At 36.9% G+C, this 72,089-nt stretch overlaps 1 protein-coding gene across 3 annotated transcripts; it reads right to left on the reverse strand.

The window, feature by feature from the left end:
- Positions 1-29,567: 29,567 nt before the first annotated feature.
- LOC145167657 (dammarenediol II synthase-like) lies at positions 29,568-46,363 on the reverse strand. 3 transcript variants are annotated; one of them, XM_079086890.1, is made up of 17 exons: positions 46,087-46,363; positions 45,416-45,974; positions 43,195-43,383; positions 42,787-42,876; positions 36,357-36,551; positions 35,949-36,033; positions 35,252-35,418; positions 34,857-35,045; positions 34,524-34,757; positions 34,323-34,445; positions 34,142-34,240; positions 33,865-33,971; positions 33,537-33,680; positions 30,781-30,958; positions 30,552-30,632; positions 30,119-30,202; positions 29,568-29,966 (listed from the first exon to the last, which is right to left on the reverse strand). In XM_079086890.1, the coding sequence occupies exons 2-17, from the start codon at positions 45,617-45,619 to the stop codon at positions 29,862-29,864; spliced, it is 2,274 nt and encodes a 757-aa protein (XP_078943016.1). In that variant the 5' UTR covers positions 45,620-45,974; positions 46,087-46,363; the 3' UTR covers positions 29,568-29,861. The 3 variants fall into 3 exon arrangements, with proteins under 3 accessions (XP_078943016.1, XP_078943024.1, XP_078943029.1); XM_079086898.1 differs by lacking the exon at positions 30,552-30,632; XM_079086903.1 differs by lacking the exons at positions 43,195-43,383; positions 45,416-45,974; positions 46,087-46,363 and having other exon boundaries at positions 36,357-36,565; positions 42,787-42,857.
- Positions 46,364-72,089: the final 25,726 nt, after the last annotated feature.

Here is a 72,089-nt window from a genome sequence, read left to right on the forward strand (position 1 = left end):
AAATATGATGGGCTCCCATCATAATTTCGTTCACCCCTTTAATCCATTAGGTTTCCCAGCCCAAAATACAACTATCACACATTTGACAGTTTAAGTCCCCTTTATTCAATTAATCTCTTTTAGTCACCAAATTAATTCCTAATTAATCTATGACTAATATTAATCAAATAATATGATTTCTCCTTTAATATATTATTCTTATAATATATTAATAAACCATAATATAGTTTCTCTCTCCATAAATTACCCTGTCAAGTTGCTATGGTGAAGGCAACCCAAAAGGACCATGCACAACCGGGTCAAGTACTAACCAAATATAGTTACGGGCTTAGACACTAATCCAACAGTCTCCCACTTGGATAAGTCTAGTAACTACAAATTCAAGCGCCATCCGATTAGCAATTGTAGCTCTCAAAGACGCTATCGAACTTTGATATTATCAGTAACCTGTCCTTTAGATAAGGGATCGTATAATCCTCTGTTCTAGATATCGTGCGGACAATTACATGGAACATAGTCATACTTATTGTCCAGCAGTTAGTTTCTCGATCTTTGATTCATTTGACATAGAACTTAATTGAACACATCAATTCAGTCCTTACCGGGCCCGACACATAAGTCAAATCAAATCATCGATGGGCCCTGATATCGCTTTTACCCTCTTAGGATAAAAGGAACATATAAGCTTCGACTTATATGCATTTACTATCCACTAATCAAATCATACATAACAATGTGTTTTATAACATCAAGTTGCTGATGCGTTTACGCATTATCAATGCACAACCAATTAGCAAACAATAAACCATATATCTAGGTTTTATGACCATATGATATTATCGTCTTGCGATCACTCGTGATAAATTCCATGAAGTGATTTCAGCAAGCGTGGGCTTATTCCAATGCTCAGATCAAGTTCATAAGCACTCATGCACGTTGTAGCAAACTTTTGCTATGTCTAATACACTTTAGACAATCTACACACCAATTCATGACAGTCTTCATTCATACCTACTCCCAACATATGAACGACTGTGGACGGTTCGAATAATCTTGTTATTCAGGAAGTCAAAACATGCAAAATGAAACAATAGGTAAATGATTAACATAAGATAGTAACATTACTAATAAATAATACTCTTTTATTTAATCATCGAATGTTAATTACAATTTATCTAGTACACGTTTCTATCGTATCTATTCTAAACTAATATCGTCCTTCAGCCCGATGCTCCTAACGTGCTGCAAGTGCTTAACCCTGTTTAGTCCCTTCTAAGCGGATATGTTGGGTTATCCTCTGATGATACCCTCTTCACTACGAGGAGTCCTTCTTCCACCCGATGTCGAATAAAGTGATATTTTCTGTCGATATGTTGAGATCTGCCATGATCCCTGGGTTCCTTGGTCAAGGAAACCGCTCCTTCATTATCACAGAAAATTTCCATGGGCTCCTTTATTGCTGGCACAACTCCAAGGTCTCCAATGAAGTTCTTCAACCATATTGCCTCCTTTGACGCTTCGCTCGCTGCAATATACTCTGATTCGCACGTTGAATAAGCTATAGTCTCTTGCTTGGAACTTTTCCAAGTCACTGCTCCTCCATTTAGGGTAAAGACCCAGCCCGACTGCGAACAGTAGTTGTCTCTGTCGGTCTGAAAACTGGCGTCACTGTACCCTTGCACTCTTAAGTCATCACTCCCACCGAGGACCAGAAACCATTCCTTGGTTCTTCGAAGGTACTTAAGAATGTTCTTGACTGCGGTCCAATGTGCTTTGCCAGGGTTCCCTTGATACCTGCTGACCATGCTCAAAGCGAAGGCTATATCAGGGCGAGTACAAGTCATAACATACATAATCGAGCCAACTACGGAAGCGTATGGTACTCGACTCATTTCTGCTATCTCGACTTCGGTACTCGGACTTTGAGTCTTACTCAACTTGGCATTACTTTGGATCGGTAACTCCCCCTTCTTTTAATTCTCCATACTAAAACATTTTAGTACCTTATCCAAGCAACTATTCTGACTAAGTCCTATTAGTATCTTACTTCTATCTCTCACTATCCTTATTCCTAAAATTTAAGCAGCCTCTCCGAGGTCCTTCATAGCGAAGCACTTCCCGAGCCAGGACTTAAACTCCTGCAGTGTCGGGATGTCGTTTCCTATGAGTAGTATGTCGTCGACATACAATACGAGGAAGCTTACTATACTCCCACTGGCTTTGACATATACACATGATTCATCCTCGCTTTGCAGAAAACCAAACTCTTTTACCTTCTCATCAAAACAAAGATTCCATCTGCGAGATGCTTGCTCAAGTCCATAAATGGACTTCTCAAGCTTACACACTCTATTGGGATGCTTCGCATTGACAAAAACCTCTGGCTGAGCCATGTAAACATCCTCATCCAACTTCCCATTAAGGAAAGCGGTTTTGATATCAATTTGCATTATTTCATAGTCATGAAATACAGTAATGGCCAGCATCACCCTGATAGACTTAATCTTCGCAACTGGTGAGAAGGTTTCATCATAGTCAACTCCAGGAGTTTGAGTGAAACCCTTCGCAACTAATCGCGCCTTATAAGTGTGCACGTTTCCATCCATGTCGGTCTTCTTCTTGAAGATCCATTTGCACCCGACCGTCTTACGACGTGGTACAATGTCAACCAAGTTCCAGACTTGGTTGTCATACATGGACTGAATCTCGCTGTCCATAGCCTCTTTCCATTTCGCAGACTCCGGGCCTACCATTGCTTCCTTATAGCTATTAGGTTCGTCCAGATTCACTAGTGTACTATCACTAATGAATGTATCCCCTTCTGTAGTAATATGAAAACCATAAAAATGGGGTGGAACACTAACCCTTTCAGAACGTCTAAGAGGTAATGACTCGTCAATCGGTTCAACCAGAGTTTCCTCCTCTGGTTGAGCGCCAGTGTTAGAGGTTCCTTCATCGCTCGACTCTTGAAGCTATTCAAGATCGATTTGCCTCCCACTATCTCATTGGCTTATGATTTCTCGCTCTAGGAAAACCCCTATCCTCGTAACGAAGACAACATTGTCACTCGGTCTGTAGAAGAGATATCCAAAGGATTTCTGCGGGGTAACCGATGAAAATACATCGCTCACTACGAGTTTCGAGCTTGTCGTGTGTCTCTCGTCTTATGAAAGCCTCGCAACCCCAAACCTTGACATGTGCCAACGAGGGAGCCTTCCCTGTCCACATTTCGTGAGGTGTTTTGGCAACCTTCTTCGTAGGGACTAAGTTAAGGATATGGGCGGCAGTCTCTAAGGCATACCCCCAGAATGAGATAGGTAGTGAAGCACGACTCATCATGGAACGAACCATGTCTAGCAAGGTTCGATTGCGCCTCTCAGCTACACCATTCAACTGCGGTGTCCTAGGTGGCGTCAATTGCGAAACTATTATGCATTCCTTGAGGTAGTCGTGGAATTCAAGACTTAGGTACTCTCCACCTCGATCAGATCGAAGCATCTTGATTTTCCTGCCCAACTGATTCTCCACTTCTTGTTTAAACTCTTTGAAATTTTCAAAGGTTTCTGACTTGTGCTTGATTAAGTAGATATACCCATATATGCTATAATCGTTTGTGAAAGTCACATAGAAGCGGTTCGCATCCATTGTGGTAGATCTAAAGGGTCCACATACATCTGTATGTATGAGATCCAATAAACCCTCACCCCTTGCACAAGTGCCAGTGAAGGGTGACTTGTGTTGGATTAATGTCTAAGTCCATAACTATATTTGGTATGTACTTGACCCGACCCGGCATGGTCCATTTGGGTTGCACTTCACCGACACAATTTATATGGATAGTCTTTTGAGAATAGTATATTTATGATTTATATTAATATATTATAAGTTCTAATATATTAATATATAATCATATTATTTAATTAGTATTATTTAATTAGTATTGATCAAGAATTAATTTATAATTAATTAAGTGATCAAAAGGAACTAATTAAATATGGACTCTTAGATATATATATATATGTGTATTGGGCCAAGTTCATTTAGGTTGGGCTAAGTCTTCATGGATAGTCCATGGAGCTTTAACCCATGGATCCTAGGAAATGAAAGGTCATGGGTATTAGGGTTTAACCCTAATCCTCCACACTATATAAAGGGTCTTATGGTTCATGAAATTATGCTAGTGGCTAGTGTGGATACACTAAAGAGGGCAATAACCGATTTCATAGTGTGAGCCAAGTATCCATATTCTCTAAAGGTTTTCCAAGGTGTTTTGGTGATTTGTGATTCCACTTGAGGCTTCCACACTATTGGGGCTAAGCTCTTAAAGCTTGAAGACATCAAGCTACATCAAAAGGTATGTCATCTAACTAGAACTTTGTAATATAGGTGCTTCATAATATGCTAGTTAGGATGAAACCTTGGAATATTTAATATTTACATGTATAATAGAGAAAACATAGATCCAAGGTTTATAGGGTTGCATGTACACCATAGGAGTGTTAGAATGCTCAAAAACCAACAGTGGTATCAGAGCCATGGGTTGTTTTCTGTTATATTGATGCAAATGTTTTATTTTCAAGTTGGAAAAAAAAAACATGACGGTTGTCAAATTTTAAGATAATTACTTGTTTTGTGAAAAACGAATTATTTGTAAAATTTGAATCATTTGTTATATGAGTTGGATTAGGTCAAATTTAGTAAAAGATAAAATGATATGATTATTTTATTAGTTTTAAAAGTTTAATCTAAATGTTTTAAGGAGTTACATATTTTATCATAAAATTTTGGAGCTCAAAAGTTTTTTTTAAAGTTGTGATCTTAAGGGTTTTTGAAACTTCCATAAGTTATGGATATGAAAGTTTTTTAAAAAAAAAAATTTGATTCAAAGTTTTTATGGAGTTACAAAATTTGGTGTTAAAGTTTTAAAGAATTCCATAACTTGTTCTTAAGTTATGGAACATGGAAAGTTTCATCATAAAACACCATTAATTCCATAAGTTATGGAATCCAAAGGTTTTCAAGAATTACAAAACTTGCCCTCAAGTTTTAGAATTTGAGAAAAGTTTTTTATGAAAAAAAGAATTGAATTCTAAAACTCTTGGGTTCATAACTTAAACAATTAATTAAATGGTTTTAATTTTGAGTTTAATAATTGGAATTATGATGTTTTGTTGAATAGTTCAAATTAACTCTTATGGACTTTATTAATAGTTAATTAAAGCGTTTAATTAAAAGAGTATTATTAATCCATAAATATATGGTTTGAGTTTAATTAAATTAAAAGTCTAGTTTAATTAATAGATTAAACCACCAAGTATTTTAAATGTCTAAAATACACCCTTATACTATTATAATATTAAAAGTTTAATATATTATATGTATAAGACAAAGTCGTCTTACCATTAGTAGACCTCATTCACGAAGCCGGTCTATAAGGGGGGTATAAGGTTACTGCCTATAAAATGGCAGTTTAATGGGTGTCCACTCTCACTCACCGCTTCCTTGACCGGTGGAGGGTCGTTAGCCGAACAGGTAGGACAAGGACTATAATTCTCCCTTCATTATAAGTATAATGATAAATACTAAGTAACTAAACACTTATAAATTCCCAATCTTAGTTACTTAGGAAAATGTGAATAAGGTGCTAATCCATGAAATTACACTTTGCACTTTGTTTAAGCTGTTAGTGGAGCGTGTGTGGTTAACCGACACACTAACCTGGACTTAACAAGGTAGGCAAAGGGTAACTTAATGTTTATCATAGTATTGTTAGAGCGTGTGTGGTTAACCGTCACATCGATTGAGGGGTAAATATTAAGGGTACCAAGTATATTTACATGGTTACTTCACACCTTGTTTTGTGATCCTCGGCATCCCAGTCACAAAACCTGAAGGGGACAGTCGAGATTGAAACATGCCATTGAAAAGTTCAATGAATCTCAAAAGAATATAGGAGTTTCAAAACCAATTAAAACCTAATAATACATTTTGTTTATCTTGGTGGAAATTGGTGAATCGTCATTCACCTACCTTCAAATATTTTATAGCTTGGATTACGGCATCCCTCTTCCAAGTTAAAAAATAGTTTGTTGGGTCCTAGCCTTAATATATCATATTGGGTGTTATATTAAGGACTTAAATCAACTTTACGTGAATTTCTCCCATTGTTGATGTCTGGTTTAGACAACAATGATCTTCCCAAACCAAGCTTTCCTAATGAATATGACTTCCCGAGTTTGGCTCATGGAAGTCATACTTCTCTTCCTCCACCTCCTCCAATTATTCTCCCTAACCTACAAGTTCAAGGTCACTCAAGCCCTATGGCAAGCAAGGTCTATGTGTGATCACATCTTAGAGATGAAGTCACATATTGACAAGCCGGGAGAGTTGGGTGTCAAAGTCTTGAGAAAGTTGGATGTTCAATCACTTTCTAAGTCACATAGTGAGTTCCTTTGGGACTACTATGAAACAGACTATGACATGAACCTTAATGATCATATCTATTTGCTTGGTGCTGCTAAATCAGCAATGATTTGGAACGATAGTAAAGCAAATTTGATTAGAAGATCAACTTCCCAAAAACTTTATGGACAGTGACAATGGTGACACTGGAAATCCAGAAAAAGCATTCTCTTCCCAATGGAAAGGGATTGGCCATAGTCAACCCGGTTGACCAAATGGTAAAGAGAAAGGCTAAGTCTGAGATAGTACCATTACCAAAGGGTCCATTTGTTAAAATTGCCAAAGGAAGGGGCACTGTTTGCGAAGCTGCCAAATTTACCTAAGGATGTTAAAGTCAATAAGTTTGACTCTACTTCAGGTAAAGTCCATTGTCTAACTCTGTTAAGCTCCTATTTGGAGATTCTTATTACATAATGTGACTGAGTCACATGGTGATGTTATAAGAATCAAAGAAAAGAGAGAAAGCTTAAAGGAAGTATATGATGCTTCTGATCGCGAAGATGGACTTCGATCGCATCAGAATTTTGAAGCTGTTACTTAGGAGTTATGACACATTGCTTAGGAATATATAACAACAAGGTTTTCATATGGATTGTAAGGATAAGTTTTTCCGTAAAGTTTTTAAAATAAAAGGAAATTTTTGATTTTATTTATTTGAAGTATCCTTACAATGGCATTTGTGGAAAATTGTTGCTTATATGATTCCACTGACAGCAATATTGGAAAATGGATTTGATTCTTTCATTTGTGGTAGTGTCTAAATTTACCAAATCAGGAAAGTTCCTCATCGCCCAAGTTTCAATTGGACCGAAACTTGGAATCATGCAAGTTGAATAGTATGATGAATGAGAACTTTCAAGCATTGGAAAATCAAGACTAATTACTTGTTCACATGGATGTGTGAGTCAAGTGAAGGACTAAAGGGATCGAGTACACATTCTTGTGCACTGGTCATGTCCACCACAAAGCTCGTTAAGACTATTTGATTTACTAAAGTTTAGTAAATATGGTTATACTTACAAGTTTAAGTATAATTCTGAAACATTGGAAAAGTCTCAATGTATGGCAGAACGAATGGGAAGAATCAAATTAGGCAGAAAGATAAAAGTTTCTCAAATCTGAAAAGATGGGAGAGTACTTTAGTATCATGTTTGTGATCATCTTAATGATTTAGAAATCATATCACAATTAGTCCTCTAAAAGTTATCTTAGTGCATTCTTATGACTAAGAAGAGGAGTCATGAATTGTTGAAATGGTTAGATCAGGAAGATGAGTCATACTTCGTTCCAAAACAATTCTTAGAGTCATACTCCAAGATTGTAACTTGAGTGACATATCTTAAATAAAGGTTTAAAACACTTGTCAAATGTAAGAGTAAAAGTGTCCTACTCTTGTACATTTGAAATTGGTAAGTTGTGATGTTTTGGATAAAACAAAGACCAACTAAGGCCAATTGTGTGAAGTGTTTGTCTTGATAAAGAATCCGCACTATCTCTTGAATATTTGGCAAGATAGTCTTATATGTCAAGAGGATAGTGGGAGTCTTAAAGATCCTAAAAAGAATTTCAAGAACTAATCAAGCATAAAACCTGAGGTTCTTCACTAGCACACGACTTGAGGTTTATAACCTATCGTGTTGACATATTCTGTGCCCATTCCAGTTAAAGTTGGCTTTGCATAGGAGTTCTGAAAGTTCTCAATTGGTTGCATAACAACTTGGAAGCAATGGCAGGCCCTGTACTGCCAGGTGGCAAGAAGTTAAGATTGCATAAGTTCAGTCCATATGAGTTTGGATTTGTCATTATCCTTGTCTTGTGACTATGGTTTTGACGATTCACATGGATAAGAACACATACACCATAAAATCTAAGGGTCATAAGGTTTCTCTCCGATTCATGAAAATGATGGTGAGGAAACACTTCGACCAAGTAGATTTGAAGCAGATGGCAAAAGGTCTAAACAATTGAGACTATGATTACGGCATCCCTTTTCATAGTTCTGAAATTGTTTAGACACACATGCATGCTATCTAAGGAAAGGTGTATGATTTTGATAAAGTTTTATCAAAGCATCTCGTATCATAAATCTGAACTTTGGTAAGAAAGTCAATAAAGTATTAATTTCTAGAAGTCCAGCTGATTTCTGAGTACATGTCAAAGCTAGTGGGAGCATAAGTGTTATGCTAATAATCATCATGTTAGTGGGAGCATGATAATTATTGTTAGTGTTGCAAGTTAGCAATGTTAATTATAGAAAACAAAAGTTTCAATTCGTGAGGCTGCAGGGATTGAAAAAGTTGTTTTGCTATAATTAAGGGAGAAGATATACTTCATTTCAGTTCTAAAGGCTTAGATTGAGACCTTAATCATCTTTAGTCAAGAATATATATATATATATATATATATATATATATATATATATATATATATATGAATTTCATGTTGGATTGGTTCAACTTAAGGAAATTCTATATATTGCGTTCTCAAAATTCGATTATGATTACGGCATCCCTCTTCATAGTCAAATTTTGAAAACATGGCAAATAAAAATATTATAGCAAAAGACTGGTCTAGAATCATGTCTTTATGTGAGACATCATGAATCGTGTACCATTTGCTTTGGGTACAGGATCGATTGCATGTGCTATAATATTTTTCATTTCTAAATTTTTCCAAATGCCCAGAGGCATTAAGAAGGGAAAAGGTCTAGAATTGGATATGACTAAAATGATTAAGCAATTGTCGAGGACAATCTGAGGTTTACCAAAGATTTGTTGCTCAAGGACAGTTGGAAGTATAGTGCTAATTTTGGAAGGACCATATTGACATATTCTGAAAAGAGGCATCTCTTATTCAGAAGTGATAGTCAAAATGAGAATATGGAGTTGTCTCCATAGGTGTAAGTTATCTGTGTAAGATTATAAAACTTAATGCAAGAAGCATGTCCAAAGCAATGTACTTTGAATATGAGACTTAGTTTCCATGGAGTTGATCTCCATTGGAATACCTTATAATGACTGTTGACAAGTCTTTGTGACTTTGTACATATTCATTACAGGAGGGTCAGTGCATATAAGTTTAAAATCTAAACAGATTTCGATAAATGATAGGAATTTGAAATTCTCACATTTTTCGATAAGTATTTGGGAGTGTGAAATTAGAATCATTGAAATTATGTTCAATTGGTTTATTTCACAAAGTAAGGATCATAGACAAACATAGAGTGCATACTTGGTGTATGGCAAAGCTATTGTTTAAGAAAAACATAGTGTACATGCTTGGAGCATGGGACAACTAGTGTTTTTAATTCAAGTATAAAGTTGATAAAGCCGAAACAATGAATAATGAGTAATCAGTATGGTGATAAATAAAAGTGTTTATTTATATTCATAGGGTTTGATACCATATTTGATTCATTTATTCTTGTGTTTCACTTTGCATGTTTTGACTTCCAGAACAACTAAGTCGCTCTTCCTGAATGATTAAGTTATTCAAACCATCCACAGTCGGTCATATGTTGGAAGTAGATATGAATCAAGACTGTCATGGGTTGGTTTGTAGAGGTCCAAGTTGGTGGACAAAGTGGTGCTACAACACTCATGAGTGCTCATAAGTTCTGAGTATTGGATTCGACCCGCGCTCATTTGAATCACTTCATGGATTTTATCACGAGTAATCATGAGACGATAATATCTTATATTCTTCAAACCTAGAGATATGAGTTGTTACTATAAGTTAGTGATACATTGATTGCACGAAAACGCATTTGGTAACTCGATGTTATAAAACGTGCCTTTGTGTATGATTCAACAAGTAGTAGAACAAGCCATATGAGTCGAAGTTTATCCATTCTTTTTACCTTCGGGATAAAAGCGATATCTGTGGGCCCCTCGATGATTTAGTGATGACACATGTGAGTGCTTGGCCAAGCCAGGACTGATTTGATTTGTTCAATCAGTCAGTCATCATAAATCGGAAATCGGGAAACAACAAATAGACAGAGAGAATGATTGATAATCCATGTCTCAGTCCATATGATATCTAGAATGGAGGAATATATGATCCCTTATCTAATGGACAAGTCATTGACAAAGGTCAGAGTTCATTGACAAGATCAGAGTTCGACAACGGCTTTAAGAGCTACGATTGCCAGTTGGTTTTTGAAGTCATACTCAATAATAGTTTTAGACTTATCCAAGTGGGAGACTGTTGGATTAATGTCTAAGTCCATAACTATATTTGGTATGTACTTGACCCGACCCGGCATGGTCCATTTGGGTTGCACTTCACCGACACAATTTATATGGATAGTCTTTTGAGAATAGTATATTTATGATTTATATTAATATATTATAAGTTCTAATATATTAATATATAATCATATTATTTAATTAGTATTGATCAAGAATTAATTTATAATTAATTAAGTGATCAAAAGGAACTAATTAAATATGGACTCTTAGATATATATATGTGTATTGGGCCAAGTTCATTTAGGTTGGGCTAAGTCTTCATGGATAGTCCATGGAGCTTTAACCCATGGATCCTAGGAAATGAAAGGTCATGGGTATTAGGGTTTAACCCTAATCCTCCACACTATATAAAGGGTCTTATGGTTCATGAAATTATGCTAGTGGCTAGTGTGGATACACTAAAGAGGGAAATAACCGATTTCATAGTGTGAGCCAAGTATCCATATTCTCTAAAGGTTTTCCAAGGTGTTTTGGTGATTTGTGATTCCACTTGAGGCTTCCATACTATTGGGGCTAAGCTTTTAAAGCTTGAAGACATCAAGCTACATCAAAAGGTATGTCATCTAACTAGAACTTTGTAATATAGGTGCTTCATAATATGCTAGTTAGGATGAAACCTTGGAATATTTAATATTTGCATGTATAATAGAGAAAACATAGATCCAAGGTTTATAGGGTTGCATGTACACCATAGGAGTGTTAGAATGCTCAAAAACCAAAAACTTGGTCATCTTTCCAAGTAAACAAGACTCGCACACGTCATCGTCCCTAAGGTCGAATGACTCCAACACTCCATCCGTTTGGAGTTGGGCTATGTGTTTCGTGTTGACATGTCCAAGACGACAATGCCACAAGCATGTTTTATCCATACTATTAGAAGAATCCACACACAACACATCATTTCCTAAGTTATCTACAACCATCACAGTCTCATATATTCCATTACAAGGCAATGCTTGAAAATATAAAACATTATTCGGATAAGCATAAATAGAACCCTTTTCATTATCAAATGAATATCTAAAACCTTGTCTATATAAACCATGAAATGAAATGATGTTTCTTGCCATATCTGGCGAATAGCAACAATTGTTTAAATCTAAATCTAATCCATTACTAAGCACTAAGGAATAAACTCCAATCTTGGTGACAGGCAATGATCTTCTGTTCCCATGATCAGATTCATCCTCCCATGCTCCACATCCCTATTTCTTCTTAGTCCCTGCAAATCAGAACATATGTGAAAACCACATCCTGTATCAAGAACCCAAGAAGTAGCATGTGATAAACCACTAGATTTAATTGTGTAAATACCTGCGAAAGATGGCTTGATCTTCCCATCCTTGATGGCTTGCAGATATTCTGGGCAGCTTCTCTTCCAATGTCCTATCTTGTGGCAGTGGTGGCACTCTTTCTCCTTAGGGTTAGAGTTGGGTTTAGCAGAACCAACTTTGGTTCCACTAGAATAGGTACATCTTGGGCCTTTCCCTTGTGGTGGCTTCTTGAAGGAGCCTTCCTCTTTTTACCCTTCCCTTGTCCTATTGCCAAGACAGGAGCAGCAGCGGGAGTTGGAGTTGATGCAACAGATTTATCCTTGAGGTTGCTCTCAGCAGTTCTCAACAAGCCCTAAAGCTTGCTCAAAGAGACCTCCTCCTTGCTCATGTGGTAGGTCATGTGGAACTGGCTATAGCAGGGAGGCAAGGAGTGAAGGATGATATCAATTTCCAGTTCTTCATCAAAGTTCACATTCAACTTTAGCAGGCTATTGACATATCTCTGCATCTTTTGCAGATGAGCAGTAAGGGACTCTCCATTACCCATTTCGATAGTGATCATCGAAGTGGTGATCTCATACCTTTCTTGGCTAAGGCTCTGGTGGTATCGGTCCAGCAGATCCTGGTGCATCTCGTAGGCGTACATGTCCTCATAGGACTTCTGGAGTTCTGAAGTCATAGTCGCTAACATGATGCAATGGACTTTCGTGGCATCACGCTCGTGGGCCTCAAAGGCCGCGATCTCTTCAGCAGAGGCAGTGTTGATGTCAATCTCCTTCAGCTTCTCATCGAGAACATACTCTTTGTCCTCGTAGCGAGTGACCATGCGAATGTTGTGGATCCAATCATTGAAATTGGACCCATCAAAGATCACTCTCCCACATAAGTTCATGAGTGAGAACAAGCCAGAGGAGTTTGAGCCAGAAGGGTTGTTGTTGACGTTCGACATCTGAAAAGGAAAAAGAACAAAGTTTGATTAGAAAGAATTCCCCAATTAAACACCCAAATGAGAAATTAGGGCTAAGAATCAACAACATTATTCACAAATTAGAAAAGGGATGTCGTAATCTAACAAGCAAATAATTTGAAGGTAAGTGAATGTCGATTCACTAATTCTCCACCATGAAAAACGAAAAGAGATTAAGTTTTAAATGTATTTGAAAACTCCATGATCCTTTGAGATTCATTGAACCTTTCAATGGCATGTTTAATTCTCGATACGCCCCCTTTAGTTTGTGACTGGGATGCCGAGGATCACAAAGCGGGTGTGAATAACCATGCAAATATACATTGTTACAGTCACCTATTTGATGTGCCGGTTAACCACACACGCTCCATCGAACTATGACAAACAAGAAGTCACCCTTTGCCACCTTTGCTTAGAACCCAATTAATGTGCCAGTTAACCACACACGCTCCATTAACGTCTTAGCAAAGGTATAAAGTGTAATTTCATGGAATTGCATCAAATTCACGTTTTCCTAAAGTAACTAAGATTGGGAATTTTGTAAAAAAACATTTAGTTACTTTTATAATTCATTATACTTATTAATGAGAAGGTGGTTTCCCTATCCTACCCGTTCGGCTAACGACCCCCCACAAATCAAGGAAGCGGTGGGTGAGAGTGGATACCCATTAAACATCCATTTTATAGGCCATAACCTTATAACCCCCTTATAGATCGGCTTCGTGAATGAGGCCTACTAACTGTAAGACTCTTATTTTAAGTTATATATATATATATATATATATATATATATATATATATATATATATTAATCTTATAATATTATAAAGTATAAGGTTGAATTTTAAACTTGTAAAATTCTAGGGTTTGAAATTTAAAATAGTTTAAATTAAACATTTTAATCACAAATTTAAATTTCAAAACTTGAGGACAAGTTTTTGAACTTTTCAAAACACAAAGGATCAAATAGCAAATAATTTTAAATTAAACAATTAATTTAATGATTATCTAAATTTGACCTAATTAATATTATTTACAAGATCATTCACCAAATCAATTTAAATAATCAAATATTATCAAATAGGAAATTTACTATTCAAATGGATTGTAATTATCTCTTGTTTTGTTAAGGATATTGTCAAAAAGGTAATAAAATTCGGATTTTATTTGTTTAAAACGATTTAGGTAACAATCCTTAAGCCAAACAACAAATAATCCTGAAATATTCTCTGCCTGACTCTCCGACTCGCCAAGTCCCTTTATTGACTCGTCGAGTTCATCCTACTCGTCGAGTCCACAATGGGACTCGCCGAGTCAGACAACCAGATTGCACAAAAACGAATTTTTCAAGCAATAACATATCATATAGCATCAAATACAATTGAAACGAAACTAAGCTCTGATACCACTGATGGGTTTGAGCCAATAAAACATCCTATGCGCTCATGCAAACCCTAATGCTTGGATCTAGGTTTCACTAATTGTACATGCAATCATCCAAAAGTTATAAACTCTAGATCTAATGGTAATAATTCGAAATTATAAGAAACAAATCAGATCTAGAATATTACCTCTTGTTTGCTTGCTTGAATCTTCTTGTCTTTGATGCTTAGAGTCACAAGTGTCACTCCTCTAATGGCTTAGAAACACCAACTAGCAAGAGGGTAGTATATGAGAGGGGAAGGAGGCACACAAAGTCGGCTCTAGGGTTCTTGGAACCAAGTGGCCGAAAATTGCATGCATATGGTTCTATTTATACTGTGGGCAGCTAGGGTTTCAGTCACAACCCTAATGGACAGCTTAAACCCTAAGCAGCCCATGGAACCTTCTGGAATCCAGGCCATGGACGAAAATATGATGGGCTCCCATCATAATTTCGTTCAACCCTTTAATCCATTAGGTTTCCCAGCCCAAAATACAACTATCACACATTTGACAGTTTAAGTCCCCTTTATTCAATTAATCTCTTTTAGTCACCAAATTAATTCCTAATTAATCTATGACTAATATTAATCAAATAATATGATTTCTCCTTTAATATATTATTCTTATAATATATTAATAACCCATAATATCTTTTCTCTCTCCATAAATTACCCTGTCAAGTTGCTATGGTGAAGGCAACCCAAAAGGACCATGCACAACCGGGTCAAGTACTTACCAAATATAGTTACGGGCTTAGACACTAATCCAACATTACCTACTTTTTAGTTATTTGTATTCGACTTTTGAACAATTGTGTTTGTAAACAATGTAATACCTGAAATCTAAATGTATGAATGTTGGTGTTGCTATGATTCATTACTATTCAATTGTTATGATATTGTACATGAAGTCACTCAATCCGCCCGAGACGTTTCCGCTGTACTGGTTTGGGGGTGTGACATTTGTTAGTTCCATAGTATGTAGTGGACAAGGAGATATAGAAGGTGAGGTATCATGACATGCTGAGGGATAACATTAGGGATTTTGTGAGTTTGTCAGGGTGCGAGACCATGAATGATATGATTGCTAGAACCCGGTTACGTGAGATTGATTTGGAGCACCTCGGGAAGAGGAAGTCAAAGTAGACTCAGATTAAAGTAGGCCAGATGAAGAGGCTCAAGTCTCAGGATTCACATTTGGGAGGCCATCAGGGTCGAGGCCGTTTTGCCAAGTGTGGGAGCACCCATAAGGGAGGATGACAAGAGATAGGCCGATGATGTTTCAGTTGTGGTCAGATGGGTCATTTTAGTAGGAATTTCCCCAGTGGGCCGGTCCTGATGTGTATTCACTGCAACCAGGTGGGCCACAAGAAGTTTAATTGCCCGATGTTGAGAATTGGAGCGGTGAGTGCACCTGCTCTAGTTACTTTGCGGATCACTAACGTTCGTGAGGATAAGACAGAATCTGCAGCAGCAAGGAGCCGAGCATTACAGTATCAGTCAGGGGAGGCCAGACTGTCATCAGATGTTATGGAGGGTACGTGGATGGACCCAGGTTTAGGGTGGTTTTAGATCCTCTCTGCATGTTCTTGTCTGATTAAGGCTTTGGGGTACTAAGCATGACACAAACACCTAATTAGGGTATAGTTGGATGCGGGATCGACTCATGATGACTATGCTCGGTATAGTCAATAGGCGGAAAGACCATGGGTGTGGTCATGGCATCAATAGGAGTGTTGTAAGATTACGAGGTAGTCGTAGCATTCACCAAGATAATAGACAGTTGTGGTAATGTTGTAAGTCTGTGATGGAATCGTAGTATTCGACAGATTGAGATAAACCACCGTTGGGGTGGTCGTTGGTATGAAGGAGGATCAGCTCGTGCCTAGGGCAAGTAGGACAATATTATTGGAGAATATATCCATGTTGTGGGAGGAGGACCATTGGGTTCGCAGGCAAGGTAAGGCTTGAGTAGCTCTCGATTGGGTGAGGCCCATGGGCGTGGTCTGTTCAATGGTATAGACTGGGTGAGACCCATAGACAAGGTCTGTATGGTTGTGACATTGCGGGTGAGGCCCGATAGGGATCGGTTGGGTCAAGGTTTTGGATCATGGTTAGAGTGGGATGGCTATGTGGTTAGTGAGTAGCATAAGAGTGACGTATAGGCTAGGGTAGCGTTATCAATTAGACTCCCAGGAACCTGGTGGCTGGACTTGGTGTGAGAATGGTAGTCTCAGCAGTGGATTGGGGATTTTTATATCCTAGTTTAGTGAAAGGTCATCGTGAATCAGAAGATTTCAGGTGAATTGCAAGTACAAATCCTTGGATCTCAGGTTACTAGTTATGTAATGAGTTGGCTTTGGGTCGAAACTCACGTTGGGAGGCGTTACTGTGTATATGCAAGATCTTCACTTCAAAAAGTTATGGATTAGGGAATTTTTATACCCAAGATATCAGTTGGAAGGTTCAGGGTCAAAAGGATGTTTTTAGTTATGATGGTAGAAAAGGCTCTTGTGGTTGTGTTTTGGAATTGTTCTACGTGTGTGGAGGTCATGCAAGTTATGGGGCTTCAGAATTATAGTAGTAATGTATTGGTTCGACAGTTAAAGTATCAATGACCTGTTCAACATCGTGAGGTTTTGTTCGGAGCTTTTTTTTTCATGGAGTGGTAAGGAGTGATTTCAAGGACGAAATCTAATTTAAGTGGGCGAGAGTTCTAACACCCAGTTCTGGATCATTTCTTAATTCGGGGTTGTAACCCGACAATCGGTTATCATAAGGCTCAGGGCCTTTGGGAAAGAGAGGTTTAGACCCATTTCAATGTAGGTAATGTAATTTAGGTGATTCGGGAGTCCGGTTTGTGATTTGGAGCCCAAGGGTATAACCATAAAGTGGCAGTCTGTTTAGTTCGAGACGTTTTAAGGCAAGTATGAGTTAATAGAAGTGTAGAGCTTCTCGTTACCTTTCCATGTATAAGGATGGTCGAAAACGGGCTTAGAACGAAGAATTTATGGCCTTTGGAAGTTGGTCAGTTTTAGGGTTGAGCCTTATACACCGGGCATACATGGAAGTATGTTGGGCGTACTAGGCAAAGAAGTCACGGGTGCTCCTTAGCGTACACTGTGTGTAGCAGAGTTACGCATGGTGTACTTCAGTCAGACCCAAACCCTAATTAAGGGTCCTGGACCCTATTTAAGCTCTGTAACTCAATACCAAACCCTATTATCTTCAACCCACATCCCTTTAAACCCTAGAAATGAAAACCTAACCCTCATTGGCTTGGTTCTTGAGCTTTTTGTCATATTTCATGCATTTTGGTGATCTTTAAAGAAAAAGGACCTTCTTGGAGAACTATTGGGATTGCTTGAAGCTTTTGGATCCAGGCTTTGTGCATCTTGATATATATTCTGGAGGTATAAATTTCTATCTTGATGACTCTAGGTGTTAGATCTAGTCTAAGGAATATTTTGGGTTAATTTTGGTTCTTAGAGTCGTCCTTGTTAGTATGAGCTACTCCAAGAGATTAGAATGTTGGATCTTGGCATTTGTGAGGTCCCTTGTTTATAAAAATATCATGATGATGAGTTATTTTGGATCATGCATGATTTTGAGTGTTTAATATGGATTTTATTGAGGTTTTGGTCCCGTTAAGCCACGCCAAGGAGTAAATTTGCAAACTTTACGTGTTAAGACATCTCCTTAGGGTCATATATGAGTTTGGAAGTCCTTCTATTAAGCATTAAGAGCTTTTGTGGGATTCTTGGCCCTCTGCTGAGTATGTTGGGCGTACATAGGACTACGCTCAACGTAATGTGTGGTTTAGACATCAAACACTTGTACCTTCTGCTTTAAGGGTGTATATGCGGGTCGTACCCTTCATGTACGTGGGGCATACTCCCAGTATATATATTTGGGCCTTTTAAGGTTTTGGCCTTGTTGGGACATTGGACTTATGACATTGGGCCATGGATAGACTAAGGGTTTTCTTGGATTTAGGTCCAGAATGGTTTTCGAGCTCAATTAGGATGATAGGCCAAATTGGGCCTTGAGATGCCTTTTAGGAAATTATGCTTTTTAAGCAAATGGGTTGGGCCTTGGTGTTTGTGCCAAGTAAGAAAAGGGTAAAATGATATTTTACCCTTTACGAAGTTGGATTTTGGAGTGGGCCTTAGATTTTGGGTTATCGGGTAAATTATTAGTTAAGGCTGTATTTTTTTGTTAGCTAGTACAAGGTTACCCGGTTCAGCGACTCTGACAGTTATTTGGTTATCAACTATTGAGGTGAGTCTCCTCACAGTACTCGTGCATCGAAAGGACCAATGTCAGCCCACTAGGATATGTTATGCTAACTGTCTTTGTGACTTTTGCATGGTATGTCGGGCTAGGCCCATTTGTATGCTCGGTTAGGCCCATTTGAATGTTGGGCTAGGCCGATGGATTAGGAAGGGCTAGTCCCGTTATATGTTATGTAGGTACTAACTATCTTTGTGACTTTTGTATTTTTATGATCGGGCTGGGCCTATTTGTTTGGTAGGGATAGGCCCATTATGGTGGGTTGGGCCCAATATGCGGGAGGGGCCAATATGAGAGTTAGGACCAATGGTATGTATGGTATACGGTATTTTAGGGAACTCACTAAGCTTTGTGCCTACGGTTTTATGGTTATGGTTTCAGGTACTTCCGGTTCGAAAGGAAAGGGCCCGACTTGATCTTAGCACATCTACCCATGTTTCAACATTGTGATCATTTTGGGATTGTACTCTAATGATTGTTTAATTATGAAATACTTTTAAATGTTTGAATGAAAGATAATCGGTGTTTGATTGAAATAAAAATGAAAATTTTACCTTACAATTTTTGGGACGTTACAAGCAGAGTCTGTGATATGCATTTGGCAACACAACTTGAATGGCCATTTCAATTGACTGGTCTCTATCTGATATCATAGCCAAAGATGGCATGTCCCCAATACATTCTTTGAGTCTTGATAAAAATCAAATCCATGACTCTCCATTTTCAGTTTTCCCAACACCAAATGCAATAAGGAGGATTTGGTTATTACCATCCATGCCTACTGCTAGGAACATGTTTCCCAAGTATTTCCCTTTAAGGTATGCGTCGTCAATGATAATAATAGGATGCAAACATATTTGAAATGCTTAAACCTAAAAAGTAATTAATAATATAATTAAAGCGAACACACATATACGGACATTAAATATAAAGAAGCTGGTATTCAAAAAATATTACCGTGCAGCCGATAGCCATAAAAAAGTATTTTAATTTTTTTCATTACTCATCTTTATATGTGTAACCGCCCCTGTATTCTTTTTCTCCAAGTTGTAATAGTATAAAGGTAGTCTTTGAAATCTTTCTTCTGGGGTCCTCTTAATAGATTTAGAGCATACATTGTAGCATTCCATGCTTGCCGGTATGAAATATGTATACAAAGACAGCCATTTAAAGTTCATTGTATCTGTTTCCCCTGCAACATATTACCCATACTATCAACTAATATGCCCTTCAAGAAATGACCTAGTACCTTTTTGTTGACTTGTTGGTGATGGGGACGTCGGAGTGTGTTTGAGCAAGTATGTTTCTCCAATAGTTTAAGCACTTGAAATGTATCATTAGTACGATGTTTATTTTGCCATTATCTGTCATTCATAATTATCCGTACACCAAATAGCTTTAAACCTAGCTTTTGTAGATTTTTTCACTTTATATTAGAAACCTTCACTAACACTTTTTAATCCTAAATTAAGCTTAAGTGATTCTTTGTTTTTGAAGAGTTGGTATAACACCACATGGGAAGTATAGTTGTACGTTGTGGCCCCTTTACGATTTTGTTGAGCTAATTCGGGCAGTGGTAAAGGTTCATGCTGTGACATCCCCATTTTCACGGCCAGAAAAGACCGATTCTACTTATGCTTTGTTTAAAAATCAGAGTATCCTTTAGAAGAAAAGTGTGGCGGAATTCGTTCCCAGAAAAACATGATAAATACATTATCAAAGCATTTCCGAAGAAATGTATTTTTATTCATTTTAAAATATTGGGATGTCATCATCAATACAGAAACATAAGCATAAAAAGAACTTCCATTTATTATCACTAGTGATTTATATCTCCTTAATCCCTCAGTGTAATGTAACCTCATATCGACACTTGTGATACAAATAAACTGAGTGGGTCAGGTTGGGAAACCTGGTGAGTACATAGGGTTTTCAACCCACAATAATATAATTATTATGTTTAATCATCAAACAATTAACCCAATTACCCACCCTCGTTATCTTCTTTACTCTTAAGGATTTATCCTAAGAATTAGCTATTCCTCGTTCACTCTTTCCTAAGGAATAGGCACGAAATCCATCGTTGCTAGGTTTACTCAACCGACACTAAATTCATAGTTGTCAGGGATTGCTCAACAGGCACTAAATCTATAGCCGCCAGGGTTATCTCGTTTATCGACAGTATCGTTTCCGAGAATCCACTCACAATACAGGTCAGTGGGTTTTTTTTATCTCGTTTATCGACAGTATCGTTTCCGAGAATCCACTTGCAATACATGTCAATGGGTTTTTAGAGTACAACTGAAGAATACACAGTTCAAATAACACCTACATGTTACGAGCCTGCTAGTGTTCCACTAGACTGTCTAGAATAGTCTGTGGTTGTCATCCATACTCTGCTAGATGACGGGACCAATACTTGGGTAAAAGGATTCTCTCATGGTTCACCTCTCACCCTTATCTCATGGTCTATATCAACTCTCATCATTTTATTTTTTTGACACACAGCAACTATTTCATCTACCCATGTTTTACTCAACACATTTTGTAGAAATAAAATACATATACAGTTTAAATCATTTAAAACATGTATAAAAATCTTTCACCCAGCATAGACGGCAAGTATACAGACAATAGGCACACATAGCATATCATTTACATTAAATACTTCATATCTATGTGTAAGATGAAAGTAACTATGCACTCACCTGATAAGGTGGTGACTCGGTACTCGGACAGCGCTTCGTTTACTTAAAACAACTTCTTTCTTCAAAACCTAGTATCATTACCACTAGAGTTTAGTCTAAGGTTCGACGAGACTAATTAATAGTCTAGCTATTATTACTATTATATAAGCGTTAAAAAACACTCTTCACCTACTATGTACAGACAGGGGCCAAACATAAAACACCGGAGGGCAGGACCATTTTGGCATATAGCACTTCTGAATCCAACAACCCTATGCGGCCCTTTAAACCAGATTCCCCGTACTGCGAGTAGTTAAAAAGATATTATAACGACACTTATATAACCCATAATAAAAGCTCAAATAATTTTTATAAGGTCCTCATAACATTACTATATTGAAACATAAGTTATACTAAAGATAGGGTAGGTGTAGCTTACTTACAGCAGGTTTTTCTCAAAATCGGGCTCCGCCGAAGCCGAGTTTCTGAGCCGAAGGCTCTTCTTTCGGACCCGTCGGGCGCTCCGGGGCTTCCGCCTCGTGCTAGGGGGTTCCCTAGGCTTTTTGGGGGTTTTAGGGCTTAGAGAGATATTCTAGAGAGAGGGGAAGAAGTTGGAAGGTGTGAGGAATGAAGGGAACCCGACACCTCTATTTATAGGCTTCCTGGAGCGTCACCACGTCTTGGTGTTGCGTAGGCTCCAAGGTTTCGCCTGGTGCTGACACGTGGCATCGCACATAGGGTGGAAATCAACCGATTTTAAAAAATTTATAACTTTCACATACGAGCTCCGTTTTCGACGTTCTATATATCCACGAGTAGGTAAAAATAATATTAACAACTTTCATTTTGACTCCGTTGGCTAATTCTCGATGGATTAAATTTAAAAGTAGGAGGAGATTATATTGTTAAATGACCGCGAAAAATTCGTAACTCCTTTATACGGACTCCGTTTTCGTCTGTCTTTTTACCGTTGAGTTCCTATTAATGAGATCTTTAATTCTCATTTAGGTCGTGTAGGCCAAAAACCGCTCGAACTAAAATTCAAGTTTCGGGTCGTGCACTGTTATGCTAAATCTTAGAAAATTCATAACTTTCTTATACGAAGTCAGATTTGGGCGTTCTTTTTATGGACACTCTTGGTTTAACGAATACTACAACTTTGGTTTAGATTAATAAGGTCAAAAATCACTCTATCGTAAATTCACTATTTACGTCACGAAGTGTCGTGTCGGTACCGTCGCGAAACTTCGACGGGCCATAACTTCTTCGTTATAACTCCGATTTTGGCGTTCTTTATATGTACGGAACCCTTGTGACATATACTATAACTTGGTTAATATTATTCCTTCAAAATAATCTTCCATCAAAAAGTCATTTTTGACGCTCATTGTCTCTAAATTGACTAGCCTGGATCTACAGGAGTTACAATTATCTCCCCCTTAGGATGATTACGTCCCGGAATCATCAACAAGAAAGGGCTTCCATAATGACTCCATACGTTATCTCTCCATCCTAGGTAATAACCGTAACCTCTATGTTTCTTCGAACAAGTATCTAACTCTTGGACTTCTTGACTGTAGGCGGTGCTCGATCTTGCACGTGCTCTTTACCTCATGTTAGACTTTCAATCATGAGCTTCATGTCACATTCTCGATCCTTACTGGAGACTCCTTCTCTTTTTAATGCACTTAAGATAAGTCCTTTAATTTTCACAATAGACCGATGGGTCATGTTCTAATGACCTCTCATCGTATGTTGTAACGCTTAGACTCAGGTCTTTTAGAGTCAAATTCCATAACAGACTATAACTTCCTTCATGTTCTAATGTGATACAATCATATTTCAACATGTAGCATTTCTAGCTACCAACTTCTTTAACAACGAGCGCGATCATTCTATTAATCTCTTTGATTCACTTCAATCTTCTGGCTGAAGTCAGACGCTACATCGAACTTGGTTCTCTGAACCACTTAACATACTCATCGGAGTCGGAATCAATTTGATATGACCACTAGGGTCTGAATAACTATTATATTCTTAGTCATTACCGAAACGATGGTAACGACATACTTGAATAAAACGAAATCAATTACTAGTTTCATGGTAACCTTGTGACTTTCCCTGATCCAAGCGTGAGTCCTGTGCTTCCGGTAGTATAGGCCTCTACTACCATTCACACCTACTCATACTCGTCCCAAGTATTGTCTCGCAGTTTTCCAAGTCACCATGCAAGAATTTTCACATAATCATTTAACACACCAGATAACAAAATGAAGGTTTTATATTATTCCTTGAAACGATTACATAGGTGTTCAAGTTCACCCTAAACTATGCCTCTAATAGGCTACCACTACGATACTATGGCTACTTCATAACTCGATCTTCGGATATCGATCCTCACTTCATATTCATTGCATTGTCAGTTGCTTCGTCAAGGATGCTTCTTGGCTTTGGAGGTGCATTCGCTCTTGCTGCTTCATTTTTCTTCGGGCAATCTTTCGACATATGTCCCTTGTCCCTGCATCCGTAACATAACCTCTTGTTAGATGTACAAACATTGGGATAATGCCCAGTCATCCCACACTTGAAACAAGTCACTTCTTCGTAGCACCTCCCATAGCGTTTCAGCGGTACACTTGGCTTTATAACTCTCATCGGGTAATCTTGCTTGAAGTGTCCCTCTTCACTACCCTTAAAGAAAACTTCTTCCATGGTTGGGCATTTGTGGGCATAGTGACCAGTCTTCCCGCATTTGAAGCAGGCCACTTCCTTAGGGCATCTCCCATTGTGTTCCTTCCATACTTGTCACACCATTTTGCTTCACCTTCTCCTCCAGACTTTGAGAACACATTGTTCTTGTTAGACCTTGAAGACCCCTCAAATTTCCTCTTCTTGCCAACTCAAACCTTGTTGGAGATCCTATCCTTGATCATTTCTTCGACAGACTTAGCAACCCAGATGGTTGCCTCAAGAGTGGGTGTCTGGCGTACTGGCACAGTAAGTTCATCCTTACTTTGCTGAAATAAACGCCTTGTCTCTTCCATCTGCTGATCCAGCATCATCCGCATCATTACTTGTACTCCTGCCATCGTGATTGGCTCAGGTGCGGTTGCTACTTCTGGCGCACGCTTAATCACTTGTGGCTCCGGCTGCGGGTTACTGCTTCTAAATCCGCTTCGAGTGCTTACCATGTCGATCTATACATCCAATTTAGATGTTCGGTGTGTAGTGACAAGTATTTAGATAGAGAAGATTTTATTTACGATCGACGTGTAATTCTCCCTATCACTCCGAAAAGTTACATGCCAGTTCTAATACCGTATTTAAACGTTTAGAAATCTGAACACATAAAGTTTTCAAATCCAGTCGGCAATAGACGATGTATCCGATCATATAATGCATATCATAAATCATTTAGCACATAAAGGCATGTTAGGCATTTTCCCTAAATAAGCTAGTGCTTGTGTCTATTCAAGTGTACTTCCTAAAATATATTAGACACACTCCTCACGATCATCGCTTAACATTCTAAGTTTAAGTCTAGAAATAAATCCTTATTCCTAGTTTGCTTAAACTAATGCTCTGATACCAACTGTGACATCCCCATTTTCACGGCCAGAAAAGACCGATTCTGCTTATGCTTTGTTTAAAAAACAGAGTACCCTTTAGAAGAAAAGTGTTGCGGAATTTGTTCCTAGAAAAACATGATAAATACATTATCAAAGCATTTCCGAAGAAATGTATTTTTTTTCATTTTAAAATATTGGGATGTCATCGTCAATACAGAAACATAAGCATAAACAGAACTTACATTCATTATCACTAGTGATTTATATCTCCTTAATCCCTCAGTGTAATGTAACCTCATATCGACACCTGTGATACAAATAAACTGAGTGGTCAGGTTGGGAAACCTGGTGAGTACATAGGGTTTTCAACCCACAATAATATAATTATTATGTTTAATCATCAAACAATTAACGCAATTACCCATCCTCGTTATCTTCTTTACTCTTAAGGATTTACCCTAAGAATTAGCTATCCCTCATTCATTCTTTCATAAGGATTGTCCTAAGGAATAGGCACGAAATCCATCGTGGCCAGATTAACTCAACAGGCACTAAATCCATAGTTTTCAGGGTTTGCTCAATAGCCACTAAATCCATAGCTGCCAGGTTTATCTCGTTTATCGACAGTATCGTTTCCGAGAATCCACTCGCAGTACATATCAATGTGTTTTTTTATCTCGTTTATCGACAGTATCGTTTCCGAGAATCCAGTCACAATACATGTCAATGGGTTTTTAGAGTACAGCTGGTAAATACACAGTTCAAATAACACCTACAGGTTGCGAGCCTGCTAGTGTTCCACTAGACTGTCTAGAATAGTCCGTGGTTGTCATCCATACTCTGCTAGATGACGGGGCCAACACTTGGGTAAAAGGATTCTCTCATGGTTCACCTCTCACCCTTATCTCATGGTCTATATCACCTCTCATCATTTTATTTTTTTGACACACAGCAACTATTTCATCTACCCATGTTTTACTCAACACATTTTGTAGATATAAAATACATATACAGTTTAAATCATTTAAAACATGTATAAAAATCTTTCACACAGCATAGACGGCAAGTATACAGACAATATGCACACATAGCATGTAATTTACATTAAATACTTCATATCTTTGTGTAAGATGAAAGTAACTATGCACTCACCTGATAAGGTGGTGACTCGGTACTCGGACAGCGCTTCGTTTACTTAAAACAACTTCTTTCAACAAAACCTAGTATCATTACCACTAGATTTTAGTCTAAGGTTCGACGAGACTAATTAATAGTCTAGCTATTATTACTATTATATAAGCGTTAAACAATACTCTTCACCTACTATGTACAGACAGGGGCCATATATAAAACACCAGATGGCAGGACCATTTTGGCATATAGCACTTCTGAAATCCAACAACCCTATGCGGCACTTTAAACAAGATTCCCCGTACCGCGAGTAGTTAAAAATATATTATAATGACACTTATATAACTCATAATAATAGCTCAAATAATTATTATAAGTTCCTAATAACATTACTATATTGAAACATAAGTTATACTAAAGACATGGTAGGTGTAGCTTACTTACACTGGGTTTTTCTCAAAATCGGGCTCCGCCGAAGCAGAGTTTCTGAGCCAAAGGCTCTTCTTTTCGGATCCGTCGGGCGTTCCGGGGCTTCCACCTCGTGCTAGGGGGTTCCCTAGGCTTTCTAGGGGGTTTTAGGGCTTAGAGAGATGTTCTAGAGAGAGAGGAAGAACTTGGAAGGTGTGAGGAATGAAGGGAACTCGGCACCTCTATTTATAGGCTTCCCGGGGCGTCACCACGTCGTGGTGCCTCTCACCACGTTGTGGTGTTGCGTAGGCTCCAAGGTTTCGCCTGGTGCTGACACATGGCATCGCACACAGGGTGGAAATTAGCCGATTTTCAAAATTTCATAACTTTCGCATACAAGCTCCGTTTTCGACGTTCTTTATATCCACGCATAAGTAAAAATAAGATTTACAACTTTCATTTTGACTCTGTTGGCTAATTCTCAACCGATCTCAAATTTAACAGTAGGAGGAGATTATACTGTTAAGTGACCGCGAAAAATCCGTAACTCCTTTATACGGACTCTGTTTTCGTCTGTCTTTTTACCGATGAGTTCCTATTAGTGAGATCTTTAATACTCATTAGGTCGCATAGGCCAAAAACCGCTCAAACTAAAATTCGAGTTTCAGGTCGTGCACTACTATGTCAAATCTTAGAAAATTCATAACTTCCTCATACGAAGTCAGATTTGGGCGTTCTTTTTATGGACACTCTCAGTTTAATGTATACTACAACTTTGGTTTAAGGCCAAAAATCACTCTATCATAAATTCACTATTCACATCACACAGTGTCGTGCCGGTACCGTCGCGAAACTTCGACGGGCCATAACTTCTTCGTTATAACTTGGATTTTGGCGTTCTTTATATGTACGGAACCCTTGGGACATATACTATAACTTGGTTAAGATTATTCCTTTAAAATAATATTCCATAAAAAAGGCATTTTTGACGCTCATTGTCTCTAAATTGACTCGGATCTACGGGCGTTACACATGCATACCTAAATGGGTGGGTTGTGTTTCTTCATAATCGGAAAAAAAAAGGAAACTTTTCCCATTGTGAAATTATACTACCATCATCAACCAACATCATTAGTTTTGCCACATCATTCGCAGATTCATCAACATTAACAATAAAGTCATCATGAACAACAGGCTTACCTTTAGACGTATAATCACCCTCATCTATAGGCTCATTGTAAGAAGGAACATGGTTGGTTGTCATAAGTAATAAATAACAAATTTGGTTACTTCCAGCACTGGAAGAACCATTTCCAGAACGATTTTCCATGGGAAATAAGTTAGTACCACTTTCCATAACATTATTAACAACAAACAATTGTATTGTATAATTGTAACAACACTAAGAAAATAACTAAAATCACTATCGTCAAGAATCTACATAACTATATTTGATCCATACATTCAAAAGATAGACAGATTTGATTAGTGTGTAACATGGACTTAGAAGCAACCAACATAACTAACCCCACAAAGTTGATATCAATGCTTATATCTACACCAACGCATGTGTAACCCGGAGCAAGATACTGCATACATCTGTCGATAAGCTGTCATTACCATCCACTAGAAACTGGAACTATAAAAAATCCAGTGTACGTACTCATTCCAGAACTTTTATGGATAGTATCGAAGACAAAAATATATTAAACACACAAATTTATTGCATATTTGGAACAAAAACATACAAAATCCCTAATTATAGTTCTCCAGAATAACAGTCAGGAATGTACGCCCATTCCAGAATATAGTCCGGAATACACTTTTCAGTCTGGAACATACGGGGTGTCAGATTCCAAACCAAAATCTCACCATCCAGCACCCACTCCGGAACAAGATCATAAATACTTCGGAATATCGTATTCCGGATCACAAGTTCGGAACAAAATTACGTGCTCCGAAATATGATATTTCGGAGCATGTGGTCAATTTGCCAAAAAAAATATTGTTTGTTATTTTTATTAAAATGGTCGTTTATAAGGTTTTGATTACTCAATTTCCCAAATAAATAATGTTAGTGCCCTTTATTTCGCATCCCGCAATTCCACTTTCACACATTCCACACACCAAAAATTAGAGCCCTTTGTCCCGACCGTACCATTGACCTTTTGTGTACTCTCCTATGGACAAAAATGAACATCAAAACCCTAGTCACCGCCATCACAACAATTGCACCTTCCTTAATTTTTGGCGCCTAAAAAACGTGGATCAGTTAATAAAATGCTAGGAATTAGCGAGCGTCTTACCCGATGCTCGGCAAGCAAGGTAATTAACCTGGAAATAGAGGTGCATTTGTTTCTTTGAATCATATTTCATTTTCTTATTGCAAGTTTTTAGCCTGAGTATGAAAATATTATGTAATTTTAATATGATTTATGTGGATAATTTGGTATAAAATAGTGTTAATGAACCTTGAGATTAATTTGCGTAAAATGAAGCAAGATGGCTTTGTGCAGTAAAACTGGTCCCTTGATACATATGAGACCTTGTTAGATGTTTTGTAATATATGATCTTAGCGATCTTAATATGTAAGACCTTGTTTAGAAATTAATTTAGGAACTTATTTTTTGGTTTATTGCAAAACAGCAATATAATAGTTGTAAGTTTAAGTTCGTTGGTATTTGATATTGTCATTTTAATGAAACTTTTATTAATTTTTGTGTAAAAATCCGTTGTTTATCTTGGAACAACCAAGCTCTAATTTGCATATGAAAGTGGTGTTGAATGGATTTATATGACCCACTTATTTTAATACAAACCGGGGTCTTTCCAACATAAATGACCCGTTTTTCAATCGGGCTCTATTATCGATTACACATAGGAATAGAACCACATTGGATAGGGCTTTGATCTAGAATTTGTGGGTAGATAACCCAATGCACTTGGCTTGTAATTCATAGATTTTTGCTTTTTGGATAATGATTTGCCATTAAGAAAATATTTCTGTTAAAAAACATTGGCTGCAATAACTGTACTTATAATGTATTTTTCTTTATGGTTTTAGGTTCTAAGTTGCAGATGATAGATGGACAACTATATAGAAAAATAAACGTTGCAACTTCATATACATATGTAGTGAGGAGAGAACAAGGGAAGCCATATATGGCCATAAGGATTTAAGTTGCTTGTTATTCAGAAATTACATCATATCTATCTTATTATGGATTACCAGATTACACATTTACTCTATATATATGATAAGCTTTTCAAGGATTTGATCCTGAAAATACCATGATTAATTCATTTGTATTTTTGTTTCGCGAATAGTGCACCTTAGGATTAGACACCACCATCTCCCATCATAACTTATATTTGAATAACCTTTTTTTACATTACCAAACACGTTTACGATACTCCGCAAGTGCCCATAGTGGAAAAATATTCCTGTATTGTGCATAAAGCAGCAAACAATTCTTCATGTAAACTCCCGTAATTTCCTGTGTAAACGGGTAATGCCCATTAGCATATATCAAAATTCACGAATGAATATGTTTAAAAAGCTTTAGTGGAAATGGAAGTCTTTAGTTTTAATTATCATGGGCTTACAAAAGTTCACTTTAAATGGTTCGAATTCAATTATAAGGTTTACCTGCTGAGGAAAATCTCCGTTATCCATTTGAGCATTAATCAATAGCTTTGCTGCTTTATGTAAAGGCATCAGATCTCTTTCCACCTAGTGGTTTATAAACAATGAAGATCAATAAATTTCGAGCAATGAATCTTTAACCGAAACTTAGGGGTGAAAAAATGAGTGACCATTGTTGTGACTTTTTAAAACATCTAAATTTCGAGGGTGGGTGAAAATATAAATAACAAGGTTGGTTTGACCAATCACCACTTTCTATCCATATCTTGATTTTCATAAAATATTAGAATATTAAATATCATCTAACACCCATGTTTTTTAGCAAAATAGTTTTATCGGCTTTACCCATTATAATTAGCATACAATCCATTTTGACCCATTTTAACAAAATTCGGACTTTAATTGCCATCCCTATAGAAAATCATGGAAAACTAACCTGCCCACCAAACATAAGGCCAAGCATAGCCCATGATGTTTGCACCAAATTAGTTCGGTTTCCATCCAGCGGTGTATATACCTTGACAAATAATAAAATCAGATTGATGAGAGCTTTGAAATCGCACATTTCTATTTTAATAATAGCTTACTTTTCCTTTTGGGACATACATAAAATGATTATGTGGTTATCAAATTGATGTTATTTGGTCGCAATCAACTAAGCTTACCTCAGTAGGGCAAGATAGGAGGCTCTCTCCCCAACCTCCCTCTTCATTCTGTATTGAAAGTAAGAATTTGAGACCTTTACGAACTGCTTCGTTATTGTCATATGTCTTTCCAGCACTACTTAATGCCCTTAGGGCAAAGAATGTTCCATATATGAAGCATACTCCCCAATAACCATACCTATCAGAGATAAACAAATGAAAATAAGAGATAAAGAATCTTTTTTTTCCTTCATTCATATCCCTGACAAAGAAAGTAATTGTTAGTTTATCGCTATCCTCTGTTTGGTTTAGAATTGCAAATCTTTTTATCAAGTGACATGGAAGAGATGCAAATAGATTGACTAAAGGCATACCGCAAAACTAGATCTGCTATGTACATTTGGCCATATAATTAGGGAGTGATAAAGCGTATTTAACACCTAAAAAGGATATAGATTATAACATGTTTACATGGTACGGGGATTTGAGCGTATTGAGAATACAATCCTTTTAGTGTGGGAGGTTTCAGTTAACAATAGATGTTGGAGATGATGAGTAGTATAACACATGATTTTTCTGTCTTGCTCTTAAGGATTATTGGAAGAAATTTTGGATTTTTATTAGCCTCACTTGGCCAATATGATTTCTTTCACCTTGCACAATATCCTTTATAAATCATTTCTCAATATAAATATTAATCATGAGTATCTCTCTTGTGTGGACTGAATAGAAAAGTCATCATTGGTCCTCGGTAGCAAGATTTGTTCTAAGAAAGTTAGTTAACTTTGGCTTCCCCATGTGGTGTAGGACATGTCATATGTGTCGGGAGAGTGTTCGTATTAGAAAAGATGTTGTTTACCAAAATCATAAATGCGGGGTGGTTGAAGTGGACATCGGTCACATAAAATTTGTAAGACAAGAGGGTCCGACTAAAAAGAAAGTATACATGTTAGCAGATAGGTCAACTATGTTGTACGTGTTCAAATGAAGAGCAATAAAGAAGGAGAACTAAAGATAGATGGAAGTTGGGGAAAAGAGGATGCTACCGCAAAGAAAATAATAACATGAGGAATTAATGTGGAAAAGAGGGAGAATGAAAGAAAGATGGAAATTGTGGAAAAGAGGAAGTTACAGTGAACATGTGGCACAAGAACGTGGGAAGATACAAATTATGTTTGGAATACGATGCGATAAAACACACAATAAAGACACAAAGAAAATAATAACATGAGGAATTAATGTAGTTCACATGTAAGACCTTCCAAACGCACGTACAAAAATATTGTCAGCAAAAACTTCCCAAGGGTCACCCATGCAAAAAATTGCTCTGGCCACTACATGCTAAAGTGCAAGGTTCTTAAGGAATTTGCTTCCTTCATGGCATGTAGAATACATCCGCTACACACATTTTCTTCTTATCTTAGGGTACAAAGGCATTGGAGATCTACTTATAATGATAGAAATTAACCTAGGACTACTTGCAGGCCGGTCACACATGTTTTCTTCTTTTCTTAGGGATACAAAGACACTAGTAGATCTATTTAATAAATAAATCTTCTAGTGCCTTTGTAACCCTGAGAAAAGAATAAAGCATTGTGACTAACCGAGAAGTAGTTCTAGGTTAACTATTATCAATATAAATAGACCTCCTAATGCATTTGTACCCCTGTGAAATGATGAAAACATGTGACATCTGTATTTTACAACTAACATGGTACTAGTTGTGGGCTAGGGCTCACAAGTGCAATACATCACCATCTGGACATGTCCTCCATTATGTGCATCATAGACCTTACATATCAGCACTCCATACCTCATTTTTAAGACTTAGTTGTAGAAATATGGTCAAAAGAAACATCAAAATCCACACCTCAACAAAATGTGGCAATAAAAAATAAGTTGGGAGTGACAATCATAGAAAAATTGATAGAAAAAATAGTTAATTGTTTAATTATGTGTAAAGGAGAGAAGAAACAAATATGGTAAGGTGTGGAAAATGCTAGGGTCCCATGGGTGAGAACGAGGGTTATCAGACAAAAGGAGTGATAAGAAAACTTGATATTAGACAAGAAAGAGCTAACGTTAGCTTTACGATGGAATTAAAAAAACATTATCTATAAAAATTAGCAAGAAACTAGACCGGGTGACTTTCTGAGGACATGACCTCAAATAGAAGGGAGAAGAGGCTAATATATATATATATATATATATATATATATATATATATATATATATATATTTCTTAGTCGTTCACTTTGATCTTTATCAGCTTTCCCGTTGTCTTATTTACCATTCTTTCACTTATACTTCATCGTGTTGGAGGTGTGGTGTTCTATGAAAGTAAACACTTTATCTCTCAGGTGGAGGTAACGCTATCTACAAAAAACCTCCAACCAACCAATTTTATTTTATTATTATTATATATTTTTTGAATGGTTAACACATACACCTACTAAATCCTACTTCTAAACTACTCCATTGTCCATAATGGGACTTAAACCCTAAACCACTTTGGGGAGGGCCACCTTTCGAACTCCTTGGTACCGCTAGGCCAAAGGCCCTTTAGTCACCACCCAATTTTATGATGACACTAATTTGTGTATTGTTTTTGAAAAAAACTAGCATGTGAGATGTATTAAATATTATACTATAAGAGAAATGACACGCAAAAGCTGAGAATGTACGATATAATTTCCTTTATATAAGATTCATATATCATTAATTCCATAGATAAAAGAATAGCAATCAAAATAACTTGGATTTGTATTGTAGCATACCATGAACCATTATGCCACTGTGTTTCCTCAAGATAACGTACTCCATTTGAAATTGAGTGTTCTATCTCTTCCTTTCTGTGTCTTGGGTGTGCACGTTTGAATTCTATCAGAGCTCCGATAATGGAAGATGTGGTCTCCACATGCCTAAATCACCCAAACATGTATGCTAGTATTCATTAGTGTTTCTACAAATTTTATTTTATGTCCTTAATAATCTTTTTTTCCATCTATTATCACTAATTAGTTGATGCAAACATATATTTGATCAAGTTTGTGATTATAGATAAGTAATGATAATGGAGAACTAACGAATGTAATGGATATTTACTCTTTCTCAACAACTATATCTGCGAAAACCTCCGAAGGGTTAAGAAGTTGTAGAAATGGCTTTGGAATCGGCGGCTCCCAAACAGCAAATCCTCCACTTACAGGACTCTACATGTGCAAAGAAAACAAAAGGAATGAAGTTAAATGTTTACTTGTGCTTTGGCAAAACATTATTGATAAAACTATCAATAATTTGTCAAGCGATAACGGATAAATCATCTAAAATTTCAGTGATGGAAAGGTTTAAATTTTTAAAAAATAGAACAAAGGTGTCGTACTTGCATGTAAAGAAGCACATTCACTGCTTCATATAGTCGAGCATTATCATCTTTCTCTCCGGCTATTTCTTGTGGCATGTTTGATAGTAACAAGAGACACTATAGAATAAGATGAATTGTAACTTCTATTGACGTAGATACTATATGCATAATCGAAAGTTTCAATTTGAATTACATATACCTTTAGTGCTTCAGCTGTACAGTCAGAGACAGTCCATCCATGATCTTGATCGGAGAAGGTCCACGATCCCTTAGTGAATTGTCGACACATTTGGGTGAAATCTCCTGAAGGATTTTCTTTCACCTACATATAATTAAATTCTTTAATAAATAAACATATCAAAGTCTAATGAAGAAGCCATACATACAACTAAGAAACAACCTGTGATTCTCTTATATAAAAGTGTGCCTTTTTTAGACAATCATCATATTCCTCAGTCATATTACTTGCAGTAATTGCTTGAGTTGCAAGAGCACAATCCCACAATTGACTACCAAAACTATGCATTGTCATTCCATCTTCTGCAATCCATAAGTAATCTGGAACTCTAGCTAGATGATATTTGAACTCATCACCATTTGGATTCTCAGCCCACCAACACATCATTTGTAGACTCTGCCCAAAACATATGAAATGGTTCATTATATTTTACAACTAAAAAATTCATTATATTTTAATCTAAATTTGGTGCTTTTCTTCGATTTGATAGCTTACTTTCTCAACACATCCTATGGTCATGTATCTAGTTTCTTCTGATTCATAGCGCATTAATTCCACAACTCTATCAAGAGATCTTCCTCGTAGTTTAGAAAATGGCCAATATTTAACGATTGGCTCAGTAATATAGTGAAGACTATGCCACAATGCATCTTGTAGAAATGAATGTGGATAATAGTAGTCCTCCTGCAAATAAATAAAATATACTCTTTCATTTCCAAAAGTTTGTGCACCCATGTTCCTTTAATTTTATGCACATGTAAGTGTTATATCTCCTCAATAATTAATGAAAATACATAAGTTGTTCAACTTTGCTCAAGATAAAAAAATAATGTTCATGAGTACACATTAATAGTTAGGGTCTTAAGAATTGTTATTATAAAAACACAAACCTTGCAACAATTATTTCGTTGTTTATTCCAATTAATATCCTCAAAAGGAATGGGGTGAATTTCTTTTCGTAATGATGAAACCAGATGGGTAATTGGTCCTTGGATTCTTTTCCCATATAAATATGACATGGGCATGTAGGTTGTCCGACAATAGCACCACATCTCAGCTGCATATATCATAAGTACAAGGGGATAGTAAGCGAATTTGAAAAGCATATAATATTATATATTCCCCAAAGTGCCATATAAGTATGAAATCAAGGAAAGTATGTTGGAAATATGACGAAAAACATATTGAGGACTTAGTAAAATTGTTTAGGGATAAGTGGGAGAATGAAAAAATAGGTGGAAAGAAATCAAGAAGCAAACTATAGCCAACATAACTTTTAACCTGATTAGACACTATAATCATCTCCAATTTTGAATTTTCCCTAAATTTGGCTTACTTAACTTTTTAATCATCTGTTTTAATTGTTAATTCTCTCGATTCTCATAAATAAAGTGATTAACTAAACATATAATTTCAATAAATTTATGTCAAATTTAATTTTAAAAATTAAAATGTTTGAAGTAGTTTGAAAGCTTGGTTGAAATAAATTTCACTCTCTCTTTTTTAAAATCTAAATACTTTTATGTTTATTACCTTTTGTTTTCATTCTAATATATATTACTTTCCAATTTAAAAATTTGCAGTTACCTGGATGAAATGGAAATGCGGATGGGAAAAGCCAGAATTCAGGTGGCAATGGGTTGCATCCTTCCCATTCATACACTCCAAGAACCTACATATTTAAATCCAAGGAAAATAACTCAAGAAATATCCACGTTAGTCTTCGCTAGAGCTCTGAAATTAAATTAAACTATTCAATTTAAAGCACATGTTTAAACAGAAGTTCGTAGAAAAATCATTAAAATATTGATCTTTTAGTGCGGTTTTTTCCATAACTGAACGATTTTTCTTATAACAAAAAAATGAGTTTATTATTTGTCATTTTATCTCTCATATGAAGCCATAAATTTCTCGTGGTCCATTTCTACTTAAATTGGAGATAATATAATTTTGTAGGGAACTACTTGTAGTAAGGGTTTTAGAATTGAGAATTACCGAGAGGTAAACCTTCCCCCAAGAGGGAATAGAGCTTGCACCGCCATGGTCAAGTATCCATTTGCGAGCTTTAGCGATTGCACCATCTCCTCCATCTTCTCCTTCTCCTAGTATGCGTAGGGCTACATAACTTAGTGCAGATCCAATCATTGTGCTGTGTCCCTCAATATAAAACCCCCATCCCCCATCTTCATTCTGCAGTTATGATACTAAATAATACAATATTGTTTTCTTAAAACTTCAATACATTATTATTTGCTTAATTATATTGAATAATGAAAACCATACAAAGAAGATCACATTATCTTACATTTATATCACATTATATCAAGTTTATAAAATATTATTTAACAACCGATAAAACTATAAAAAATTGTTAAAATGAAAAAGAAAAAAAAACATTAATGAACTATTGTTTACTTGTGTGTTCTATTTTCTTTACATATTCTATTTGTATAATTTCATCCATAAGTCTAATAATAATAATACTCGGTTTCCATTATTTGGCATGGTGGAATGCAAAGAAACATTTCGTTAGCACTCAAAAAAGATGTTCGATCCCTATTTTCTTTCAAATGGAAAGCAATGAGATATTACTAGGAAAATATCATTCCTTCAAATTTTGAGTATTTAATTCCTAGCATGATCCCTATATTTCTTATGTTTCATTCCTTCCTAAGATAAAAATTTAACAATAGACCCATCATTACTCACTAGCGCGAGGTGCATCGTTGATCCCTTTTCTGGTGACACTATGCATGATAAATGTGTCCATGTCGTCACTTCTATGTAGATTCTAGATATTGATCTCGTTTGATGTTTCAATTCAAGGGTTTCGAATTTGTACTACTAAATTATTTGTGGAATGATACAACACCAGAAAGCAAAAATTAGATGATGGGTTTCTTTTATTGTGTAGGAAAATTTATGTATTATAAGTTATTGCTCTCCTAGGGTTTTCGTAAAATTATGAAAATCTGGTATGGAAGATTCACATGCTTAAGGGTTTGGCTTCATACAAACCATTCTATCCACCACCACATTAATCAAACTAAAACATAAACAAGGATCTTGAAAGGCACAAGAACCTATAAAATTGGGGGGAAAGTGGAGATCATGCTACTAGAGGTAGTGTCAGTGTAAGGATGGGATAACACTTTGATAATTTTGAATTTCTAGGAAAATATTTAAGATGTTATAAGTCATGCAGTTATCCATACGTTGTAAATTTTTTCTCTATCAAGTGATTTCATCCCATTTATAAGTATTTTCCTACCTGCCAAACAACATTTATCTAATGACTTATTTCATTTTGAAGGTGTAGCCAAACATGATAATAGAATGATAATGATATTTTCAACTATGTTGTTCCTTAAATTAACACATCTATCTCATTCCAAATTCATTCCATTCCATCTAGTCAAATAAACCCTTAGGTCCCATTCTTCTATATTTTGGCATTTCTTTAACCACATTAAAATGGATTTTGTATGTCTTGCCAAGGAAAGAAACCCTTAACACATTAATTTGTAACAGGTGTCCTTGCTATGATAGCTTTTCACAAGACAATAAACTAGTCCCAAACAAATTTATGACATTCCATCAAGACATCACAAAACTCTAATGCAACATGCAACGAGTATATCCTTGTAAATCGGGACATAATTATCCAAGAAAATTCCATAATGCCAATAGCCAATGTAGGTGCCAACCATAGAAAGTCCACATATATTTAAATATGGTATCTTCAAGCATTTTTTTTCTTCATTTTATGGGAAAATGATCATCGTTTTTTTTTGGAAATTGGTATGAAAAAAACATATGATCATCAAGATAATGAAGTAATGAATAAAATTCCATATTTTTCGACAACATATTAAGAACATTATGAAAATTGTAACACATGCATGTTGCGGATGAATTTTTCTGCTCTTTTGGGTGAAAATTAATTTTTAATTAATAAAAAATAATTTTAAAAGAGTTACATGTATTAAACAAGTCAGTATTCGATTAATAAATAAGATTTATGGATTTTTATAATTTAATTGAACCTTAATTAAATATATAGAACTAAGGGTTAAAACATCAATAAGTCATAAATTGAACATGGGACTAAAATCACAAGAATTTATAGAAATTGTATCGAGTTTAAATCATAAGAGTGTTGACCAAGCTTCTAAGTCAACTAAGGGTTAATTTGAGAGAATAAATGAAGGAGGGACCTTAGTTTCCAAATCCTTTAAAAAGTTATACTCATTAGCCTCTTACTCTCCCTCATTACTTATATCGATCGGGAGTAGACAGGAAAAAGAAAGAAAAATGGAAATTTCATTAGTGATTTGGAGAGTGGAATAAATGTATTTTAAGAGGAAATGAAGTTAAGTTTTAATTAGTAAAACATCTCAAGGTGTAAAATTTCCACATATCAAGCTCTAGGTCGAATTAGGGTTTGGAGCTCTATCTAAATTCAAATTTTATGTAAAATTATGTATTTAAATTGATTCTCTAACTCAATATAACCTTTATTTCATGAATTTAAGTTATAATCTATGGATGGAAGAGGAATTCAAAATCCATTATTAATATCAACCTTATTTTTGATTTGATGCTATTTTTATGTAAGTAATCATCAATGAATTACCATAACACAATTGGAATGGGTGATTTCATCCCCAAGTATGGAATTAGGGAATTGGAGCCCTAATTGTTACGAATTTCTATACTTGTTATGGAAACTTGTATATGTGCTTAAACACTTGATTATTGAATCAAATCAAGTATAATTATAATTTGGAGTTATGTAATTGATTAGTTATGATCCATTTATCAAGTGATTCCATTAGATCTTTTGGAGATCATGAGCTTGAAAGAAAATTACATTGGAATTCACTAGTGAAATGAGGTGGAAATATTTTTCAAATGATGTTATGCCAATACTAAGGTTTTTAAATCAGCTAATTGAGTTGTGAAAAATAATAATAAGAATTTGGAACCACTGGATTAAAGTAAAACCATTAGAAAGATCACTGCCACCATACATATGTTTAAGTTTGTCTATTCCATAGTTGGAATTTGAATAAAAAATGGTGGAATGGAATCATGATGAATGATTAGATTTGAATGTGTATAAGTACTTTATTCATGTTTGGAATGATCATCATTATTATATGATGAATTGTATTGAGTTATTAGAAGTTTTATACATAAGGTGTTGCTTTTTTCATATGAGTGTGCCTTCAAACTCTATTGGTATTAACCACTTAATGAATTAATTCACCTAATGGGATATGGATTATTTTAGTTTAAAGAATTATATTAAGACATAATTTAACTATTAGTAATCATTTGTTATAGTAAAAGGTTTTGCTACCAAGTGATCAATATATAATGTCTTAATAAGCAATATGACATTTATGTGTCGATCTAGGAAAAATTCGGGCAAGACCAACCCCAACAGTTTTATGTTCTAATCAAATCTCAAAAATTTTATAACTTAGGTTTGGCTCACCCTATAAGCACTTTTTTCTTCTATATATATATATATATATATATATATATATATATATATATATATATATATATATATATATATATATATATGCTTGAAAAGCATAGAAAAATTGATAAAAAAAAAAGTTCAACAACCTTGGAAGGTTATTTTGGTAACTTTGAGATCATTTAGTATGATACGATAGATGGAAGATAGTAGTGCTTTATCATTGAAGAAGTAAGGAAGCTTGGATTATTTACTAAGGTGAGTTTACTTGAGGTACACGTCCCTATACATACTTTGATCATGTTTTGATTGTTTTGAATATATATGACATTCCTCTATATGAAATATCTCTATTATACATATTTTGTGTACATTGCATGAAATTTATTTTGAAAAGATTTTGCCTCACTTGATAATCTTTGTTGGTTTGAAAATGTTTTGGCATCCTTATTTAAATATATGTAGGATGGGAGATGAATTGGGAGCCCAACTCATACAAAAATGAGAGAGATATATAATATTCTTTTGATCGCTAAGAAGTTGAATTTCCAAGCCATAGTTAACGACGAAGACAGGGATTATTTTCTATGAGGATGTAATTCCTCATGCAATTTTTTCATCTTGGCCTCCGAGTTGTGCCTAAAAGACACATCTATGTCAAGGCAAATAACCCATGCATATTTGAGTAACGCACCTATTTGGTAAGTCATATATTACTCAGTTTGTGATGAAATAGGAACTTTGTGGATCGGTATGCAAGTTGCATACTAGGTGGTAGGTGGTATGACTGAGAATAGGATCGATTTTGTCATCCTTGTCGGCAATAACCACCGTTTCAAGAAGAGATATGTATTCGACATAACCCAACAAATCATGACTTGAAAGCATACGAACAAATTGTTTTTCCAACTCATGTAATTAGAGGAAGTTAACTTGATATAACACATGAATGTCAGTTGTGATGATGATACTAAATGCCATCTATTATGAATAGGTGAAGAGGTGACTACGAAAAATGAAAAACACATGGAATGAAAGATTTATTTTTGATGGTTTAGTGCTTTTATACTATGGAATTGTATTGTGTCGAATAACTATGTTTATGTTATTAGAGTTTCCACTTTATACATTGATCGATTATTTTATTTCCTTATTTTTATTAGTTTATTTTAGATTTTTAGCTCTTCTTATTAGTATTGCATTGTATATTCTTTATTTTCTTTATAATGGATCGTATCAGGGACTTTTTATTTTGCATGAGGAATTTTGCAGGATTTTGGAGCTCATTGTGGTTGCGGTTTGACTGGATTTGGGCTTAGTGGGCTTTCTGATGCATTATTGGGCTTGGTAGATCCACCAAAGAAGATTTGGGCTTAAAAAGCTAAAGGCTTGGATGAAGTGGGCTTGTGAAGATGGGTCATAAACTTTTATTTTGGGCTTGGAGCATCCATTTTTGTAGCTAAATAATGATTGGTTGGTTTAAATCACATGAATATGGAGGGGACCAAAGGAATCTTTGGTAGTGGAAGGGTGGAGTGGAGGAATGAAGGACCAATAACATTACAACAACATTTGCGCGGGTGGAATTTTCGTCGCGTGGGTACCCGCGCAACTGCCCAGTTTTGGGCATTTTGGTCATTTGGCATACCATAACCTTGAGGGATCAGATCTAGCAGCAACACTCTCGATTTGACACCATTGGAGAGCTGAAGAAGGCGATTTTGAAGCTCAAGACTCATTTCTTTTCATCTTTCCAAGTTATTTGGTAGTTTCTTTATGCAATTAGACTTTTGTGATTGTTGTTCTATTTCCATGAGTGACTAAACTCTCTATATTGGTTAACTTTGGTTAAAACCTTTGAATGTTTGTGGGTTTTTGAAGGATTCATGCTAGATTATCAATTATCTTATGTTTATGGTTCTAGATCATATTTCTTATGCTTTTTTAATGCTTTGATCATGAGCTTGACACTTGAATGAGCTATTGTTAGTTTATTTCTTTGGTTTTGCATTGAATCATTGAATTAACTTAGAACAAGGGCTTTATGATGGTAAAAATCATCTCTAGTTTATGAATCATAGCTCCTTTATGGATGTGTAAGCATTGACATCATCTAGGAATTGGGGATTCCTTCTTTCTTAAGGCTAATTAACTTCTTGGGTTCAATTGCTTCAATTAAACCCTTGATCTTGATTAAAAAGGTGTGTTGTGGGCTTCCCCAACCTCCATACTACCTAAGAGGAATCTTGGCATATCATGCTTCATGATTGCTATAACCAATTTGGGATGAATGATAAGCTTTATGTTGAATCCTAATGATAAACACACAAATGTTCATTGTGTTGAATTGCCTTAGTTAACCAACTCTCTCCAATATTTGAGCATCTCACTATCTTGCTTAATTGCAAGTTTTTAGTTATTCAAGTCTTTTAGTTTTCAAGCAATCATAACACCCCCCCCCTTTTAGTTTAATTGTAGTTAGTTAGTTTATTTATAATAGTTCTTTTAGATTGTATTGGTGATTGAATACAACCATTTCCCCGAGGATCAATACCCATTTTTACCATTATATTACGTTTTATTTGCAAACAAATGGTGTAATTTGCTTGGTGGACTTGACATCCCACCATACATAAATAAAATATAATGAAATTAAGCACTAATGCTAAAATTAATTAATATTTGAAAGAATATTCTAGGATGTTAATTATGTTATTCCTTATGAAAATTACTTCTTATAGTAACGAGTAACTAAACTAAACAAACTATGAAAATATTTTTCTATCAAACAAAATGAATGATCTATAGAATTAATTTTTTAAAAGTATATATCACCAAACCAAGAAAATCATCATAACTTAAAATGATTTCCTTTGGGTAATTGTAAACATATAACCAAGATGGTGTATTCATAGAATTAATTTGACTAGTTACCTGGTGATTGTAGAAGTATCGTTTCATCTCTTTCTGATGTTCTTCAGTTAAGATTGTATCAATTGTATCACTGATGTATAAAGCAATTAACTGCAAAAGGACAGGGACAATTATTGCTTTAGATTATTGGTGCATAGAGACATAAAATGTGATATTACTAATCGTATTCAAGATATGTGGCAAGATAATTAAAGATTCTTGCTTATTTTAGCTTAACGATGTCTAAAACAAGGTCATCATATCATTTCAGAAGATTGAAATCAATCATCTATATATCTGGCTGTTCTAAAAAAGTCATATGTATGTCTTAACTTAGGTTTGAACTTGTCATAAGTGTCATGCGTACATGAATAGGAATTCAAAAATAATCCATTTAGAAATGAATAATTTTCTACTCTTTACACTTACAAGTGGAGGAGTGAAAAATAAGGGGCCAGCATTTTCAGCCGGCCAATGTCCGTCTTTTGCTTGGATTGCACGTTGTAATCGAACTGCTTTTTTTACTGCAATTGTTACAACTTCAAAATTCACTTGTTCACCTTCACTTAGTCTCGTCGGAAGTATGCTCGTAAGATCGATTGCGTTTTCCTTCATTAGCTATTCATTATATAATATCATGGTCACTAGTTTTCTCCACAAATTAAAATTGAATTTTCTACTAAAAAATTGATCTTTATAATCATGCATTAGGACTAATTTATATCAACAATAATTTCGTTATGCATCAAAATAATTAGTAACTAAACATAAGTATTTTCCTCAAGAAAAATAGCATATTCTACATTTATTTTCTTATGTTTGTAAATTTAAGTTTACGTGAGTGTTCTTTTGAATGAAACGGGTCGATCCCACCTGACTAAATGAATTCAAATTGATTAAAGCTTTAAACATGTTAATTCGTAATCATAACTAATTTGAAATCATGAACAAACCAAATTACATGTTGGCTGGACCGGTCTTCACAATTAGATTTTTCAAACGTAGAAGCATTTAAAAAATTATATAATATAATATTAAAAAGTTTGATTGATCAAGTCTAAAAATGTGTTTTGGATTGTTTATTTAAAGTGTTTTTTAATTTATTTTGGTTTTACACCGGTAATAAACACTTTTTACGTTTTTGAGTAGCGAAAAAGAAACAACTTATTGGTTTTGTTTGCGATACCGGTTATAAACACTTTTTTTTATAAGTTTTTGTATTTTGACATATTAGAAACTCTTTATGGAGTGGACACTAAATTAAACCTTTTCTTATAATTTAAAGAAACAAAAATATATTAGATATCTATTTTGATTATTTTACACGTATAATTAAAATTTGCCAAAAAGTAAAAATCAACTTATCAACTAAGGTTTTGTTATATACACTCCATTCTAGTCTAATATATTCTATATACATATTAGTCTATTAATCTAATATACTTATTTAATTCGCTAACTTTTTTATTATTATTATTATTATTATTATTATTATTATTATTATTAATATATAATTTAGCTATTATTATTATATAATCATAGATGAAATTTTTGAAAATATCAACACAACTTTTTGTTACAAATAGTTTATTACGAATAGTTAATGTAAGTTTTTATACTATTTTATTTATATTAAAGGGTTTATGATTGTTTTGTGAATTTTAAAAATAAATATGGGCAAAAATGTTTATTGACTTATGCTGATGTTAATTTTTTTTTTTTAAAAAGTGTTTTGATTATTTATCATCTTTTTAATAATAAAAATTAAATTGAGAGAGAGAGAGAGAAAAGTAAACTTATTATTGGATCAGTTAAAATTAAATGATATTGTTTTCTTACTTTCTAACGGTTGTTATATACTTTTTAAAAATAACCAAATTAATATTCTTTATTATGTATAGTTATAGATTTTACATAATGGTTCATAACTGATGAGGTAAGATATTTTGTTTTAAAAAATAATGTGATTATTTCATTTAATATAATAATGGGATTTTCTAACATTTTTGTTAAGGACACACAAGAAACTTTAATTATTGAAAATATTATTATAATTAAATATGAAATATATGAATTATATATAATATTTATTATTAAAAAATATGAAAAAATTAATTATGAAAAATATTCCCTAAAAACTAATGTATTTTATATTTAAGTATGATAATATTTTCCATAGTTAATGTTTTTTATATGTGATTTGGATATTAGAAAATCCGTATAATAATTTATCGAGATGAAATATATGATTCAGTTATGATGTATAATTGTTTTACTTTATATATCGATAAATTAGTTACAATAAAAATATTTCATATGACTCCCTAACTTAAAAAAAAAGGTATTGATTGAGTGTTAGTCTATTTTAGATATATTGATGTTAATTTTTCGGAAATTACATGCACTCTACTACAATTACTACATTTCGGTTTTATGTTCAGTAATAAAACTCTTTTTACGGAAAAATTTAAGAAACTCAAAAATACTAATATATATTCATGAAAATATGCAGTAATCTGCGATAATTACTTTGTTGCAATTAACATTCTATCAAGTATAGAATCAAAACTCTCGACCAAAATCATGGTTTTTAGTACCCCTTTTTTAGCAGCAAACATCAATTAAACTAGTGCATCTAGGTGTTTACTACCTGCATCCGCATAAGGAGATCGCCACAAGCATGAAATCCTCCTTTCTTTCGATTATCTTTGAAGTTCTGCCGAACCTTTTCGATTTCTTCCTTTTCCTCGGGAGTGCCACCATCTGGATTAAATTCCCAAAATTGTCTACCAACAAAGTTGTTTGTACTATACAAATAGGGGTCATCCCCTTCCGCTATCTTTAACTCCCACATCGATCCTCTTCTCGTCGTTAAAAAACGATCAAAATCTAATTATTAAAGCAAATGTGTCCAGCAAACCACGCAAGATTTCCGTTTATAGCATTACTCAAGCAGTAATCAAAGCAGTTCACGACCCAATATAAACTAGTCCTACTTTTCATGTCTTGCAGAGAACAGAAGCTAGCCTACTGGGTGCTTAATTATATAACTGGAGATATGTTCTCAACACAGATGGCAGGCTAGAAACAACATAGAGGATATCAGCATATATAGGATAGCTCGACAGCTTTGCCTGACACATGATTTGCTGGCGTTTATATCACACAACCGATTGATGCCTATGCTTAGGAGACGGCTGACATATACCCTACAAGAAAAAAACAATTATTTTTTTGACATAAACAATCTTTATATTGAGTATAAAAAAAGACGCAAAACTGTTAAGGAAGTGAATCAAATATAGGGGAAAAATCAAATACTCTGTCGATATTTCTTAAGCAGGGAAAGTTGTACGTAGACGAGATAACCAACGATGGATGTAAACTAAAACTCAAACATATAACATATCCTTCTTATAAAGCCACTTTGTAAAAATTAGTCTTCCTCATTTAGTGACTCAGCTATATGCAATATCTCGTGTATGTATTTTTAGTTTTAAACATGGTATCATGTCATTGAAGAGCTTGTTGTGAAGACAAACAAAAAATATATGTAGAATTCTAGCAGAGAATCTAAGTAGCAGAAGAAATCAAGAAGGAGAACAAGTGAAAACAAACTCCCTCGGGTGCACGCTTTTATATAGTAGGGTTACACATTAGACCAAAATGCCCTTTTACAGCTGTTAATCAGCAGTTGAATGCTTTTGTAATAAAACCAGTACAAATTAAATATGCCAACACTTTACACAAGTTATATCATTTAAATGCACAAGTTACATGTTCCCTGCCAACACTTTACACGAGATATATTTATTCAATGCTAATTCATAGCTTTAATTGGTTTATCGAAGACTCGTAGAAATTTAAAGGTTTTTTTTTTTGTTTCTTTAGTGTAGATGGATGTGACTCCAATTTTGGGACGGGAGTGGCGGAGCCAGACTCAAAACAAAGGGGTATCCCTATTTTTTTTTCGTGGTATCACTGTAACGGCTAAGCATGGGGCGGGTACACTACAAGAAACCAAGCCTTTAGCGGCCACACAATTACCGGCGACGAGAGCTTTTAGCGACGACTCTTCCATTTGTCGCCGCTAAAAGTATTCGTCGCCGGTAATTGTGTCGCCGCTAAAGACTTCCCACCCGAATCCGCGTCTTCCCCCTCTGATAGATCACAACCGTTCGATCGAGTATCTAATCCAACGGTTGGGGCCTCTTATCCGCACCTACCTAATACCAGCGACATTTTTGTCGCCGCTAAAAGTCTAAAATGTCGCCGCCAATAGTGGTCTAAAAAATGACGTGATACCCTTCGCTCTAGATTGTTGTCGCTGTTGATTCGTGTCGCCGGTAAGGCCCAAACTGTCGCCGCTAAAGGTATCGCGGATAAAAAAAACACACGCAGTCTGATCTTTTGCTTCCATTTTTCCATCTGTTTATGTGCTACACTGCTGCTGCTCTTCCAATCGACCCCATTTTGCTATCAATTTCTTGATTCCAACAAGATTTCTCCCCACATTGTGTGAGATTAGGGATCAAGGGTGGTTAGGGCTTCAATTAAACGAGTTAAGTTTCGATTTCTAGCTCCATCTCGGAAAGGAAGGTAAGTTGAAGTTCTTATACTCTTTGTCTTTGTATGTTAACTTCGATTCTAGCTGCATTTGATGATTAATTGCAAAGTATTTTTAAATTTCAGTGTTTTTGGTAGTGTTGTCTTTGGGTTTACAGGTGAGGGTATTTTCGGGTGAAAGACCAATTTTTCCGGCGACATATTCGTTGATTTCTGCCACTACATGTTCTATTATTTCAATTTATTGTGAAATTTGAGTTTAATTGCAAGCTATGTGTAGTTGTATCAATTATGTGAAAATTGTCATATGTATGTATACTTGAAATTTGTATGAATCTATGTGAATTTGGTGTATATATGCCAATGTATGTGTGTTTGATGTATATGTGGTATATCAGTATTCGGTAGAAGTATATATGATGTTATTATATGTGTTTGTTATAAGTAGGATGTTATTGTGTGCATATGTGAATGTATGTATGTTTGTTGTAAATGTGGTAAATGAATGTGAAATTTGTGTATTTGATATAAATAAGATGTTATTATCTATATATGTAAAAGTATGTGTATTTGATTTAAGTAGGATGTTATTATGTGTGTATGTGAATGTATTTGTATTTGGTGTACATGTGGTGTATGTATGTGAAAGTATGTGAATTTCATGTTCTTATGTATTATGTCAAAGTATGTGGTTTTGGTATAAGTAAGATGCTATAATTGAAAAAAATACAAATAAATTATTTTTATAATTGGAAAAAAAACACAAAAAAATGTTATAAAATTGTTTAAAAACTTATATACGAATACTAGAAAGTTTCTAGTTTGTTCCCAAGCTAACCCAAATTAACCAATAAGTTGTATAGTTAACTTACAATCTTCAAATTAACTTATAATCTTGCAACATATTTATACAATGTTATAAATAAAAAAATATATATATTTTAATCTCGACGGTAAAAAAGAACAACACAACAACATAATATAATTGTTTAAAGTACAATGCTATAATTGAAAAAAAAAATTGTTATAAAAAAAATATAAAAAGATACAATAGTAAGAAATGTTTTTTTATGGATATACCAAATTATTAATTTTTCGTGGCGGAGCCAGACTCAAAACAAAGGGGTATCCCTATTTTTTTTCGTGGTATCACTGTAACGACTAAGCATGGGGCGGGTACACTACAAGAAACCAAGCCTTTAGCGGTCACACAATTACCGGCGACGAGAGCTTTTAGCGACGACTCTACCATTTGTCGCCTCTAAAAGTATTTGTCGCCGGTAATTGTGTCGCCGCTAAAGACTTCCCACCCGAATCCGCGTCTTCCCCCTATGATAGATCACAGCCGTTCGATCGAGTATCTAATCCAACGGTTGGGGCCTCTTATCCGCACCTACCTAATACCAGCGACATTTTTGTCGCCGCTAAAAGTCTAAAATGTCGCCGCCAATAGTGGTCTAAAAATGACGTGGTACCCTTCCCTCCAGATTGTTGCCGCTGTTGATTCGTGTCGCCGGTAAGGCCCAAACTGTCGCCGCTAAAGGTATCGCGGATAAAAAAAACGCACGCAGTATGATCTTTTGCTTCCATTTTTCCATCTGTTTACGTGCTACGCTGCTGCTGCTCTTCCAATCGACCCCCATTTTGCTATCAATTTCTTGATTCCAACAAGATTTCTCCCCACATTATGTGAGATTAGGGATCAAGGGTGGTTAGGGCTTCAATTAAACGAGTTAAGTTTCGATTTCTAGCTCCATCTCGGAAAGGAAGGTAAGTTGAAGTTCTTATACTCTTTGTCTTTGTATGTTAACTTCGATTCTAGCTGCATTTGATGATTAATTGCAAAGTATTTTTCAATTTCAGTGTTTTTGGTAGTGTTGTCTTTGGGTTTACAGGTGAGGATATTTTCGGGTGACAGACCAATTTTTCCGGCGACATATTCGTTGATTTCCGCCACTACAGGTTCTATTATTTCAATTTATTGTGAAATTTGAGTTTAATTGCAAGCTATGTGTAGTTGTATCAATTATGTGAAAATTGCCATATGTATGTATACTTGAAATTTGTATGAATCTATGTGAATTTGGTGTATATATTGCCAATGTATGTGTGTTTGATGTATATGTGGTATATGAGTATTCATTAGAAATATATATGATGTTATTATCTATATATGTGAAATTATATGTGTTTGTTATAAGTAGGATGTTATTGTGTGTGTATGTAAATGTATGTATGTTTGTTGTAAATGTGGTAAATGAATGTGAAATTTGTGTATTTGGTATAAATAAGATGTTATTATCTATATATGTAAAAGTATGTGTATTTGATTTAAGTAGGATGTTATTATGTGTGTATGTGAATGTATTTGTATTTGGTGTATATGTGGTATATGTATGTGAAAGTACGTGAATTTCATGTTCTTATGTATTATGTCAAAGTATGTGGTTTTGGTATAAGTAAGATGCTATAATTGAAAAAAATACAAGTACATTATTTTTATAATTGGAAAAAAAACACAAAAAAAAATGTTATAAAATTGTTTAAAAACTTATATACGAATACTAGAAAGTTTCTAGTTTGTTCCCAAGCTAACCCAAATTAACCAATAAGTTGTATAGTTAACTTACAATCTTCAAATTAACTTATAATCTTGCAACATATTTATACAATGTTATAAATAAAAAAAAAATATATATATTTTAATCTCGATGGTAAAAAAGAACAACATAACAACATAATATAATTGTTTAAAGTACAATGCTATAATTGAAAAAAAAATTGTTATAAAAAAAATATAAAAAGATACAATAGTGAGAAATGTTTTTTTATGGATATACCAAATTATTAATTTTTCTTTATTTAATATTTTATTCATTAAAAACTAATTGCTAAACATATAAAAATAAATCATTGTTATAATTGGAAAAAAAACACAAAAAAAATGTTATAAAATTGTTTAAAAACTTATATTCTAATTGCTAAATTTTAAAATTTTAATTTTTTTATTTTAAAATTTTAAAATTTTTTATTTTGTTAATTGTAAAAAAAATGTGGATTGTAAAAAAAACAATGCTAATTCTGTATACTAAACTCTAAACCCAAAATTATGTTTCAGCAACATCATGTCTATTGATAGAAGCTGGACTACTAATCCATATTGAAACCATCCCGAGTTCCAAGCATGACTCAAAGCTTTTATCGAGAAGTCCAAGTCACACCTTGATAGTAATGGTAAAATCAGATGTGCGTGTGAAAAATGTGATAACCGTTACTTCAAGTACCCGACTGCAGTGGAACGCCATATATTTATAAATGGTTTCAGTAAGTCGTACAAAATTTGGAACTATCATGGTGAATCTTTTATTCCTCCAGTCGTCTTGCTAAGTAACGAAATGACCGATTTAATCGACGTTGTGATGTGGGAGTCGAGAGAAAATGATACCAACCTTGATGAAGGAACCTCGAATACAAGGGGTAGCGGTGTGGATGATGATTTTGCACAGTTGTTGGAAGAAGTGGAAACTAAATTGTATCATGGTTGCATCTTTTCTTCCCTTGAGTTTCTAGCAAAGTTAATACATATCAAGGTGAACAACAAATGGACTGATAGTTCATTTGATCAACTCCTTGAGTTGTTGCAATTAGCATTTCCCAAAGGCAACAAGGTTCCCCTTTCACATTATCTAGCCAAAAAGAAACTGAAGTCTATTGGTCTGGGGTATGAGTCGATACATGTGTGCAAATACAATTGTTGTCTCTTTTGGGAAGAACACGATTCATTGCAAGTTTGTCCCGTTTGTAAAGAGATTCGATGGATCGATAAAAACACCAAGCTTAAGAAAGTAGCTCAAAAGGTGTTACAGTACTTTCCTGTGACCCCTAGACTATGACGTCTATATTGTTCGAGGCACACTGCCAAAAATATTATTTGGCAAAGTACCGGACGTTCAGAAGATGGTGTGATGCGTCATCCTGTTGATGGGGAACAATGGCAAGATTTTGATAAAAAATACCCCGACTTCTCAAGTGAACCTCGTAACGTACGCCTAGGTCTTTCAGCTCACGGTTTCAATCCATTTGGAAACATGTGTAATCCACATAGCACATGGCCGCTCATACTCACCACATACAATTTGCCACGCTGGCTTTGTATGAAAGTGTCAACATTCATGTTGACTTTGTTAATTCCCGGCCCGAAAGCTTCTGGTAAGGATATGGATGTTTTCCTTAGGCCGTTGGTGGAAGAGCTTAAACATTTGTGGAACTCAGGCGTACGTATTAAAGATGCGGCGACAAACACATTCTTCACGATGAGAGCTATGTTGTTGTGGACAATAAACGACTGGCCAGCTCGTAGTAGTCTTTCAGGTTGGAGTGGGCAAGGGTATAGAGCATGTGCTACTTGCAATGAAGACACTCCTTCGTAGCGTGAAACAAACAAAGTCGTATATATCGGTCATCGTCGTTTCCTAGATGCTAATGATCTGTTAAGAAAGAGGTTGGACTTGAACAGGATGGAAGAGACAAGACCCGCTCCGAGACACTTTAGTAATGACGACATACAAGAGCAACTAGGTCGTCTACTAACTCGTAAACCGGGTAAACACCCTGAGCATGGAGGTGGGGAGCCAAAGATGCAAGATTACGAGTTGAACTGGTCAAAACGTAGCATTTTCTTTGAACTCGAGTATTGGTCTTCTCTACAGTTGAAACACAACATAGATCTCATGCATGTCCAGGAAAATGTGGACGAGAGTTTGTTAGGTACTCTTCTAATGAACGATAAAAGTAAAGACACATCAAATGCACGAGAGGACTTGATAATTCTAAACATTCGAAGAAATGAATGGTTGCAAAAAAATGGTGACAAGTTTCATAGACCCCATGCAAGATACTCTTTCACGAAATCTAGTCGACAACTCTTTTGTCAATTTATAAAAGATATTAAACTGCCGGATGGGTTTGGTTCTAACATTAGTAAGAAAGTGAACGATACCAATACTAACATTATTGGGTTGAAAGCGCACGACCACCACATTCTTATGAAACGTTTGATACCAATTGGAGTAAGAGGGTTGTTAGACAAAGACACTTATACACCTATTGTAGACCTTTGTACGTTATTCAAGCAACTTTGTTCCAGCACATTGAAGGTGGAGGATATGAGGAAAACGAAAGTAGACATTATTGCAATCTTGTGCAAGTTAGAATTGATTTATCCTCCAACGTTTTTTGACATTATGGTTCATTTACTTTTGCATTTACCTGATGAAGCGATTGCCGGAGGCCCAGTATGTATGAGATGGATGTATCCCTTCGAAAGGTATATGAAAAAACTAAAAAACTATGTCAGAAACAAGGCGAGGCCGGAAGGTTCTATAGCTGAGGGTTATGTTGCGAAAGAAGCTTTATCATTTTGTTCGATGTACCTTCGAGATGTAAAGAATTAATTCAATTGTCCGGAAATAAATGAAGATGTTGTCATTGAAAAAACAAAGTTTTGTATGTTTGAGTCTAAATGTCGACCGACCAACACAACTCAAATCAAAACTCTTAATTTAACGGAAATGCGTAACATGAAATGGTTTGTATTGAATAGCTGTGAAGAAGTCACACAATATATCAAGTAACTAATCTTATCTCTAACTTTCATCCTTAATTTTTTTTATCTTTTTAAATCTATATCTTTTGGTCATCAACATAGGAAATTCAAATCTGAACATCCCCAAAATGATGAAAAGCGAGAATTTCGTAATTGGTTTCGTGAAAAGGTAATATAAATTAATAAACAAATTTGTTTCATTGATCTAACGAATACATAATACATAATACTTTATAATTGCTAGGTTCATCAAATGAAAATAGAAAACTCTCCAGAATTCCATAAAAGTTGTCGGCTCTTGCAATGGATCCGCAAATGAATGCTTATTCTTATACTGCATGCATAGTCAACGGTGTTAGGTTTATGGTACTTAGTTGTGACGCACAACGCACAACACAAAACTCTGGGGTTTTAGCGGTGGGTGAGAAAGGCGAGAAATATTATGGCCAGTTAGAAAAGATTATAGAGTTGAGGTATACATATGATTATTCAACTGTACTATTTCGTTGCAAGTGGTTTGATACTCGAACATGAGTTATTTCTAGTGATAATTTCACCAGTATCGACACACGACGCGAAGCATACAAAGATGATCAACTTATATATGCTTCACAAGCCAAACAAGTGTTCTACATCAGAGAGCCAAACAATAACCATCGGTGTGTTGTCGAGCATGTTAATCATTGAAGTATCTGGGATCTACCATCGAACGATGATCGTGTCAAAAATGTTGACAATCGCTCACACGAAAATGAAGACAATGTCGATGTACTTCAAAATATCTCTTCATCCGATGCTCCACTTTTTATCGATTTCAGCATGTACTTTCAAAACATTCCTAGAGTCATTGTTGATGTAAAAAGTGCAACTAAAGTTCCTCCGCCAACTGGTAGAGTCAATGATGTTTCTGAGTGCGAGACTGGTTACGATGAGACCGATTCTGATTATGATACCGAAGAAGACACTGAAGGATATGAGGAAGATTTTGATTAGAATAGTTCTTATGTAATACGTGTTTGTATTATGAACTTTATTTGGATTTCTAGTTAAATAGAAATGTTTATTCCTATGTAAACTTTTATTTCTATGTAATGTGTATTTGTAATAAAAATTGTATTTGTATATCTTATAATTTTTCAGGAAATGATGTCAATATGGCTTTTGTTTGTGTATACCATGGCTGTTGTTATGGGTCGTAGACACGGGGGTGATGGAGCTGAGGACCCACCTCTCCCAGGTGGTAGACGTATTGGTCATCACAAGCAGGACCGTAAGTCTTATTATGAATTTTTATTTACTATTTTTATTCAGTTATTATAAATTAAATACCGTTTCTAATAATTTTTAATTACATTTGTAGTTGAGCAACGTGCACATAGGAAAGTTCGAGGCAAAGCCAAAAATATAAAGCTTGAAAGAGCGATCTTATGGAATCAAGGCAAACAGATTAGCATGGAATAGGATAGGGATATAAGATTTGATCCTGTAGGAGAGCCGAAAGACATGTTTTCACGAGAAGATGGAAAAACAATGTGGCAAATGGTCCCTTTTGATAAATGGACTTGGAAAAAGTTTCCCCTGCAATAAAGGACACCGTATTACAACATTTAGGGATAATTATTTATTTAAAAATTGTAACATCCCAAATTTCGATTCCAAAAATTTCTTTTAAAAACATTACTGATTCATAGCGTTAATTCATTCAAACATACTAAAAGGGTTTATATGACAAATCATAGTTTCATTTCCAAAACACTTGTTTAATTATCAGAGTAAACATCTCAGGCTAACTTGTCATGGTGTGTGCACTGCAACCCTTCCGAGCTCCTCTTCTAAAAACTGAATACCTGAAACCAAAACTGAAAACCGTAAGCACGAAGCTTAGTGAGTTCCCCAACCTACCGCATACCATACATATCTACTGATCCATACATGCCATACATAATACTGAGCACATAACCACATACTGGGTTCCCGCCCGCTGCATTGGGCCTCGCCCGCTATCGGACCCCGTCCGTCACCAGGCCCCGCCTGGCTTCGAGCCCCGCTCGGCGTACACATATGTTTTCCTTAGGCCCCGCCTGTCTCCGGGCCCCGCCCGCTAACATATACTATCATACAATCATATCACAACACATAACTAACATAACCTACTGGATTACTATACTAAGGCCTCGCCTATCTTGGGCCTCGCCCCTGACCTGCTACAGATGAATCATGGAACCCCGTCCACGCTCCTACTGATAGTGAGATACGGGCCCAGTCCACACTCACTCTTTTCCTAACTTGGGCCTCGCCCCTGCTCTGCTGCTAATGAGGTATGTAACACCGTCCACACTATGCTATTGGTGAGATACGGGACCTCTCCCACACTCACCTCACTACCAGGCACATACATGTATCACACAGACAACAAGTATAACTATCATACAAACCATTCCTTGGGCACCCGCCCGCTAACATTGGACCTTAGTCCCGAATGTCATACTAGCATACTGTGCCTAGGGCTAACCCCCGGGTCTTCCTACTCATAACTACATGGGCCGGCATTGTGGCCGTAGACCCATCCACACAAAGGGAAAACTCACCCGCACTGCTGAACTTTGCTGATAACCCTCTGGCTGCTGTCCGACAACTCTCTGAACCGCTGCTCCACTAGCTCCCCGAGCTACTATTATCAATATAACACTTAGTTCCAAACTGAACTCTAGAAGTCAAACTAAGTCAACTCTGGTTAAAGTCAAAGTCCTGGTCAAAGTCAACCTTCCAGTTGACTCGACTCGCCGAGTCAACCCGTAGACTCGCCGAGTCCTTAAACTCAGAAGCTCTCAAAATACGACCCAACTCGCCGAGTCACCCCAGGACTCGTCGAGTTCAACGATCAATGAGTCCCATCCTGTCCAACTCACTGAGTGACCACTCAACTCACTGATCTGTGTCTTAACTAGAAGAGGTTGGGGGGTTCTGCGACCTGACTCGTCGAGTCCAAGAACAGACTCGCCGAGTCCTAGGCAATCTTCAACAGACTCGCCGAATTGTTCTTCCAACTCGTCGAGCCCGTGCACATATGCATACAACTCGTCGAGTACACCCATGTGACTCGCCGAGTCTCTCCAGTTCTTAATCCATACAGTGGATTTTCGAGCCATGCAGGGGCTCCAATCCATAGATCCACTCTTTTACAGTCTATCCCCCATGTAAAGTTGCAAACTTTACATGAACCCAAGGAGCGAAAGGCCCAAAACACTCTAGGGCTAGGGTTTAAGGCAAAGGGGCTTCACCAACAACTTATTGAAATAAACTTTATGACCTTCTGGACCATCACAAGTCTAGATCTGAGGTAGCAACCTCAGATCGAGGCCTCTAACTCGACATAGATCTCAATCATGCCCAAAATGCCCCAAATCTCAAACATAAGATAGATCTATTTGCAATAAAGCCAAGGCAACAACTTATTACCTCCAATATATGCTCCAACTGAAGTAGATCCCAGATCTACACCACTCCTTTGCAGCAAGCCTCTTGATCTTCAAGCCCCTTTCCACCAAAACCACTTATCTAAGCTCCAAATTGCTTCCAAGGACTCTCACTCATGATTTAGGGTTTCTGGATCTCAAAAGGGGAGTAAAGAGGCTGGGGAAGGGATGTAATGTTCTTTAAATAGGGCACAACCCCCGGGATTAGGGTTTTTCTCGCCCAAACCAGACTCGCCGAGTCCACTAGACGACTCGCCAAGTCGGTCACTTACTCTATACCCCGGATCCCGCTCCGACTCGCCGAGTTCCTCCCTGGACTCGACGAGTTGACTCATGACTTAGAGCTTTTCCTTTCTTTTCTTGGTCTTTCTGATTCTGGGTGTTACAACTCTCCCCCACTTAAACTAGACTTCGTCCTCGAAGTCCGCTACGGCCAACTGTCCTGCAATCCGCTCACATCGCTCCTGCCTGATGACTACAACTTCGGCCGACCACTCTCATGGATCTTCCGCCCGGTTACCCAGAATAAAACTAGTCCTCGTAGTTATCAATCCTCAAGTGTACTCAAATCCCGCCAATCCTGAGCATACAACTCTCTCAACTGACAATCCTTCCAGTACTCCCCGAGTACTTATGCGGAAATCCTAGGGGTTCACCCCCTTTGTCCTTGCGTATTTTCTGGCCTTCCCAAGGCAACGTTCCACCACGAACCACCTCCTCTACCACTGTGAAAGACATATCCTTCATGGTATCCATTACTCCAGCCACTCCCAGTGCCGGTCACTACTGTCGATACCCACCGAACACTCCATGCTTACTATAACTTGGCGTTGAGCACCCAGCCCAGCGTATGGACCAGATAATCCTGCAAGTAAAAGATTCATCCCTGTAATGTTTAGACTCCAACGAGAGCTGCGCAACAGGGTCAAACCCTTCCCTCTGAGATTATCCAACCCTGCTGCGAGAGGCGTAACACTCCTCGGTCAACTAGCTGCCCCACGCCATACATCTTTGTCGTCACTTCCCTGCCTTAAAGTGCTGCCATTTCTCATTCGCCTTCCGAATGGACCGATACCACCCTGGTCCCTCTACAGATTCTGCCGACAACTGGGTTACCGGATACTCACCGGTCACTACATTTAGCACAATCTCTTAGTCGCTCCTAGCGACTTCCGAAGAAACTTCGGCTATCTACACTGCTCTATCTATCCTGCCACTCTGGCGCTACAAGTCTTGGGATCCTCGATCCCCTATCTTGACCCTAAGGTCCCTACCAGGTCCCACCTGTGCTACTATATTCTCACGGGCCTCGCCCATGGGTCTCACCCGACTATATCCTAGAGCGATCCTCCCCTCTAGTCTCACCTGCCTAACTACCGTCACACGGGCCTCGCCCGCGGGTCTCACCCAAACCATACTACTGAGCAATCCTGCTCCCAGGTCTCAGCTATACTATTGCTAACATACGGGCCTCGCCCACGGGTCTCACCCAACTGCATACTGGAGTGGCCTCACCTAACAAGGGCTATGCAGGCCAACTCCATACTAAACCTCAACGACTTAGCCTTTCCTGATCCCCATCGCTGACTAGGAGATACAGGCCTCCGCCCACACTCCACGAACTAATCTGCTAATGAATGCTACGGCCTACCCGCAGTCTTACATCACTTTCCTCACGACTTGCTGCTGGGGAATGCTGCGGCTACCCCACAGTCTTATATCCCGCCTAAACTCACACCTGGCGAAGGCTCTGCGACCTGGTTTTCCTGTACCAGTCACCCGCTAGACATGAATACACAAACTCAAGGTTGGAAAGTTTCTCCAACCCCCAACTAACCTGATCCTCCATCCAACAGCCACTTGAGCTGCTTCCTTCCTTACCACGACTGCGGAACTACCTCAGTCTTGTACCTACTTCTAACCTTGGCCACATGGATGGCTCTCCCCCACTTCGACTTGACTAGCTCCTCACAACTCACAGCTCAGAAGAATTTCCAATTCTTCCTACCATCCCCTGGTCACTTCGCTGAAAACCCGACTTACCACAACTGGGGATCTAACCGATCCATTTCCAAACGACACCTTCCCGAACTAGCGAGGCACTATCAAGCCCCTCACAGGCATGCTACAGGTAATGCATCCTAAGTAACCCACTTTAAAGGAGACGACCTCCAACTATCATTCTAACATCCAAGGTATGCAGATGGCATATAAATTAATCACAAGCAGATCGCAAAATTCCGAAATATCATTATCAATACCGATGCAGAACCATAACAATAAGACCATATCATAAGCTGATAGAGAAAAGAAAGAAGATATGTACCTGACACATCGGGCTGCTCACACCTCATCTGAAACCAACTGATACACCCTGCTCCTTGCTGCAGGCGTCTCTGCCCGGCCCTGACGGCCGTCAGTGATCCTCATGGTTACAGGGGCAGGTGCTATCACCTGTCCTGCCGAATGCAAACTCGGACATTGGGCCTTCTTGTGGCCCCTCTGACTACAATGGAAACATAACAGGTCTGATCCCTGGGTGGTGGTAGCAGTACAATCTCTGCTGAAATGACCAATCCGGCCGCACTTCAAGCAGCCAGAATCACCACTGCTGCCACTCCTACACGCACCCTCGTGCGTCCTGCCGCACTTGCCACAGCGGCCCCGGTCCCGAGGACCTCTCGATCTAGAGTTTGATGTCTTGGGCCTCTTGCCCGATCCCGTAGATACCTGAACTTCCTCCGGCTTCCTCTTCCCGAGGTGCTCCAGGTCGATCTCCCTTTCCCTGGCCCGAGCAATCATATCCTCCAGCATCTTGCAGCTGGACCGACTCACAAACTCTTTGATGTTGTCTCTCAGCATATCGTGATATCGGGCCTTCTTCATCTCCTCATCCGCGACATACTGCGGAACAAGAAGATCCCTCTCCCTGAACTTGGCGGTGATCTCTGCCACCGTCTCGGTCGTCTGGTGTAGATCCTGGAACTCCCGGGCTAACTGTTGCACCTCAATAATCGGTGCAAACTCGGCCTTGAACCTGGTCGAGAAATCACTCCATGTCATCGCGTCCAACGCGACATCATCCCCGATAGCATGACCAACCTCCTCCCACCAATCCCGTGCTCTGTCCTTCAGAAGACAAGAGGCGAGTCGAACCTTGTCCCCCTCGGGACACCGGCTAGAACGAAAAGCGTTGGCGAAATCAGCCAACCATCTGCCACTAGCAATGGGGTCCCTAGCCCCATGATAATCTGGGGCTCCACAAGCCCTGAACTCCCGGAATGTCAAAATATGCGCTCCCAACATAGCCGTCATCTCTGTGCGAAAGGCTCCAAGCCTCTCATCCAAAATCTCCAGCAAACCCTCCTTGACCGTGCCAAAGATCACAGGAGTCTGATCAAGAATACCGCGCGTAATCTCAGCTGATACAAACTCTCTCATCCGCTCCTCGAGCTGCTCGATCCCTGAACCCGAGCCCGACCCCCCTCTGACACCTGATCCATCCACTGGTCCATCTTGCGATGTCGTCATACTGAAAGCATGCCATAACAATCATCAAAATACACATCACTGCTGAGGGACCTCACACGCACTGCAAGTTCCCTGGTTTTGTCTCGGCCCCTCTTGAATCGAGTACGGATCCTCTGCTTTCAGTAGTACGGGCCCATACTACCTTCCACATCTATCCGTACTTTCCTCAAGAGTTTCCTCGACTCCACCAAGTCCCTTGCCCGACTACTACTGCTGCTCCCAACACTAAACTCATCCTAGGCCTACCCTAGCGAAATCTCTGACCCAAACCAGTCCTCAGCTGCTGAAGGTCTCTTTGTAATGCCAATTAGCCATCACCTAAATACCATCACATGTAACGAGGCTCAGATAATCCTTCGAGTAAAGGACTTGTCCCTACAACGGTTGGACTCAGACAAGAACTGGGCAATAGGGCCAAATCCAGCACTCTGAGATTATTCAACCCTGGTCACATGTGACTTAACGCATTCACCTAATAGCTAACTCCCATCACTCAGAGTCCCACAAAGCACAAAGCAGGCAGCATTCAGACCAAAGGAAAATCTAACCAGAACATAATTAAGCAGTTCTATCAATATACAAGAATCTGTACTAGCATGCAATATAAGCTCACATAATCAGGCATAACCTAAACAGGCTATCCTACCACTATCTAACCAATGCTAGCATATAGCTCACTAAGCGCATATAACAGGCACATAAGGCATCCTTCTAGATCCTTAGCCCTAAATCTAGCATGCTGATCACATAATCATATCATAACACAAACTTGTATGGGTAATTTGGGAGAACTTACTTGAGCTCGGCTGATTGCATGCACCACACTCTTTTCTCTTTCAATGTTCTTTTTCTTTTTCTAAAACCCTTTTCTTTTCTCAAAATCCTTTTATAAATATAGTTTTTCCTTTTGAAAATTTTATACCACTTCCTCAGTTTGAGTTCAGACACACCCGAGAGTGTGTCCGAATCCCTCAAACCAAGGCTCTGATACCAACTTGTAACATCCCAAATTTCGAGTCCAAAAATTTCTTTTAAAAACATTACTGATTCATAGCGTTAAGTCATTCAAACATACTAAAAGGGTTTATATGACAAATCATAGTTTCATTTCCAAAACACTTGTTTAATTATCAGAGTAAACATCCGAGGCTAACTTGTCATGGTGTGTGCACTGCAACCCTTCCGAGCTCCTCTTCTGAAAACTGAATACCTGAAACCAAAACTGAAAACCATAAGCACGAAGCTTAGTGAGTTCCCCGACCTACCGCATACCATACACATCTACTGATCCATACATGCCATACATAATACTGAGCACATAACCACATACTGGGCTCCCTCCCGCTGCATTGGGCCTCGCTCGCTATCGGACCCCGTCCGTCACCAGGCCCCGCCTGGCTTCAAGCCCCGCTCGGCGTACAGATCTATTTTCCTTAGGCCCCGCCTGTATCCGGGCCCCGCACGCTAACATATACTAGCATACAATCATATCACAACAGATAACTAACATACCCTACTGGATTACTATACTAAGGCCTCGCCTATCTTGGGCCTCGCCCCTGACCAGCTACTGATGAATCATGGAACCCCGGCCACGCTCCTACTGATAGTGAGATACGAGCCCAACCCACACTCACTCTTTTCCTAACTTGGGCCTCGCCCCTGCTCTGCTGCTAATGAGGTATGGAACACCGTCCACACTCTGCTATTGGTGAGATACGGGACCTCGCCACACTCACCTCCCTACCAGGCACATACATGTATCACACAGACAACAAGTATAACTATCATACAAACCATTCCTTGGGCACCCGCCCGCTAACATTGGACCTTAGTCCCGAATGTCATACTAGCATACTGTGCCTAGGGCTAACCCCCGGGTCTTCCTACTCATAACTACATGGGCCGGCATTGTGGCCGTAGACCCATCCACACAAAGGAAAAACTCACCCGCACTGCTGAACTTTGCTGATAACCCTCTGGCTGCTGTCCGACAACTCTCTGAACCGCTGCTCCACTAGCTCCCCGAGCTACTATTATCAATATAACACTTAGTTCCAAACTGAACTCTAGAAGTCAAACTAAGTCAACTCTGGTTAAAGTTAAAGTCCTGGTCAAAGTCAACCTTCCAGTTGACTCGACTCGCCGAGTCAACTGGTAGACTCGCCGAGTCCTTAAACTCAGAAGCTCTCAAAATACGACCCAACTCGCCGAGTCACCCCAGGACTCGTCGAGTTCAATGATCTCTGAGTCCCATCCTGTCCAACTCACTGAGTCACCACTCAACTCACTGATCTGCGTCTTAACCAGAAGAGGTTGGGGGGTTCTGCGACCTGACTCGTCGAGTCCAAGAACAGACTCGCCGAGTCCTAGGCAATCTTCAACAGACTCGCCGAGTTGTTCTTCCAACTCGCCGAGCCCATGCACATATTCATACAACTCATCGAGTACACCCATGTGACTCGCCGAGTCTCTCCAGTTCTTAATCCATACAGTGGCTTTTCGAGCCATGTAGGGGCTCCATTCCATAGATCCACTCTTCTATAATCTATCCCCCACATAAAGTTGCAAACTTTACGTGAATCCAAGGAGCTAAAGGCCCAAAACACTCTAGGGCTAGGGTTTAAGGCAAAGGGGCTTCACCAACAACTTATTGACATAAACTTTATGACCTTCTGGACCATCACAAGTCTAGATCTGAGGTAGCAACCTCAGATCTAGGCCTCTAACTCGACATAGATCTCAATCATGCCCAAAATGCCCCAAATCTCAAACATAAGATAGGTCTATTTGCAATAAAGCCAAGGCAACAGCTTATTACCTCCAATATATGCTCCAACTGAAGTAGATCCCAGATCTACACCACTCCTTTGCAACAAGCCTCTTGATCTTCAAGCCCCTTTCCACTAAAACCACTTATCTAAGCTCCAAATTGCTTCCAAGGACTCTCATTTACGATTTAGGGTTTCTGGATCTCAAAAGGGGAGTAAAGAGGCTGGGGAAGGGATGTAATGTTCTTTAAATAGGGCACAACCCCCGGGATTAGGGTTTTTCTCGCCCAGACCAGACTCGCCGAGTCCACTAGCCGACTCGCCGAGTCGGTCACTTACTCTATACCCCGGATCCCGCTCCGACTCGCCGAGTTCCTCCCTGGACTCGTCGAGTTGACTCATGACTTAGAGCTTTTCCTTTCTTTTCTTGGTCTTTCTGATTCTGGGTGTTACAAAAATATTTTATATGGTAAACTATAACTGGTTTTTACTTGGTTAACTTTTTTTTTGTAGAGAAAGTTTGATTTGGATCAGATGTACCAGGATGTACAAGCTAATATGTTCACAGAGAGTTTTCAAGTAGCTTTGAGAAAAGATTATCGAAACGTAAAGCTGACGCAAAAGAACATTTTATGTTAGTCGGAGGGTATGAAGATATCCCGAGAGCATTAGCCAACCCTCCAGAGGGTATGGAAGTTAATAACTGGAAGAAAGCAGTTGAGTATTTCCAAAAGGATGAACACAGAATTGCTTCAGAAAGTAACAAAAAAGTTCGTGAAAAGCAAACAAATGTCAATCGTGGGGGGTCGAGCTCATATAGCAGTACTTGCTATAAGAAGGTAACGTACGATACATGTAATTATTTATTTAAAATATAATCTTATTTTGAAAGTTAAACATAACCTTAAGAGAGTGGAAGCGTTTCGCAAAGCTCATACCGATAGGGATGGTGTATTTGTTACTGCTGAGGCGGAACAACAATATGTAAGTATTTAATTATAATTTTATCATATATTTAAATGTTTATTTATACTTAATTGTTACTCACTTTTGGGAGTTACATAATCAGTTAGTCGAAGAGCTTAGAACAAACCCAAGGTGAAAGTGAGTTAACACTCGCTCAAGGAAGAGCTGCTTTTGAGAAAGTATTAGGAGAGGGACATGGCCTTATCAGAGGCATCGGTCGTAAACCTTCTGGTCTCCCGCCGATTCCATAGCCATCGCAACCATCACTACAACCATCACAGGTAAAACAATCTACTCTGGTTTTTTGTGGTGATTATTTGCAAAAAGCTTTGGCAATTAGGATTTTGTCCCAAGTGCAAGAAATAACAATGTAATTTGGTTTTTTTGTCTTAGTTTAAAAATAGTAATCTACTTTTGCATCATAAAATGCATGTTAATTTGGTAATTTTGGTTTTGTGGTGATTATTTGCTAAAAGCATTGATAAATGGGTTTTTGTCCCAAGTGCAAGAAATAGCAATGTACTTTGGTTTTTTGTCTTAGTTTAAAAATAGAAGTCTACTTTGGCATCATAAAATGCATGTTGATTTGGTAATTTTCGTTTTGTGGTGATTGTTTGCTAAAAACTTTGGTAATAAGGTTTTTGTCCCAAGTGCAAAAAATAACAACGTACTTTGGTTTTTTGTCTTAGTTTAAAAATAGCAATCTACTTTAGCATCATAAAGTGCATGTTGATTTGTTAATTTTGGTTTGTGGTGATTATTTGCTAAAAACTTTGATAATTGGGTTTTTGTCCGAAGTGCAAGAAATAGCAATGTACTTTGACTTTTTGTCTTAATTTAAAAATAGCAATGTACTTTGATAGTGTTTGTTTATGTTTGATAATTTAACTTATAAGTTTATATATGTTGTTATTAATTATGTAGTTGGAAAATCTTCGTGCAATGCTCAACGACCCGACATGTAGGGATGAGCTTTATTCGTTTTTTCAATCCCAAAATAATCGAGGAAACAATGGAAATGAAGATGATGGTATGTAGAGATGGGTTTTATTTGCATATTACACTTGTTGTCACGCTTTGCCACTTGTTAGATTGTAAAATTTTTGGTTGTTTTCTGTAATTACCGACGACACTATTACCGGCGACATTATTACTTTTTATATTTAATCGGATGTTCTGTAATTATCGGGCGACTCTATTACCGGCGACATTTTTACTTTTTATATTTAATCGGATGTGCGTGTGATTACCGGCGACACTATTACTTTTGATATTTAATCAGATGTTTGTTTTGTAATTAGCGTCGAGACTATTATTTTTGATATTTAATTGAATGTTGATATGTAATTACCGGCGACATTATTACCAGCAACCAAAATCGTTGAATAAAAAAAGATAAAAATTGAAAATTGTTATTACCGGCGACACTATTATCGGCGACATTATCATTACCGGCGACATTATCATTACCGGCGACGGTAGTCTTTACCAGCGACATTATCATTAGCGGCGACAATTCTTATTAGCAGCGACAATTTGATCAATAGCGACGAAGTTGTAACGGTGACTTATTACCGGCGACGTGTCGCCGCTATTACTATTACCGACGACAATTAGACCTTTTACCGACGACTTTCGTCGCCGCTAATTATCCTTTTCCTTGTAGTGGTAGGTCAGTTTTGACTTAAAACCGAACCCAAAACCGACAGCCTCGGGTTTGAAACTTTTAAAACCAAACCGAACCCAAACTCATTGGTTCGATGTTTCGGTTTTAAGTTTGTACTTGGGTTTCCCGGTTGATTTTGATTTTAAACCTAAAGCTTAATCGAATCCTTAACTAACTTCAAGTATTGTTATATAAACATGAAGTTGAAGTATCTTTTGATACTTGAATCGATGTGGGACTTAAAGTAGATATCAGATGAAACATGGTGATAACAAGTTTATATAATAGATGAAAATAAATGAGTTTACATGTGTTTGGCGATGTGAGATACAATAGCTGAGAAAATAAAAGAATATAATAGTTGAAAAATAAAAGAAATGTAAAAAAAGGATTTGTAACGAGCAATAATTAATCTTGAGACCTTTGTTTAACCCGTAGACTAACTGTTTTTTTGTACTTATAAGTGAATGGTTGCGTATATATACACTACATAAAACGAAATGTTTCTACAAAAACTACACTACTGAAATTTTTTTGAGGGGTATCCCGGGACGCCCCTGTGGGATGGGGCATTTAATTGTGCTACTCGCTACTAGGGAATAGGAATACTAATATGAGATTGCTATACATATTTGCTAATTATGACCAAGTAATGGTTAATAATATTTTAACATGCACCTCTACAAGCCAATACTCCATCCCATTTAATTCAACTGCGCACGCCGCTTTGGAAGTGTCCTTTCACCTACAAATATTATCATAACAAAATAAATAAAGATTGCAAACATCTAAAATTATAATATTGCTAAATAAGACAGTTGAATTGGATTAGTTCTGTGAAGGTTATGATTGGTTACTATTGAATGCGTGTGTTTAAGATTTCTTGTAGAAGTGTAGTGTAGGATTATCTTGACATGATTCAAAATGAATTGCTTCAAATAAACAAGTAACACGTTGATTTTTCAACTAAGTAACATTATATTATTAATTGATAAAGTTAATTAGCTTTTGCACTCAACCACATAAAGCAAGCAGATCCATTTTGAAATTTTGTGCCCATTTTAGTTCCTATTCTTACAAAGAAATAACTAACAATTGATTTCTAGACCAACGATATTAAGTGTTCTCCTCTTTCTTTGAGGTTGAGAGTTCGACTCCCATCGTGTACATAGATGGAATTAATAAGTAGTTTAGTAGTAGATTAGACTGCCTTTAAAAAAATAAAGAAATAAATTTATAATACGAAAAATATAACCGCGAATTGTGTAAAAAATTGAAATAAAATTTTGAGGTATACAAATCTAAAATGTTTGGGGAGCTATTATTAATGCAGATAAGGAATTAATATAGAAAAGAGAGAAAGAGTGTGTACAACCATGTTACGAACCACCCCCCCCCCCCCCCCCCCCCAATGAAATATAATAGAGGAAGAGGTATTTGTAGTCTAAATACTGAAATGATGTTTAATCAATCGTCAAATGAAATCAGAGTAAAAATGAACACAAGATGTAAATAAGATCTCGATTAGCTTAGATTAATCCGAGAAGTACAAGTACATTTGTTGAGAAAGAAAACAACAGTGCACTAGATTCGAAAAGTTACAAATGACTTATTTACCTACACTATTTGTAGTGTACTCGACAGATACAAAATGTATATCAGGACATCGACATTAACAGAGAAACAACACATGTGCCTAATAAAATACATACACTATCGAAATCATGAAGACCTACGATATTGACAATCACTTTGATACAAAAGACAACTACCTAAAACATTGATATATCATAACATATTTGACTCTACAATCTCCCCCTTTGTTATCAATATCAAATCTTTAGACAGAGGGTAGTGTCTTTAACACTTGTAGCAAATCCTTCTAATCTCCATGTATCAGACGATAATCTTCCTTATCTCCGCCCTATCTTCATTTGAGTTCTTCTTACACTTGTTGATACCAAGAAGGACACTGGAAAGATTCTGGGTTGAGCATCTTTCTTTATCGTCAGTATCGAAAAAGTATTTCTTCTTCCCTCCCTTCACGTTCTTTCCTTGAAAGACAACACCTTCAGGTTGACTGCGAATTTCATCATCTCCATAGTCATGGATTTTCTCCTTCCCCATTAATATTGTCTTGGGAACCTTTGGCGTCTTGTTGAACGAAGTTGCAAATTCAATGTCTGTTAATGCTAGATGAGAAAAATAATTGTCTATAAAGCTTTTGATGTGACTATACCCAATGATGTACGAAGTTTTATCTTGAACTTGATTATTGTGCAAATCTCCCATAATCTTCGTAACAGTGATGAGATCACTTAAATTTATCATGGAAAGTCAGCAATAACAAATTAAAAAGAACATTGTTAGCTTTGAAAACATGATATCAATAGCTTTGCAAGACTCCTTCGAATATAACATCAGGAGTTATCGATATAAGTTTAACAATCTTTACCAATGACCAAACATCTTATTCTTTCTTTCCAAGAACAAGATAAAACTGAATCTTCATACTTGTATGCTCCTTTGTATCATGGAAATTCTTTGCAAGCTTGAACTGAGAAAAAGTGAACATAGTATGATTGAACATAAAGTCCAATTGTTTGAAATCTGTGTCTTTGATGGCATAACTTGTCTTTGATCTTTTCTCAAAAGCAACAACTTCTCCATAAGCCACATTCTCAATTGTTTTGTAACAATACACCTTATTTGGATATCCCTCGTCAAGACCAGTTGGGTCATTTGCTCTCATTCTTATAATGCTATTCAACTGATTCATTCTCTTAATTTTAAGCTCATGAAGTTTCTTTTTCTTTTCTTTTGTACGCTCCACTTGAACAACTTTTCCTTTATCTTTTTCGTTCCGAAGTAGCAACAAGTTTGACTGTCAAAGAACCTGATCCTCCTTCATTTATGTTTAACCCCTTCTTTGATTAAAGCTTCGACATATAAACTTTGACATTTGCAGTTGCTTTTTTTTGTCAAAGTTTTCATAATAGGTTTCATTGGAATTGAAACTGGAATATGCATTGAAGTCACCTTCCCAAAAACTTTTCCCATGTCTTCATCTCCATCTTTCAATGAACCTCCCTTATCTCCCCCTTGTGACATGAGGATTAATGGACATTGAGATTTAGTGGGTAATCGAAGAACAAGATCCAAGATTGGTACAAGTCAGTTTTAAAACATGATTCCACTGAAGAAAACATAAAAGAGATTTGTTCTTGAGATATCAAAGTACTTGATGGAATATCAAACTTCGATAAACGATCATGAAAACCTATAAAGAGTTCTCAATACTTGTAAAAACTTTCCCTTCAGATTATTTCTTTGATTTTAAGTCAACAACATAATATTTGTTGAAAGCATGAAGATCTTCGATTAAAGTTCGTGTTGCTCCAAGTGTAACAACCCTTAAACCATGATAAATTTTTTCATTTTTAAACAAGAATTACAGTCATCAAATTGTTCCAAAACCATTACATAGTAAACATGTCAAATTATTATAGTAACAATATCAAAAAGTGCAGAAAATGGTGAGGGGAGAATGTTGTGCCATCACGTCGGGCCCTTCCCCTTAGTACTGGAAGTACCTGAAACCATAAATATAAACTGTAAGCAAATGCTTAGTGAGTTTCCCCAAAGTACCACATACCATACATAAATAAGTGCGTACTATGGGCAAAATCATAGTCTTACAAGTAATTCCTGCCGATGACCAAATCCCAGTCTTCCATATAGGTGCCAGGGGCCACATCCTGGTCTTTCATACAATTCCCAGGGGCCAAATCCTAGTCTTTCATACACATATCAAAAATATAGCAAGTATCCTATATCACAACTAATGGGTTGGCCTTGGTGCATTCGACTCATTGATACAATGAGAAAACTCACCTCAGACCGCTGATAAATAACTAGATGCTCGGCTACAGAACCGGAAAATCCCACACATCTAAAGCGCACAAAGTTAATGAAGACTCTGGATCTAAAAGCTCAACCTCCACAAATGCTTGGTCTCTAAGCTCCTTCTTCTTGAATACACATAAAAATGCCACAAAGTTACTTTCAAAGCTCAAAAACACTCAAAGAATGAGTTAGGCTTTCATTGGGACGAAATGAACAATAGAGGTTGATAAGGGTAGACGTCCAAAGGCTATAATGAAGTTTAAATAGGTTTGAAACCCTAAAAATTGGGGTTTGACCCTAGCAGCTGTACGCCCAGCGTACACCATGTATTCCCGACGTACGTGGTTAAATCCTCGCGACCAAAACGATCTTGTACATTAAGCGTACCAAACGTACGCTCAACGTAAGGGGGACCAATTTTGCCATTTTTCTCAAACTTAAAGGACCAAGGAAGTAGTCCCCAGAATCTAATGTTACAAATCTCCCTCACTTAAATTAGACTTCGTCCTCGAAGTCCGTTGGTGTAAACAAGTCTGGGTAGTGCTCCCTCATCTCGCCCGTCGGCTCCCACTTCCACTCAGAGCCCTTTCGGTGTTGCCATTGCACCTTCACCAAATTAACCACCTTATTACGTAGTCTTAGTTTTTTTGTCGAGATTTACAAGCGGCCTTTCAACGTAATACATGCGCTCATCCACCTGAACATCATCCAATGAAATCACTACAGAATCATCGTCTACACACTTCTGCAACTGAGACATGTGGAAAGTGTTATGGATCTGACTGAGCTCATCAGGCAAATCCAGCTGATATGGAACCCTGCCCACCCGGGAAGTAATCCTGAAAGGACCAATAAACCGAGGGCCTAACTTGACCCGCTTCCGAAATCAGATGACATATTTCCAAGGAGACACCTTCAACAACACCAAGTCCCCTACCTGAAACTCGAGGCCCGAACGTCGTCAATCAGCATAACTCTTATGTCAGATTTGCACGACCGGGAGCCTTTCGCGCACCTGCTGAATCAAATCTGTGGTCTTAAGCACCACCTCGGTGCTTCCCATGACCCGATGACCAACCTCGCCCCAACAAACTGAAGGGTTTTGAGCATTCTAACATTCCTAATGTGTACATGCAACCCTAGAAACCTTGGATCTATGTTTTCTCTAAGATACATGCAAATAATAAATTTCCAAGGTTTACATCCTAACTTGCATGGCATGGGGAACGTGAATCATAAAATGCTAGAAGAATTACATACCTTTTAGTGGTGGTTGATTCCTTGGAGTTTGAGAGCCTAGCACCAATAATGTGGATTCCTCAAATGGAAGTTACAAATCACCACAAACTTTGGAAAACTATGAGAATGTATGTGCACACTCTAGAATTCGGCTACCTCCTTTCTTACACACAACTAGTGCCAAATCAAGTGCCAAGGACTCCTTTATATAGTGTGGAGGATTAGGGTTACATTCCATGTAAACCCTAATACCCATGACTCTTCCTTTCCAAGGATCCATGGGTTAAAAGCTCCATGGACTATCCATGGACTCCCATGCTAGCCTAGCCCATTCCAAATGAGTATTAGCCCACACTATATAAATACAAGAGCCCATATTTAATTAGTCACCTTTTTGATCACCAAATTAATTCTAAATTAATTTAAGATCAATACTAATTAAATAATATGATTTCATATTAATATGTTATAACTTATAATATATTAATAAATCATAAACATACAATTCTCAAAGGATTATCCATACAAATAGTTCGGGTAAAGTGCAACCCAAATGGACCATGCCGGGTCGGGTCAAGTATATACCAAATAAAGTTATGGACTTAGAAACCTTATCCAACAGTCTCCCACTTGGATAAGTCTAATAACTATATTTGCCTATATGAGTTCAGGAACCAACTGGCAATCGTAGCTCTTAAAACTCTGTTGAACTATGTGATGAGTTTTGAGCATTCTAACACTCTTATGGTGTACATGTAACCCTAGAAACCTTGGATCTATGTTTGACTATGATACATGCAAATAATTATTTTTCCAAGGTTCTTATCCTATCTAGCATGGCATGGGGAACTTGAATCAAATAAAGCTAGTAGAATTACTAACCTTGTAGTTGTAGTTGATTGCTTGGAGTTTTAGAGCCTAGCACCAATAGTGTGGATGCCTCAAATGGAAATCACAAATCACCACAAACTTGGAACTTTGAGAGAATAGTAATCACCTTCTTGAAATCGGCCCTCTTACTTTACTCACCACAACTCGTGTGATTTCAAGAACCAAAGCCTCCTTTATATAGTGTGGTGGATTAGGGTTACATCCATGTAAACCCTACTACCCATGTCTTTTCATTTCCATGAGATCCATGGGTTAAAGCTCCATGGACTTTCCATGCAAGCCTAGCCCATTCCAAATAAGCATTAGCCCACACTATATAAATACAAGAGCCCATATTTAATTAGTCATACTTTTGATCTCTAAATTAATTCTAGATTAACTATAGATCAATACTAATTAAATAATATGATTTTATATTAATATATTAGGACTTATAATATATTAATAAATCATAACTTATACTATTCTCAAACGATTATCCATAAATTGTTCGGGTGAAGTGCAACCCAAATGGACCATGCCGGGTCGGGTCAAGTACATACCAAATATAGTTATGGACTTAGACACTATATCCAACAGTCTCCCACTTGGATAAGTCTAATAACTATAGTTGCAAGTATGACTTCAGGAACCGATTAGCAATCGTAGCTCTTTAAACTCTGTTGAACTATGAAGCGCCATTTTAGATAAGTGATCATATAATCCTC

This window comes from Lactuca virosa, chromosome 1, assembly GCF_052849685.1.
Source record: "Lactuca virosa cultivar CGN04683 chromosome 1, Lactuca_virosa_CGN04683_v6, whole genome shotgun sequence".
NCBI classification, from domain to species: domain Eukaryota; kingdom Viridiplantae; phylum Streptophyta; class Magnoliopsida; order Asterales; family Asteraceae; genus Lactuca; species Lactuca virosa.

Coding starts and splice junctions, on each gene's coding strand:
- LOC145167657 (XM_079086890.1), bottom strand. CDS start 45,619: ATGTGGGAGTTAAAGATAGCGGAAGGGGATGACCCCTATTTGTATAGT. Junction 33,681..33,864: donor GATATAGTTGTTGAGAAAGA/GTAAATATCCAT, acceptor TGGGTGATTTAG/GCATGTGGAGACCACATCTT. Junction 30,633..30,780: donor TCCTATCTTGCCCTACTGAG/GTAAGCTTAGTT, acceptor TTATTTGTCAAG/GTATATACACCGCTGGATGG.